Source organism: Gordionus sp. m RMFG-2023, chromosome 5 (assembly GCF_954871325.1).
Source record: "Gordionus sp. m RMFG-2023 chromosome 5, tfGorSpeb1-WG-v2, whole genome shotgun sequence".
Classification (NCBI taxonomy): Eukaryota; Metazoa; Nematomorpha; class Gordioida; order Chordodea; family Parachordodidae; genus Gordionus; species Gordionus sp. m RMFG-2023.
Window position 1 is genome coordinate 19,966,007 of NC_088779.1, and position 56,600 is coordinate 20,022,606.

At 25.7% G+C, this 56,600-nt stretch overlaps 2 protein-coding genes across 3 annotated transcripts; one reads left to right on the forward strand and one right to left on the reverse strand.

The window, feature by feature from the left end:
• Positions 1–827: 827 nt before the first annotated feature.
• LOC135929317 (uncharacterized) lies at positions 828–15,457 on the forward strand. 2 transcript variants are annotated; one of them, XM_065465850.1, is made up of 18 exons: positions 828–1,044; positions 1,086–1,141; positions 1,183–1,281; positions 1,322–2,801; positions 2,924–3,150; positions 3,463–3,612; positions 4,468–4,512; positions 4,872–4,991; positions 5,795–5,849; positions 6,162–6,238; positions 6,325–6,427; positions 6,996–7,154; positions 10,446–10,615; positions 10,782–10,957; positions 11,960–12,156; positions 12,266–12,436; positions 13,445–13,875; positions 15,254–15,457. In XM_065465850.1, exons 1-18 carry the CDS (start codon positions 897–899, stop codon positions 15,314–15,316), a joined length of 3,927 nt encoding a protein of 1,308 aa, XP_065321922.1. In that variant the 5' UTR covers positions 828–896; the 3' UTR covers positions 15,317–15,457. The 2 variants fall into 2 exon arrangements, with proteins under 2 accessions (XP_065321922.1, XP_065321923.1); XM_065465851.1 differs by having other exon boundaries at positions 6,162–6,232.
• On the reverse strand, positions 15,360–34,999 carry LOC135929318 (ribosome production factor 1-like). The gene is made up of 9 exons (XM_065465852.1): positions 34,901–34,999; positions 34,819–34,854; positions 34,704–34,778; positions 34,569–34,661; positions 33,471–33,624; positions 28,514–28,596; positions 23,687–23,865; positions 15,841–15,967; positions 15,360–15,584 (listed from the first exon to the last, which is right to left on the reverse strand). Exons 1-9 carry the CDS (start codon positions 34,982–34,984, stop codon positions 15,543–15,545), a joined length of 873 nt encoding a protein of 290 aa, XP_065321924.1. The 5' UTR covers positions 34,985–34,999; the 3' UTR covers positions 15,360–15,542.
• Between the last annotated feature and the right edge of the window lie 21,601 nt (positions 35,000–56,600).

Consider the following 56,600-nt stretch of genomic DNA (forward strand, 5'->3'; position numbering starts at 1 on the left):
TAAATCGCAAAGTCATTTTATTTAAATAGTGATTTTAAACTTTAATAAATCTTTATATTTATTTAATTAGGGTTATATAATAATTTAATTAATAAAAATCAATTAAACTTCAACTGTTAATGCTAAATTGATATTTAAACATTATGCATGGTATTGATATTTTATTTTTAACAAAGAATTTGATTGCAAGCTGACATAGTGAAAATATAATTTATATGTATTAATCTAATCTAATAAAATTTAGATAGTCTTATTAATTTTTAAATAATAAAATTAAATCTATATATTACTTAATAGAATTATAATAAACAGGGGACAATCAAAAAAAGTTCTTTTTAGTTTAAGAGGATATTAAGGAACCATTAAAAAAAAAATTTTTTTTTGCTTCAGGGGGCTATTCAAATTTTTCAGGGGACTTAAGCCCCTGCACGCCCCCCCCCCCTAGTGACGCCACTGCAGCCCCTCCATAAAGATTTTTAATAAATCTTACACAATAATTAAAAAAGCTGAGAAAAACTCTAAGCTGATGCACATTTGTAAGCATCGGAGCTTCTTGATTAGCTTTAAATTTTTCTTAATATCTTTTAGTTTTTCACAAATTATATATTTAATAAATACAAATTATTATAAACCATAACATTAATAATGAACAATTAATTAAAAAAAATATATAATATTTTGCTAATTTTAGTATTGCTTTTAAAATTTTTAAGAATATAACATTATAAAAAAAATTAGTTTTTAACGTTTTTTAAAAAAACAATTTATGCCAAATTTATAATAGACAATTTGCCTAACATTTTTTCCCGATTAAAAGATGTGTTAATTTTTACTATTTCGTGAGTTTTATTTTACTATAAATAAATGGGCAATGTTTTATAAAATTTACGATTAATATGGGCGATATCTTATATAGGGTTAAGCTATATTTACTAAATGATAAACGTGCTTGGAATGATAAAGGTACAGGACATATTACATCCTTCTACTCACAAGCACAAGAAGATAAAACAATCACTTTATTAGTACACTCTGAGATTGATGGTATTGATACATTATTTATTTTTTCTGACATATTTTTTTAGACAGTTTATTATTAAAACATTTAATTGCATCAGATATTGTTTATCAAAAACAACAAGTATTTATTTAGTTAATTATAATTTATAATAAATATTTTAGGATACATTAATATTATGGACAAATAAAAATGGAAATGATATAGCCTTAAGTTTTCAGGAAAGGCAAGGGCGAGATGATATATGGAATAAAATTTGTGAAGTATTTTTTTAAAATATTTCTTATATCTATATAAAATTAGTTCCAAGGTAAAGATCCTAACATATGTATCGATGAAGAAATTGAAGAAGATTATAATGACACAGAAATGAATGAATATACATATCAAGAAAATATTCCAGATGATTCATTAATTAATAATCCACATTCATCTCATAATCATATTAATTTAGATTTTAATGAATCAATAACATCTTATGAAAATATGCAAAATATTGAATATAATTATCAAGAAAATAAATCTATTAAGGCATTAACAAATGATAATGTTGACGATGAGGTTAATGAAAAAAGTTCTGAATATATGGTTAACATAGGTGGAGATAATGATTATCTTTATAATTCATTAAATGATTTTACTGGTAAGAGAAAAGATACACCAAGAAAATCAAAAGGTGAAACTAACCAGAAGAAGGCTAAAAATGATACTCATTCCTTTAATTTTAATTATGAAGAAGATTTTGATAATAATGATGATAAATTTTCTACTTTAAATGATAATTTAGCTTCAAATTCATATATTCAAAATAGTTTTAGTTTTTTTGAAAAATCGAATTCTTCACAAATCTTACTCAATCATGATAAGGATTATTTTATTAGTGATAGTCATATGGGTCTTAACAATGCATTAATCTTACCAGTATGTGACATAAATCATTTGTCAGAAATTTCTAATATAATTTCAGAGCACGTGGGTCATGGTAGCATAGTTGGTATGATGCAAGCTAATAAGCGTGAAAGATTAGCTTTAGCTATAGAAAACCAAAATTATGTTGGAAAAATACTTGAATTATTTAGAATATGCGAAGATTTAGACCACATAGAAGGCTTGCATCATATTTACCACATATTGAAAAACTTATTCTTACTTAATAGGAATGCAATACTTGAATTATTGTTAGCTGATGATGCAATAGTTGATGTTATTGGGTGCCTGGAATATGACCCAATTGTATCTTTAGAACAGGAAAAGGTTGAATATTCTTTGGCTGACAACATGCTTAAATCAAGCTTAAAAAAGCAGGACATTAATAATTTGGTAATCACCCAATGTGAAACATATTCAAATACTAAAAATGATATGAATAAATTTATTGAAGCTAATAAAGATGATGTAATAGTTTCTTCTACTATTGAATCTGAGTCAAACAAAGAAAATACTGATATATCTCAAAATGATTACATGAAACTAGTCAAAGACACACAGGTGCCAGTAGCCACAAGCATTTCAGACACCAAAAACCCTGACATTTTAATCAACACAATAGGTATTGAGGATATGGTTGAAAAATCTGTGTTTACTGAATTAAAAGACACTAAAAATTTTATGGAAATGGGTGTTGCCAATTTAGAGTCTATGGACTGTGATAAATTATCTTTATCTACCACTGATACACAAAATACACAATTATTGACCAAAAATATTCTAAAATTAGATGCATCTTTATCTAGTTTACATGAGGATACAAAAGAAGCACAGCCTGTATCGATTATTCTTTCAAGTTATTACTTATTTTATAATAATTCTTTTCTCACACAAAATATTATTAAATTGCTTTGTATTTTTTTTAATGTTTGATGATTTTTTTTACATTTAATTTCATTACATAAATAAATACAAAAGATTATCAAAAGCAAAATCACCGAGAGTACATACTCAAGGATGCTAAATTTAAAGAAGCCATCCACATAACTAATAAGGAATTGCTTAGAAAAATACACCAAACTTACAGAGTCCAATATATTCAAGATGTAATCTTTCCCCAGCCTTCTATATTTGAAGAAAATGTATTATCTTCCCTTACTTCCTTCATTTTCTTCAACAAATTGGAAATTGTCAATTACATTCAAGTATATAAGATTAGGAAACAAAAAAAAAGCAAAAATTTTCAATTTAATTTTTTTAAAACAAATGCATTTTTTTTGGAGTTATAAATTTTTTAAAAATAAATCTATGGTAAGTAAAATTTACTTTATATTTCAATAAAAAAGGAAAATAAAAATAAAACCAAACAAAAACAACTATTTTTTGAATAATTAAGGACGGCTATATGTACTCTTTTTTGGATATATTATTTGCAAAATTTTAATGCCATTTTTTTTACCATAAGCACACCATCTATATTACTTTGATATAACTAAAAAAATTATTTTTCAATTCAGGAAGATGATAAACTCTTGGTAGAAGTTTTCAATCAATTATCATCCGATATCATAAATATAGACCAAAAACGTAATTTGATTTTGTTTGTTAAAGAGTTTTGCCTGTTTTCCCAAACACTACAGTCTCAGAGCAAGGAAAGCTTTTTTAAAGTATATGCAAATAAAATAATATAAATATAATGTTTGATTAAAATAATGATAAGCTAGAATAGAGCTTTACAATCAGACTCCTGGGTTTGGGCCTAAAAGTGGAGAAAAATTTTGGGCCAAGCTTGTGTATAAAAAATTAATAAAAAAATTTGCTTGCAGAGCCCTAAGCTAGAATACTTGATTTATGAAAAAAAAATATATAATGGAGAAATCTTGGAATTTCTGCTCTAATTTTTTTATCTCTTATTTATATCTCATTAGTACAGTTGAGGCAAGCTGGCTAAAATGGAAAAACCTGGCTTTATCATAATATATATCATCTCAGTTTCAGAAATTTCTAAAAATATATGTAGCTAAACTTAAGCATAAGAAAGAAAAGAAAATTATTTTTAGCACCCATCTGTATATGAATCGAATTAGCCATTAGCAAAAATATTCATAAAAGATATATTGTGTGATAACTAACGAGCATCTAATCCTTAAAATGGAAGTGTGGGCTGGTTATATCAAAAGAATCGTTTCTTAACTAGTTCCTATTTATATATATTTCTATCCATTTGAAACTATTATTAAAAAAATATATACACCTTGTAACTACATTTTGTATTTTTTTTATGTAAATGAATGAATTCAAATATTAACCATTTTTATAGTTTAATCTTATAATCATAAGCATAATGTAAAGCCTTGCTGCACTCGCATCACGGGAATTTATATAGGTGATAGGGGACGAATAATTTTTTTATAGTAGATTCCTCGAGTTTGTGATTGTGGTTTTGCTCATTTTATACATGTTAGAAAATTATGTTAATTTATATATTATTATAATATTTTTTTTTCTTATTTTAAATTCAGGCTTTAATGAACAAAGGAATTTTATCCGTTTTGGAGTCTATCCTGGTAATATTGCCTTATATAATATATTTGAATTGTTTTACATAAAAAATAAATTTTTTTTATCAAATGAGCAAATAAAAAAGAAGTTCATATTAAAAATAAACCATACTCCGCCCATTTGGTTGTTCATAAGATCTGAAATTTAAAATTCTAAAAGCAGAATAAATGTTAAAGCCTTTATCAATTAATCAAACCCTTGTAGTCATATTATCACAAAAACTAACCCTACATCCATGTTTTTATATGTATAAATGCACTCTGAAAATTTTTAACATAATAATGATACATATCTCTCTATTTTATCCATAATAATAACGATATATTTATCTCTATTTTATCCATATTTTTATTAAAAAACATAGCCTTGTGATGATGAAATAACTCGTAATGCCATGATAGATATCTTATGGTTTTTGGTCGAATTCAATCCCTCTAATATACGGGAATTTGTTCTGAAGGAGTGCTACACCAATCAAGACGAAGTTTACAATTACTTTTCTTTTATATAACTATAATTTATTTTTTCATAATTATCATCTTAAACCTGAGCCTTCTAGACCCTGCTAGACTAATGAGGTTAGACTCCCCATGATCACTAAATATAAATATACTGATTATTAGGCTTAGAGGTTGGCACAGCCCTGCCCGAAAGCCCAAAAGGATTTTGGGCTAGGTAAACAAATGATACAAAATATTTTTACGGGACTGGCCATAAATTAAAAAATATTTTAAAAACTGATATTAAGAAAATATGTCATTTTCCTCCATAAAAAAATATTACAGTTCTGGCCAAACCATTTGTAAAATTTATATTTTACGGACCATATCAGATGGATAGGCCAAAAACTTCAATAGTAAATTTGGGTCAATTTAAGCCAAGCCGACCTTTAATTAAACAACCGCCTACACCCCCCTTCCCTCCCCCCTCGAAAGTTATATGTGTAAGAAAAAGTTTAATATGATACCTTAACAGAGTTGAAATGATATTTAGCGAGATATAATGCTATATTATAAATTTTTATTTGATATTAATTCATAATTAGTCATTATGAAAATAAAAATGGTATGGATTCACTTCCGAGTCTGATCTGCCATTAATTTTAAAAATTTCAATACAATTTTAAAAATAAAAGTGAGAAAAAGTAAATTAAAAACTGAATCAAGTGTAATTAGAAATCGGATGTTTTTCAGTGACCATTTATAAAATGTATGACATAAATTTGTATAAATAATCATCGTCTATTGTATACCTATATTTAAATTTAAAAAAAAACAATTTTTTTAGGACACATACCTATTGAATGTTTTGATTGATCAAATGATTTGTGACCCCGATCCAGGTTTATTTAATGAACTACCTGATTTTTTTATTATTCTTACCAATATACAAATAAATGGCGGCGCTATCTCTTTTTTAAAAATTTATTATAGGCGTGTACTATAAAATATTTTAAATATGACTCATTTGCCAATACACCACTAATCAGAAGTTTTCATAAATGCTCAATAGATCTTACTCCATTTTCTAAGTTCTTATCATGTATTGTATTTAAGAGAAATTTTTTTTTTTTAAAATCTAATCGGAGGGGGGGGGGTATATAAAGTAACAACTTATCTAACAAATGCAAGTTTTCTAATTCAATTTATTTTAGAACTTGGGAATGCTATGCAAATATCGCTGATACTTAAGACTATAGCGGATCCAGATAACATGACTACAACTGTAAATGTAAAATAAAAAATATTTCAAAAACAATTTTTTTTGATGAAACTTATTTTACCTTTCTTTCCGAATAATAAATTTATAAATTATAGAAAAGCGAAAAGAACGAATTTTTAAGTTTTTTCTACAAGCACAATATGCACATCTTGATAGCCCCTCTACTCGCCAATACTACTGATATGGCGCCTAACAAAGGTTTTATTTATTTATTAAACTTAAATTCAGCTTGATTATTAAATCCTTCTTACATTAATCTTTCTGAAGTTAAAAAACATAGTGATGGAAACCACTCCAAATACTGATTAATAATATTTGGGTTGGAAGGGGCCTCAAACGTCATACTTGGTGAGTATGCGTCCTGCGGACGCTAATATTGGACGGGATTGCGTCCTTGGGCGTATGTTTTATTATCTTCAACCCCCAAAAATAATATTTTCATATTAACATCAACTAAAGATAGAGTTAAAGTTATAAAAAGCAAGCAACGATATGCTATATCACTGATTGATTTTAATATAGAATAATTTTCATTGATAAATTCAAAGTTGCCTCTATAATCATATAATATAAGATGCATTTTTAAGAATATATCAATTTAAAATAAAAACTCCTGCCAGATTATGAAATGGATTTAAAAGATTATTACTAAGTTCAATTTGTTTTAAGGAATCTAATATTATTGAAAGCATAATAAGCAATTTAATTTGTAAATTCAAATATTTTTTTAAAAAAATAAACAAATTAATTATTTATTTTTTCACAGACGACTACCGCACGGCTCATTTACTTAGTATCATAATCGAAATTCTCTCGTTTTACGTGTCGCATCATACCTTTCATTCCAAAAATTATTTCATAAACAAAGATTTGCTGAGGAGGGCCTTAGTACTCACGAAATCGAAACATCACTTCTTAATCCTATGTAAAAAAAATTTAAAAAAAAACAATTTTTTTGACACATACCTATTGAATGTTTTGATTGATCAAATGAAGTAAAAATTACGGAAAAAATGTCTATATCCCATTAAACTTAACTAGAACTCTTTGTAATTTCAAAAATTTTGATCCATAAACACATTTTGGTTATTATGATTTCGGTCCAAATTCAAGGAAATTATTACAGCAGCTAATTAATTTAAATTTCTATTCGTCTATTTATAATCACATAACTAGACAATTTATCAAGTTATTAATAAAAAATGATTTAATTTTATTAAAACTCATTTTTGATAAATCTAAATTAACCCTAATTCATATTTCTTTAATCCTACTCCCTACTTCAGATGCTCGTTTAATTTAAAATATACCTGATTTGATCCAATTACAAAAATCCATTTGAACATTTCATAAGTTGAGAAATTATCGTTATGATGAATATAACTAAATTAGTTATTGTGAATTCGCGCTAACATAGAGTATAAAATTATCTTCAAAATAGAAATCTTCAAATATTTTTGTTCTCTGAATATTTGAGAATGTTCAAACAGGATTTTTGATCAATTTTAAATCTTATTTTTATGCATTAAAATATTTCTTGATTAAATTACAAATTTTTAAAAGAATATTTTTTGATTTTTATTAAAAATTTTCGATTTTGTTATCTTCTCTTTTTTTTAGCTCTAGAAAATTGGAATATAAGAGTCACTCGAATTTTTATCTTTAATATAAAATAATTATAATTTATCATTCTCAATTCAAGATCAAGATAGTGTATATTCCAGGGATGTGAACCCTTCGACAAAAAAGGCTCCGGGTTCGGGTACAGTAATAAAATTTAAAAAGGGCCCGGGTTCAGGGAACATAAATAAATGACTCAAAATAAGACTTTTTTCCATTCATTTATTATTATACTTCAATATATATATACACATTCATAATTTACAAATAAAAAATTTAAAACTGATATAATTTATATTTTAAATGTTTTATTCAATCGCACAATCATAATATCTTCTAAAATATCATCCTTGAGATTTCCACGTAAATTAACAATATATATTTCAAAGATGAAAATCCACCTTCTACGCTTACCTAAAATAGTTAGTTATCTTATTGTACTTGTGTCGCCGGTACAGCCATGACGATTCTAGACAAGATATATAATTCTGGATATATTGAAGAATTTTTTTTCCAGAATTTTAAAATATTTGTATCCTTATTTATTCTCTTAACTTCTGAGAACTTTTCTATTAAAGATGCAATAGGCATTTTTTGATCCTCCTTTCTATCTGATGATAATTTGATTTTTTTTTCTCTATCTAAAAGTAAAATTTATAGATCATCAATGTTGCTCTCATTATAATTATTATCACTACAACCAGTAGGTATTATTGTCGTAGCCTATGTTGTAAATAATGGAGTTTTGCGTATGCCATAATTCCTTAAGATGGGCTTTAGCCATTTGTTTTTGCTCAATACTCAAGAAAACTTGATATCGAGTGTCTAAATATACAGAAGCATATACAACACTATTTTGCAAATATTGTTGCTCGAATTTTCATGTTTTCTAATATTTCATATGAAAAAGGACTAAGTTAATCTTTCTATCTAATATTTCTTATGAAAAAAGACTAAGTTAATTTTTCTAAATCTAATCGACATCTAATCCATATGCCATAAAAATCAGATAAACAATTGTTTTGATCGTAATCTTAATGTTGTTATTTTTAAAGGAACTAATACACTAATAAGGTCCTTTATTTGGGACCAATCATCTTCCGACAAAATAACTTCACATGCTCCTATAATAAAATCATTACAGAAATCTTTCAAACTTAATAATCGTTCTAGCATCATACAAATTGAGGATCAAAGTGACCTTTTCATTGATTTTAATATTCTTGCAATTGTGGGAGTTTTTAAATAAGTGTAGTTTTAAAGTGGTTACTTTTTAGGCAGTCATTAATAGCCAATTGTAGAGTATTGGCTGCACATTAGATCCAATATATATTTGTGGGGAAATCTATTAATAAATTTACATAATAAATTATTATTACCTACACTAGAAAATAATTTATGATATCAATCTCTAAATAAAATGGAAGTCCAGGAAGAAAACTGAAAGAAAAACGCGAAGATAAAATAAATGATTCCGCGGAAAAAAATTTATATTGTGTTTTAAAAAAATTTTATATTGTTTTTTAAAAAAAATTTATACTGTTTTTTAAAATTTTATATTGTTTTTTAAAATTTTATATTATTTTTTAAATTTTTTTTATGCACATCGCACCCTTGGACCCTCCACTTTTAAAAAGGGTCCAGGTTCGGGTACAAACAAAATACGGGGGTTTAGGGTCCGGGTTCACATCCTTGGTATATTCTTTGAAATCTAGATAATAGATATAACTAACGGCAACTTTATCATATTGATAAAGATAAATTTCATAAATTAAGAATTAGTATTATAAGCTAATTTCATTTTGAATAGAGAAACCTTATTTATTAATTGATTTATTAAACTTCGTGCTGTATCAGCTCACGACAAGCAAAATTTGCATATATATAGAAAAATGTATACACCTCACGGTTTTTACAACTATCCATTGGCTTAGTCGCGAAGTTAGGGTATCACCTGTATCTCGATTATAAATTCAGCGCGGAATTTCGGCACTTTATTTTAAAGAACTCTTTAAAATATAAACTTTGTAATAAAAAATATTTTTTTTACCTACTTCATAAAATTTCATATGATGTTTTACAAAAATATAATCGCCCCACTGAAAATAATTTATTTTTTTTAATATGAACTAAACTAACCCATATATCTGCTTTAGCGTTCTTGATTTCACTGGGCAATCTTGTTAAATAACAAATTCTTCTTAACAAAAATAAAAATAAGATGCATGTATAGTATTTATCATTTTGATAATGTCCCATTTTCTATATTTTTTTTTAAAATTAATCTACCCCAATAAAATCAAGAATATACTTTGGTGGAATCAAAAACTTACAACTAGATAATTATTTGGTATTAAAATATTTACATGAATCTTATGGAATAGGTAATGAAAATAAAAATTACTTTTTTAATTACAAAATTTTTATTCCTGTTATTTTTTAAAAAAAATTTTAGGGTAAAATGGGCTAAATTACTTCTGCGAAGAATTGTCTTGATGTCATATTATTTTTTCACCCAATACTAATACTAACCCAAATGATGTTTTTTACTCCATATCATTTTATATACCACTATATTCTTTTATTTATTAAAAAGGCGCTTTAAGGTTGATGCGAAATATAATCAATCTAAAGGACGATTTTTACAACAGGTACATAGCTAGGGGCTACTTGTTTAAACCCATAGTCGACGCATTTGAGAAGAACGGAACCAGATATAATTTACTCAATTCTGCTACACTTGAATTATTCGAATACATTTACATGGTTTAATTTTTTGAGAAAAATCAAATGCTACTTTGGAAATTTAAATATTGAGGAATTATTTTATAGGTCATTTAAGAATTGTTTTTGTTTGACAATAATGTCAATTACTTGTTATATTCTTATATGATTTATTATAATAAAACAAAATACTTGTATTATATTATAGGAGGATCTTAAAACCCTTCTTATTCACGTGGTTGAAAATTACTACGACAAATATTTCGCAAAAATAACATATAGTGATGTTTTTAAAAAATTAAAAACTCGTTGCGATCAACACACCGATGCATCTTCCAATAATTTTTGTCGAAATGGACTTCCCGGAAATGCATTGAGTTATAAGTAAACGCCGCCATTTTTTATTTAAAAGTGATATTAAAAACTGGGACATAATTCTTCCCAATTGAAAAAATAATTAATAAATGAATAATATTTAAATTATGGTGAGGTCTAATAAAACTAAGAACTTAGGAAAAAACATTTTGAGTTTTCTGTTCTGGCTTTCGTTCCTGAAAATAAATATTTGATTTTTATTTATTAACGAATATAATCATAATATTTATTTAAATTCGATTTTTACTTAAATATATATTTTTTGTTACATCATTTTTTTCAAAGACAGTGACTTTGAAAAACTATGTCTTTTATTAAAAAAAGGATCCTACCATTTTTAATATTTTGCTCTTTGTGATAAATATAAGAGCTGAATTCGATATAGTAATTAATACGATATGAATAAGTTGAAGGAATCTAATTTGTGATCTATTTAATTAAACCATCAATTGCCAATTTTTTTGATTGTTTACAAAATATCACTTAATCTGAATGAATGTACAAAGGTGGGTGTATCCACTCTTTGAGTTTTTAATATACAAATATAAAACATCTACTTTTATTTTTAGAATTACATTTGAAATAATCTATATGCAATTTAAGAAAATTATTATATATAATCGTGAATAGGATTGGGGTACAATTAAATCAAATTCGATCATTTTTGAATAAAAATCACAATTTGAATCAGTTTGCTTTTTGTTTTTTTTTTATTATCAATTATTTTTTATATACTTTTTTGTCATATTTGCTTCAGCAATAGTTTCTTCAAATTATTTTTTACAGGCAGATGTTTATAATAATGAATGTATACTTAATTAATAACTTTTTCTCTGGAGTTATTTTCTTTAATAGCATATATTATAAAATATGTTTCATTTTATTTAAAAAAAATGATTATTGATTTTTTTTAGACTCTAATCATAAATGCCCAATTTTGTAATTTATTGCATAAGATAATTTCAAAACAATTTGACTATTAAAAAACATATACTTATAATTTAAAAAAAGCGCCTCATCCACTATCCCACGCCACAATATGTCTCAACCCGTGACAGCCTCTCCTAATTCCAAAATTATACGTCATCGGCATATATCTCCATCCACCTCGGTAACTTCCTCCACCTCCTCTTCTCGGATAGCACCTCAAGATGGCGTAGATGAAGCCACGGACGAGGAGGACGATACCACTGATGAAGATATCGAAGGTGTTTTTAATAAAAAAAATTATCGGTCTTTATATTTTATATAACATTTTTTAAAGTTTATTAATCAAATAAAAAAAATTAAAATTATTTTTACGATACTTAATTCTAGAAGGGCCTGATGAGATAATAGATGAAGATGTAGAGGATGAAGAGGTTGAAAGGAAAAGAGAAGAAAGCTGGTTTGACGGTGATGACAACGAGGAAGAAGAGAATGATATAAGTGATGCGAATGAATTAGGAGATATAGAAAAGAAGAATGAATTAGAAACCCTAAAAAAAGGTATAGCTATTTTCTTGTAAAACCAGGTTTCTATTTACATAACTTATTGTTAATTTTTTTATAAAATTAAATAATCCATTATTTTACTTTTGAAAACACTTAAAAAATAATATTCTTCATGTAATTTAACACATATTTCCTTTCAAGTAAAATATTTATTTTGTAATATTAATCATTCGATTCGAACCTTCTAACTCGACATCACTCAATTTCATAATTAATTTAAACTGACGATTAATTTATTAAACGTGTACATATAGAGTTGCTATAAGACTTCATATATGGTCTAAAAAAATATCTAGCTATTTTCAAGATATTTTTTTAAATGTGCAGACAAAATTAATAAATTGTTAAAACCCAAATTGTAAAATGGAAATTATTTATTACGTTTGATGTTTTATTTATAGATGAAATATAATATTATTAGCTTGATATTCTCATAGTTTTCATCATAGAAGTAGAACTGTCGCCCTGTAAAATTTAAATCATTGTATATAATAATAATTTTTTTCGGCGATTATGAAACCTTCAAATTTATAAATTGAACTAATCTATGTCAATTCTTTTTTTTTCTTTCTGGCATTTAAAACCAAGTTTGAAAATTTATATATATAAAAGATTATTATTAAAACACCATATTTTCATCATCCATTGTGTAAAATTAAACTTATATAAAAATAGAATTAATTAAAATATAGTATAAAAAAAATGTAAAATAAAATTTTATTAAAATGTATCTATAAATAAATGCTGATGAAGCTAAAATGATTTTATTGGCTGTAGCACGCCCCATTGAAATACATTTTATCAAAATGCCTTTCAATGGTAGACTTAATATATTTTTACTTTTAATGACATTGCATATACCTAAAGCTACAGAATTTTATAAATAGTGAAAACAGGGTTGAATTTCTATTGATTAGGAGATAAATCCTAAAATATCTTTACATTACTTATAAATTTAGTTTCATTAAATATATTGCAAAAAACAATTTTTAATTTTTACAGATTCCCTGCTGAGCTTAACAAAAATTTCAAAACCTCCACAAACATTTTCATCCCGCGTCACCCTCCATCTTAAAATAACAGCTAAATCCGAAATCCAAACTACTCAAAATCTTGCGGGCCAATCGTTGTTCAAAAATTCATTTTCCTCTATTGTTGAAACAACCACATCTAATAATCCAATATTCGTTTCTACCCCTTCCAGTTTACCGATCGTCTCATTTTCCCTCAATAATACATCGTCCAAAAATAGTAATAGTTGTATTGAAATCGATTCCATCATCTCAGAATCTAATTTGCCTATCAAAAAATCGAGCATCGTGGGGACCAACTCTAAATTAACTAATAGGCCACCATTCGTTGTAAATAAGACTGTTTTGTCTAAAATCGTTACCTCGCCTATCGTCACAAATATCGACGATATTACCAATAAGGTAATTTTTTTTATTACGGAGATTGGATTTAATTATTTAGATACCAAAATATGTTTTAAAAAATTTATATTAAATTTAAGATACATTAGCTATTATGCAAATAGTTCGTTATCAAACTACATGTTTTACCAATTTAATTTTTGAGCTCATTTGCCTTTGTATTCTCTTATTTTTGAATATTGTATGATTACTTTTTATATTGTAACTTAGTTTTTATTTTGATTTTAGAGTATTATTTTTACTATATTTTGTTGTAATTGATGTTCACATTAACTAGAATGTATTAATAAGTATTTGCTTGTTTATCCAATTAATTTGGCTAAAAAATTTTAAGAATTTTGTTTTATCATTTATACTTATTAATGGCGAATTAAAATTTAATAACCAATATTTTTTAATATTTGAAGGCCATAAAAAATTTGAGGGGCCAGGTTTGGGAACCAAATTTATCGAAGGGGGGATATGCTCCCCGTGGCTAGGGCCATGACTGCTGGCTCTATATTCGACCCTTCCGGGCTAATCTTGAAAATAAAAAATTTATTTAAATCTGTGTTGGGCCTAAAAAATTTTAAAATCTGGACTATTTTTTATCAGAAAATAAAAGACATACGATGAAACACATTTAATCTTTTTGTATAAATTTTTTATATCGTTGAATCATTTCATATACACTTTTTGTAATCACAGGAGAATGATCTTAATAAGTCATATTATTCCATTAGCAAATAACTCCTTTAAAATCTTAAAAATTATTCAAATGAAATAATAATTACTTATTTGTGTAAACAATACGAAAATTTTATTTATTTCAAACATATGATTATCATGAAATGTAAAGAAAGAAATTAAAAAATCGATATATTCGTAAATTTTTAATCTCATATCAATTTTCCAATAAATATTTATTTTTTTTACCAATACCAAAATTTCTCGCTATAACTATATCTTAATTTTGCTTCAATATTATAAAGGTTTATAACTGTTTTTCATAAGATTTTATTCTTTTTTGATTAAAAATTTTCGCCATATGACAATATATTTATTTTACTTTGATTTATAAAGGTTTGTTAGAATTAAAACTAATCGTTTTTCATATGGTTTTTAATATATAAATAAAATTTTATACTTTTAAAATGGTAAAAATATTCTTCATCCACTTCATTACAAATCAACCAAAAAAACGCGATTATGGGATATCGTTGTTTAAATTTTCCGATGGAATAATGTAAATTAAGATTATGGGGTAATAAGTCCTATGATTTTGTTTTTGCTTATTTATAAATAGGTAAAATATCATGCTTTTATTATTAATTTTATTTTTTAAAAAGAGTCAAGCTAATTTTTCTTAATGAATCCACCTTTTTTTAAAAAAATATAGACTTCATTACCTAGCTTGGTCGATTATCCTGACGAAGACTCTGAAGATGAAATCAGTGACTAATTTATTTAAACCCTAATTATATAGAATATTGATATTTATTTTTTTTAGTAATGTATATAAAAATAAATCTACATCGTGTATGCATGTTATATTATTCGTTTTTATTTATAATTCTTTTAAATGTAATATAAATTTTACTATATAATAAAAAAATTTCGAATTGATTTTAATGAAGCTTCAAGTAGGATTCCATTAACATAATCAAAAAAAATGGGTCCATAAATCTTTACAAATAGAACTTTCTCCGACTCTTTTCCATTTGATGACGCTATGATTATAAAAAAAGTATTATACAAATAGACTATAAAATTTTTAAATTGACCGACTTTTATCAGAATGGCGCATAAAAAAATTAATTTATGAATGAATTAATACTAATATTAGATCATTAAAAGTAAAAAAATGTATTGATTATAAAGATATATTTTAAGGATTAGTTATTTTTTAAAAATATGTTTCTCCAAAAATCTGCAATATATAATGACAAATTTGACAATCTAGATATGTAGTTTGAAAAAAAATACTTTGAGCGACCATTCGTAATCGCCGTGATTAGGATCAAATAAACCGCGTTGTAGAAATTGGAGTCGCAAAGTAAATCTCGGGCCTAACTCCTGCAAAGCAACTTTTTCGCCATTTTTAAATTGATATCTTTAAAAAATATTTGTAAAATTGTTATCCTTGTTGGTTATATTTTTAAATATAAATAGATGACAGATAAGTTTGCTTAATTAACCGCCATAATTTGAAAATAAAATATAATTACATAAAATTTTAGATAATAATTTTTTTTTTAAAGTTACGGATTCTAACTCCACTTCTGATTAAAAATTGCGAGTTCAAAATATTGTCTATATTTTAAAAAAAACCTGGCAGGTTTTTTATTTTAATTTTAAGACAGTTAATAGATAGCCTATATTTTACCAAAACTATGTCAATTTTAGCTTATATTTCCTAAAATAATAGGTGTCAAAATAAATTTATAAGTTTTTTTTTATTATTAAAAAAATATTTAAAATAAAGGTCATATAAAAAAACAATCAACAGCTTCAGTATAAATTTTATCATATGGAGTGTATTCCATTCCACGTTTAGGAAAGTTTTTTTAAACGATTTTTTTTATAAGATACTTTTTATTTATTTAAAAAAATGATAAAACACTAAAATATTAAAACATGTATATAAAAAAATGTAAAATTACTAAGTAAATATATATATTAAGGCTCTAAAAAGAGCTTAATTTAATAATGAATATGTACCTAAAAAACAAAGGGTAATTGGGCTAGGTGCCAATTAAAGTCTGATAATGAAAGGTTGAGAATCCTTTATATAAAGGTCTTTAGGCGAATATTGTGTTGAATGAAAAATTTTGAGTAGGTGAATGAGGAGGATGAATGGAAGAGATGTGAGACTTTAGGAAGATATAAACACTTTTTTAATAAGTAAAAAAGCTGGTGCGATGGAATGTGGTTGATGAACTTTTCCAAGTTTTGCATCTCAGAAAAGGTTTCATCGATAATTTTTTAGGATATATTATTATTATTAAGTAATGGGGAGCCCAAGAGCTGGATCTCTTCTTTTTCGATAATAGTGTAACCTTTAAATAAATCTAAGGGAATATCAAGGTTGAGGAAGCATATTTCAGTTTTAGTTTTGTTTAATTCTAAACCAATTTTAGAGCATTCTCTTTTGAGGTGGTTAAGGGCTTTGCTAATTTGATGTGAATTACCACAAAGGGTGCCATCATCTAGGCACCATAGGTTAAGGTCTAGATCAAAATCATATTTAAGATCTTTCATCATATTGTCTTATAGCTAAGCAGAAAAGAATAGGGCCGAGGGGGTCGCCCTCTTGTACTCCCTCTTCGGAATATATAACGCTACCATTAGAAATAAAGGGAGTGCTATTGTTATAGCAGATGTCTACGAAGCGCGAGTAATGAGGGAAATTGTCGTAAAAAGATTCAAGTGCGAGGAACGTGATATTGTATTGAAAGCATTTTAAAAATCGATTTTGCATAAAACGGAGCTTATCGGTGGATGTTGAAGGTAGATTCATAGGTTGTTAGAGGCTATATATACGCCTCCTTTATTTCCGCATCCTAATTGGTATTTGGCAAGCAGGGATCGGATTTTATTTTTTTGGCATTAATTTTAGTTATCAGGCGTCTGAAAAATGAACCTATTACGATTGGGCGGATGCCTCCATTAGGTTTTTCAAAAGCAATCAAGTTAGCCCCAAATATAATTTGATGAGCTAATGTGGGAATATCTTTAGTAGTTATATTATTAAGGAAGGTGGTAAGTGAGTTAAAAAAATTGTTGGAATTATGAGATTTTAGAAATGTTTAGAAGTAAGATGGTCTATAGCCATCCTGGCCTGCTGCTGAAAATTTATTAAATTCGCTTATTGTTTCGCGAATATCTTGATTTGTAATTATGAAAGGAAGGATATTGAGCGGTGGGTTTGGTAAGCTAGTATAAGAGGCATGTGGATGAAAGGATTAAGTTATCAAGTGTCACGTCGTTAGATGGGGCGAGTTTTGTTTGTGAAGAGATTAATTTTTGTACACCGCATATGTTGCCTCCATTTATTTTTTTGGATATTTTGTTGCAGGTATTACTGAAACTTTCATTAGAATTATTGGGATTTTTAAGGTATTCTATTCTTAAACAAAAACTTTAACTAGAAATTTTTAAACACAATTATGCTTGTTTTTTTGGTACATATTCATTATTAAATTAAGCTCTTTTTAGAGCCTTCGATGCTTATAATATATATATTTATTTTAAACGATTAAATTCAAATAACAATGTCGAGTACACAAAAAGTTAGAAAGCACTGTCAAAGTTAGGCATAAAAAATCGATCTTTTCATTTTAATATCTAAATTTTGGAAAATATCATAATTCTCTTATAAAATTAAAAAAAAAGATATCATTTTTTAAATTGTATTGCATTATTCTAAAATTTCACAGCTCGTTCCAAACGGGTTTTGGGCCGGGCCTATTAAAAAAAAAAATTTTAGGCTTAAATTTTTAAATATGATATTACATTTTGTCAAATTAGGGTAGATGCAGATAACTAGTTCATAACCCTGATTCTAACAAGCTAATATATTTTTTTTATAGAATATTAAATAATTTTCCACTACATTGATATCCCTTTAATACAATTAACAATCATGCCAAAAATTGAAACAATGAAATACAAAATAAATCAAGAATTTTTTTATCTATTAAGTAATGATTAGTGTTGGGTAATCGGTTAAAAACTACGCCTAAGCCTAATTAAGCTTAGCTATAAGGCTATTGCTAAATTAGTCGAAAATTATGCATCGGCTAATCGTCCGTCAGCATTCCGTAAGATATGCCTAGCATTAATTATTTATTTTTAGTAAAATAATTTATTTTATTTATATGATCTTTTTTAGTGCTGTAAACATTTCCAAAAAAATCGAACGCGTTCAACGTTCATTAACAAGAATCGAACGCGTTCACGTTTAAGTTCATGTTCAAAAAAAGGAACACGTTCACGTTCATAAAACCGTTCAAAATTTTATGATAAATTTTTTTTAAATTTAATTTATAAAAACTTATATTTTTTAATATTAAAAAATAATATAGTTTTATTTTGATAATATAATATAATATAGCGAATAAAAAGATATTTTTATTTATAAAAATTTTTCTTATTGAATTTTAATAACAATTGTTTTCAAAATATTTATCTGATAGATAGGAACACTTGGCAGTTAATCTGATTTTGGATTTTCAGAATCAGATGATGAGGATTAAATAATAATATCCATGCTTATGCTAATCTATTAAATTAAAATATATACAATAATATTCAAATTAATAAACTATGTGTTAAAAAAATTGAAAAAGAAATAATTAAAAAATATAAATAATACATTTTTTTAAATAATTCGGAAATATTAAATTTTTCAAATATTGAACGCGTTCGTCATAAAAAAGGAACGCGTTCACGTTCTAAGTTCGTCAAAAATAAAAGGAACGCCGTTCATCATTTTTTTTCAAAAAAACGAACTTCGTTCACGAACGCGTTCATTTACAACACTAATGTTTTTTAATAAAAAAAAATGATATGCGCCTATTGTAAATATTATTTTTGTTACATGGTGATTTTCATGCTCAAAATTTTAAGTAAAAAATATTTTTTGAACAAAAAGATTTTTGCATATTTTGATTTGATAAGTATTTTAAATCTTCTAAATAAATCTTTTTCGAGGAATTCTTTTGTGAATTTTATTTTAAATAAACAATCTTATTAGGTGAAATCTCTTATAATTTTTATTTAACATTTTTGTAAAATTATCTATTTTTTAAGTATATTAAAAGAGGTGGTTTTTTCTAAATATTTTTTTATGTTATTTTATATGATCTCTTTTATGATAATATTTAAATGTGACAATTGTCATATTTATTTTTTAAGATTTTTTTGACACAAAAGGGTAAAAATATAATTTATATTGTAAAGATGAATGAAGATGTTTGGAAGAATGATAATTATCATATTCGGTATTTTTAAACATATTAGATTTTTTTGACGCTAATGGGCCAAAATATGTATTTTTAAAGTTTTTTGACGTAAATGGGCTAAAAAGTATTTCTATCAAGTTTAAATAAAACTTCAATAAGGATGCACCCCAGATAAATGACAATTATCATAATCATTATTTTTAAAGGTTTTTGACGCAAATAAGTAAAAATATATGTTAAATTAAAATTTCATGAATATGTACCATAGAAAAGTGACAATTGTCATAATTGTTATTCCTAAAGTTTATTGATCTTTTTTGACGAAAATGGATTAAAATAAGTATTGATAACATGTTTAAATAAAAGTTTAGTGAAGATGTACCCTAAACAATTGTCTTATTGTTATTTTTAAAGTTTTTTTGATACAAATGGGTTATAAAATATAGATTGAAATCTATTTTTACCCTATGTTTATAAAATTCAAAATCTTAAGATAAAGATGTTGATTGTATCATATTGATAAATAATATTTATAAGGGTTTTAAGTTCTTTTCATAAAAATCTTATCCTGAATTAAGACTCAGAACGATTTCTCTGTGAGTATATAAAATTTTGGCTAACTGTGAATGTAGGGTTTTACATTTTAATAGATGTGGAATTAAATTAATTAATTAAAGGTATAAGATTGTGAATCCATATCATAAAAGTTTAGAATTTAACATGAGTTACAACCCTCTTTAGTAATCACTTTGCATATTTTTATCAAATTTTAAGCTGGATAAAAGGGACCATTATGAGCATGAAAATTTACATTTGTTTTCTTGTTTTGCCAAATGGTACCAACACCTTTCTCAAAAAAATAAGAAGGTTAAAAAACGAAGATTGTGATAATTGGCACTTTTCTGAATTATTTCAATAAAATTTAAAACAATACCTTTTTTAAATGATTTCTAAAAAAATATTGGAAATGTTTAAAAATAACGATTATGAGAATTGTCACTTATTTAGGGTATATCTTTAATGAAGTTTTATGTTAACAATAATTATTTTAGCCCATTTACGTCATAAAAATTTTAAAAACTTTAATAATATCGATTATGAGAATTGTCACTTCTCTATGGTATATCATCACTAAATTTATAATTTAACATGTTTACAATCTATATTTTTACCCATTTGCGTCAAAAAAATTCAAATGACAATTGTCATTTATCTAGGGTACATCTTCACTGAAGTTTTATTTAAACATGTTAGATACTTATTTTAGCCCATTTGCGTTAAAAAAAATTTAAAAAACTCTAAAAATAACGATTATGATAATTGTCACTTATCTATGGTACATCATCACTAAAGTTTTCAATTTAACATGTAAACAATCTATATTTTTTCCCATGTACATCAAAAAAATTTAAAAAACTCTTAAAATAATGATTATGAGTCACTTTTCTATGGTACATCTTCATGAAATTTTAATTTAACATGTTTACAATATATATATTTTTACCCATTTGCGTCAAAAAAATTCAAAAAACTTTAGAAATAACGATTATGGCAATTGTCACTTTTATATGGTATATCTTAATTGAAATTTTAATTTAACATGTTAAAAATACATATAATCTGGCCATTAGCGTCAAAAAATTTAATATGTTTAAAAATACCAATTATGATAATTGTCATTTTTCCAAGGAACATCTTCATTGAATTTATTATTTAACATCTTTACAATATAAATTATATTTTTATCCTTTTATGTCAAAAAATTTCAAAAATCCTAAAAAATAATGAATATGACAATTGTCACATTAAAAGTGTATCATTAAAATTTATAATAAAATTCACAAAAGAATTCCTCAAAAAAGATTTATTTACAAAGAAGATTTAAAATTCATCAAATCAAAATATGTTCAAAAATCCTTTTGAATTTCAAAAAATATTTTTTGCTTAAAATTTTGGGCGTGAAAATCACTAATAAATTGTAAAAATAATATGACAATAACAGCATATCATTTTTTAATATTAAAAAAACAAAATTAATAAATATATTTTCATTTCATAATATAATATAATAATTTAAATAAAAAATATTAAATATAGTTTATTTATTGATAATAATAAAATTTAACATTAATTATAAATAAATAAATTATTTTACTAAAAATAAATAATAATTAATACTAGGCATATCTTAAGGAACGCTGACGGACGATTAGCGGATGCATAATTTTCTACTAATTTAGTTTAGCCGATTTTTAGGCTAAGCCTAATTAGGTATAGCCGATTTTTTCACCTAAAATCTCGGCAAAGCCTTTTTATATAGGCTAAAATTAGCTCATTACGCAACATTAGTTATGATTACTAGTACCATTAGTATTTTTCATACAAATTATTAAATTCTAAAATAATCTGTCATTGTTAGGTATCTAAGTAAACCGATCTCTATATTTTTTTATTCAGTTTATTTTATAGTTAGCAAATAAAAATCATTCGATTTAAATCACCCCGATTTTTATAATAGCTTGGCTGGGAAATTGTTCTAATATATCACTCGATATGTTTTTTTGTAAAATCTCGGAATTTTTTTTATTGTATTAATTATAATAATGTGACTTTACTGGTAAGGAGTAATACTGAGAATTACAAAAAAATATAAATTGCATAGCGTAAAATATACATGGCATAAAGAATAGAATTAAATCAAAAAAGTATTGCATATAAAAATAAATAAAAAAATATATACTGGGTAAAAAAAGATTAAAAGTTTAGAATTTTCAATATAATTCTTTTAGTAATGTAGAAATTATATTTATGAATATATGATATATTATTTATATATTATGAATTAGTATATTCGTTATTTAGACATGTTTTTAATGTTTATAAATATAATATGTATATGTCGTAACTGTCTAACATTATTATTAGAATCATAATTATAATATTTTATATCCTGCCTTATGAATGATTGTTTGTATAATGAATGTTGTATGAATTATACTGTGATATGAATTATCCCATTTGTTAAAATTCTCATAGGACCTTTAGCCATTTCTTATAAAACATCTTCATAGTTGAGAATGATATCTCGGAATATATTTATAAGGATAGGCCATTAATTCTTGATTGGGTAGAAGTGGATTTTAGGTTATTTTTCATTTAATTTTTTGAATGTAAAAAATGACCCCTCATTTGTACTTGTGATAGGTAGGTTAACTAATATCATCAATAAATTTTTATAATTTATCCTAAGATTTAAAAGCTGTTCAAATATTTTGAACGCCGTAATGGGCTTTTGATGACGATTTGACTAAATTATTGATTCGAAATGGAATACAACCTACAATATCCGAAGCTCATATCGTTAATATTTTCTATTATAACTGATTTTTTACTCTTTCGATTTTGGTAAATAAAAATAATTATTTTAGTATGACCACCAAATTTTGGGTTATTAATGTATTTAGAAAGATATAAATATTAATATTTTTATAATATTCAAACGTCGATCCTTGGTTACAAAATCATTTAAAAATAGTCCTACTTTCAATTTATTAGCCAGATTTTTTTGTAAAATCAATTAATTCAGGAAATATGATTTTTATAACATAACCTTCACATAAATTTTTATTGAAATCAAAAGGGGTGGGATATGAGTGATTTGACATTAAGGTCAAAGAATCGTCTGGCTCAGTTTTAAGGATTCAGCGAGTCCGATATAGAATTCAATTCTGGCACATCTATAATTAAAACCCTATTATAATCAGGCGACTATGAGGGTCCATATGTGGTCCAATCTGATCAGATTTCGGGGAGAGAGTGAATTCGGGCCTTAAGGAGATAAATTCCGATTAATTATAAAAAGATACCTGTGGTGTCGAAAAAAGATATAATCTCTTTGGTTATGAAATGTGACGAGCCTTCTATGAACAAAATCCGGCGTTTGGGGGAATAACACGGCAAACATTTTGCCTATAGTATGGCCGAGCGTTGTCGTAAAATTGTTCAAAACTACCTCCGGTTGTTCTGGGTATTTCCGACTATTTTTCTACAATATAAAAATAAGAATTAGATTTCATTTAAATTAAAAAATTATTTTATTCAATATGTGATATGAATTTTAATATCAACCTAAGCACCTGTCCAATTTGATAATCCTAAAGCTAATCATAGCCATATCACCTTTATATTTTAAATGAAATAGCTTTTAATCTTCATATTGGACAAATTTATTATATTTTATTTTACAAATAATACAGCCCACAATCTAGGTACTCATCTAAAAAGATATAAAAACAAATTTTAGAAAAAGAATATAAAAAAGTGTAATAAATGGAAAACAACATTCTAAAATTAATTCTTTTTTTAGGACATGAAATTATATCAATTAAAATTTTAATAAAAAATAAATATTATTATTTATAGCACAAGAGTTAAAAGCGATTTTTAAAATAATAACTCAAACACCTCTTATATTTATTTTTAAAAATTGTAGCTAGATAAATCACTACTTCATTATCCAATTTTTTCTCACCAGTTAGCGTATTACATAATATTATGATGAATTAAATGTTTTTTAAGGTGTAATATAATAAAATTAAAAAAATATATTTTAAATATAAAATTTGAACAAGTGAAAAATATAATAAAAATTTTCATCCCAATTTATATTTTTCCTTTTTTTCAAATAAAACTAAAAATATAGAATCGATTATCATTTAAGCCACAGGTTACAAATTTTAATAATTTAATTGAGATTTTATAATATTTACAAATTTCCAATAAAGTGAAGTGTTAATAAATTTTAAACAACTTAATTCATTAAGCCATTTTTAAAATTTATTCTCAAAGATTCCTATTGGAGTGTTAATAAATTTTAAACAATTAAATTCATTTACGCTATTTATTTTTAGGAAAATGTAAGTGAACAAGTCAAGTAAAAATTATAATATTGGATATTGTTAATTTAAAGAATTCTTAACTTAAAAATTGTTAAACAAAGATGTAAGGCACTTTTTGTAAACTTTAATATTTTTAACTATATTTTGCCTATAAATAAAATAAAAAATGTATTTTTTTTACCAAATTTATGTCTAGTTTTTTAATTATGATTTAAATATATTTTTTTTATCAATTCAAAAATTCTTAAAGCTGAGCTGAAACCAGAACCAAACCCGGGTTTGAAAATATTTTCCTGAACCGAACCCACCTATTTATTTTATACCTTAAACCGAACCGAAACCGGGCAAAAATTTTGCCGGGTTCGCATTCCTGGTTTTAAGGGTTAGCATTATCCTCTATTGCAACTCAATAATAGTTTTATAGTTAAGTTGAATGGCGTCCCTGAATATAAATGGAATGAAAAATAAATTAACTGTTTTTCTAATGATGTTATCGGCGGAAAGGGTAAACATTATTGGAATCTGGGAAACTCAATTCTCAAGGGAATAACACAGCCACCTGCAAGATTATATTATAATTAACTCGAATCGAATACTACTTCCAACAACTGGTTAGGTATTGCATTTCTTATAAATAAACGAATACAAATTTTTTAAATCAAATTCACACCCATCTCGAAAGATGTGGATTTCTCTTCTTAAATACCCACAATAGTAAAGATTTACGCCCGCCCCACCCAAAAGCAGAGAGAGAGATTAATTTCATTGATGCAATAATAAATATAATTCACTCTCCTGAATAGATACAATACAAAAATATTAGGAGACTTAAATACCAAAATCGCGAAAGAGCTGAATACATTAGCAATGTTATCGAGTGCTACCCTATAACAACCAAACTGTGATGATAGCAAGAAAATTCTGGACTTCTGTCGAAATAAAACTTTAATATCGAAAATACCTCTGGCCACCGCAAAATCAACACATTTACTTTCGTGAGATCTCGCCAGGAATCCCAAATGACCTTTTCATCTCCAATATCCACCAGTTCAATGATGTTAAAGCATTAACAAATATAAACTTATCGGATCACAAAAGGCTTATAGCAAAGATAACCGTGATAAATATATGGGGGTTTTCTAACAAAACAATCGACGATTCAACACGGAGAAATCTTAAATTTACAAACGCCGGAGGTTTAAAAACAATTCGATCAATCACTAAAAATAGTTGCCTATTTAAATATGGTGGAACACTGAACCGTAGAGGAATTTTGAAAACATTTTAAGGAAGGTTTATCAGAATCATTCCATCGCCTGCTAAGTCATAATAATTTAATACATATATTGAAAAATCCTTATGATAGCATGTATGCTCATTTTAACATAAACAATAATATACCCCCTCTTTCAGAATAAAGAAAGGAGTAAAACAGGGTTGTACCCTATCATTACTGATAATCAATCTGGTAATAAATAGTGATTAAAGAGACTCACTGTGGCTAATCTAGTCCTAATAGGTTCAAATAATATCAGGCACTTAGATACCAGAATTATATCTTAAGCTAACAATTTAGTTATCTAAACACCGAGGATACAAAGAATTTGATGAAAATACTCAAATCCCTAAGAAATATGGTTGGCCTAAACATTGATTTTAATAAAACCGTCTTCCCCACCTAGTGCACCGACTATTGATATTACAATAGTAATAAGGTAAAGATAGTAGGAAAGCCGTAAAGATGAAATAAAAATGAAAATATATAATGCACATGGAAACTAGATTATTTACATTCAATTCCATATCTTTATATTACTTATGGAGAAGACATATGGGAAATAAATAAAACTAATAGGTTACAATGCTCTATAAACAATTGTCTAAGAATTATCAACGGTATCATTATATCAAATACGAAATTATGAGAAATCTCTAATCAAACTCCTATTAATATAAAACATTAAAAAAGAGGATTCAATTCCTTGTGCATATAATTCTTAAATACAACCAAAATTTGGTTTACAATTCAATCAAGTAGTTACACTTGTTTAAAGGGAAACAATACAGCAAATACAAAACGTTATGGTTGTATAAGATAACAAAAGATGTAAACGAACTAAACATAAATATAAAACAATTCATAATAGTAAATAACAATAAAAAAACTACTCAAGATAAAAAGGAGATATTTCAACACCAATGAATTCCTCAAACCATATTTTCCATTGACTAGACCACAATGGATAAAAAGTTTTCATTATTTTACATAATTAAATATCAAACTGGATATATATTATATTACAATTTAACTTAATGTCCATAACCCCCCCCCTCCCCTCAAAGAAATTAGGTGTAGTGTAGGCTGTTTGGTCCCCTTCCCTAAAACTCAGGTTACAGACGTTTAAATAACAGTCTCTGGACTGTTATGCATACGAGTACGTGCAGCTCGCCCAGAAAGATGTAGAGAGCTCCTTATATTGTAAATTCCTTCATTTTAAAAGTCAAATTAGATGGAAATAAGGAATACTTTAGGATAGCTCTGTTGATTCTTCAACATTATGGGCAAGACGTTTAATCATGTTAATGAAGGTTTGAAAGAATGATAACAAGTAACTCTATTTTCTAAAAAGACCAATATGGTGTCACTTTTGAAAACACAAAAATGAAATTGATATAAAAAATATTAATAAAAAATGTAAATCGCATGTGAAAAATTAGCTGGAACTTGGAAAGAAGAACATATTTAATTGATGAATATTTACTTTTTATTTTTACAAATATGTTTTTAAGCGAATGATAAAAAAAGAAAATTTCTATTTAATTGTAGGAATATATAAATTCTTTCTTAGCTATGGCATCAATTAATTATTAAGACAAAAATATTAGGGCTGTGCCGATATTATCGGATCGGCGCCGATATTTAGAAAAATATCGAATCGGGCCGATACATGTAAAAACCGATCCGATCTTTTTACTTTTTTTTTGTTATTTTATGTTATGCATATTTATTTTACATTATTATATTATTTTTTTTACCTATTATAATATAATTTTTTTTAAATTAGTTTAAATTGTGGAAATAAAAAAAAATTTAATTAAATACATAATTCGATTTTTTTGCATAAAAAATATTGATTTCTTAATTACAATTGGTTCAAATGGGGGTAGTGAAAAATCAATATAAATATCGGATCGGTTTTGAACCAGTATAGGAAAATATCGGATCGGATTTGTGAAAATAAGTGGATCGGCACAGCCCTAAATAATTTATATATAATCCTTAAGTATTAAATAAATATTAATTATTTTTTTAAGATCATATCGATTATTTTTATGCCATACCATTGATGAACAAGATTATTTTAGGCTAATAAATTTATTTTGAATTTTTTATATTTTATACAGCTGATTTTTATTAAATAAATGATAAATAAAATGGTTTTGACTAACCCCTATTGCTTTATACTATAAATTTAGATTCATTGAATATTTTATTTAAAAAAATGGTAAAAATAGTGGTAATGATATTTTTTAATATAAAAACAGTTGTTTACATATTTTGTGCTCTCATAATAATAATTCTGTTTGAAGATAATGGCAAATGCTGTATGATGAAATTCTTATTAGATATAAAACTTAGAGTTTATATGAAATGTTATGATATTAAAATATCATTAGTGCCTGATAAATTTGAAGTTTATAAACCTTAGTTTTCTAAAAATCTACTTAATATCAAAGTGATAATATAAGTCAATTTAAAAGCTAAAAATAGTCTGAATGAATAAAATTATATACCTTGAATGCAAAAGATAACTTGAAATTTAATATTTTGTATAAAGTTGTTGGACCATTTGGTAGATGGCATATCATCAATGAACCTAAATAATATTTCAACCTTTTATAATGTTATGATTCTGAGAGACTATCAGAGTTGGGCAGTACCGCAAATAATTGTATCTAAGATCCAAGATACAAGATCCTTTTGTATCTTGTAATCAGTATCTTATTGACATTTTTAATAAGATACTAGTATCTGTATCTAAGATCCTTTATTTTGAAAAGAATCTTGTATCCTTTTCATTTTCTTTAAAAAGATACAGATTCTTTTTAATATTCTTGTTTAAAACATTTACATATCACACAATGTAACTTTATTTTCTATCTTGTATTATTTTCTTTATTTTTTCCCGCTATATTTTAAATATATTGATGACCAAAATTAGTTGGAAATGTTATAGGTCACAAAGATAGATAGATTAAAATAACAACACCAAAACTAAATAAGAGAAGGATATATTTTATATGTAATATTTTTTAATTTGTAAAATGTTTAACAATCATAGTAGTGAAGATGAAATTATGGAGATGGGTTCTCCTGAATCAAATCCGAATCTTAAAATTCTAGATGGAAAATTTTATAAAGTAATTCATGTGAAAAAGAACAAGGTACAAGCTGAATGTCAAAATTGCACAAGTAAAAAAGTTATTAAAGGTTCAACAAACTCCTTTACAAACTTTGTTAAACATATTAAAGTAAATTATATTTATTTTATAATTATCAACATAATAATACCTATACTTAAGTCCCTCTTAGATAATTGTTATTAAAATTTTTTATAGAAGATGGTTGATTACAAATTAAAATCATTTTGGATATATATTTTTTTTGAGTGTGTCGATACCACTTTTTGGAGGCCGATCCGATATTCCCGATATTAAATTGATATCTGCCGATTACCGATCCGATATCATATCTAATTTTGTATTCTCTAAAGACACCAATACTTTTAATTTTTAATATACTCCATAACTTATGTCATTTAAATATATTATAATGAGTTATAGTTTATATTCAATTAAATTGCAATTCTTAAAGTATATAAAATATTTTTATTATTAAATCACTTTTATATAATAAATAATAACATTAATCTATATACATAATAAGTAAATAAACAATTATTATGAAATTTGAAATAAATATTAACGAAGATTTTTTTTTAGAAATACCAATATTTCCAATTTATCAGAGGTCAGCTTGCAGCGATAATAACTGTCAATATCACCAGCTTCACTAAAAACAGATTCTGAAGAGAATCTCGCACACCTTTATAAACAGAATGCGCAAAAAAAAATAACAATATGGCAGAATATTTATTAATTAATTAAACATAATAATTTTCTTTAATGCATTTTAAATTGATTTAATTTTGTAAATAAATACTGTAATGTAATTTTACTTATATCATAAATAAATAAAAGTAACTAATAAAGTTAAATTCTACCTTATTATAATTATTTTATTAAGAGTCTTTTAAAATTATCTAATATTTTTATATATCAATTGTAGCTTAAATATTTTCTCTAATAAGAACTTGCTAAAATAATTATATATAAAATATATTAGGGATGTGCCGATTTTTTTATCGGATCGGATCGGGCCGGTTTCACCAATTTTAAAATATCGGTTATCCGCCAATATTATAAAATTTGATCGGATATAAAATGGATTCTTTAACAAAAATAAAATGTTATAAAATTTAAAAAAAAATTATATATAAAATCATTTATTTTTATAAATAAAATCAATAACCCATTTTTATGTATATTTTTTTAATAATAATTATAATATAAAGTTGTACATTATTATGATATTTTTTATATATAATTAATGATTTTGCAAGAAATATATAAAATAAATTTGAAAAGAGATTTAAATGATATTTATATATATAATATTACAAACGCAAGAATTAATAAGTCATATTAGAAAATAAACTAATTTAAATAATACATAAAAATCACAAATAAGTAATGATAAATACTTATTAAAGATAAGCTATATTTAAAACAACACGAAAATAACCTGCACATTCTAATAAATCATTTGATTTAATTTTTTTTTCTTATTTGCAAATTTTCAACTCCCATTAAATATACTACTCTCCCTTCCCTGTTTAAGCTATTAATGGGCAAAAACTAATATTAAAATCCCTGGTTATTATAATTAATTTATTAATAAATATTTTATTAATTATTGCAAATATTCATTCTTATATGTGTATGCTATGTTCTTCACAAGTAAATAATAAAAACTGTATTTTATAAACTATTCTAATTTAATTAGTATTTATAATTTAAAAGTATCTTGTATTTAAGATACTCTAATTTAGTAAAAGATACAAGTATCTTTTATCTTGTATCTTTTTGATATTTTGAAAAAGATACTAGTATCTGTATCTAAGATTCATTTTTTTATAAAGAATCTGTATCTAGATTCTTTTTCTGGAGGACCTGCCCAACTCTGGAGACTATCAATATAATTGTTGCTTAATAGTAATTTAAAATAAACCTATCATTAATTATCTCTTAAAATTAGTATTAAAAATCTATATAATTCAAAAAAAGATCAAATATATTGCTTTAAAAAGATATAACTATAATAGATTGTAATTTATACTTTATGATAAAAATGACAATTGTCAGAATGTTAAAAACAACTACACTTATAATAATATAATGATGATGTAACACTAAATATGTGATATTAAAATTTAGAGCCGCACCGATCTTTTACAGATAATTAAATGGTCTGGTAATTAGTAAAGATTGTGAGATTTTTTTAATACATAACCATCTTGGAATGGTAATAACACTTATGAATGTTATCAAAAATATTATAAGGAAGGGTTGGTAATGGCTAAAGGTCTGCAAAGTTATTTATTCGCAGCCTGAGCCCGAATTTAAAAAACTTTTTTGTCTGAGCCCGATCCAAGCACACATATTTTAGTCCAACCCGACCCGAAAAATTTTTTAGTGAGTTTGAATATTATACTAACTAAAAAAAATTATGTGTATTTATTCATCGCCACCTGAAAAGTTTATTTGATGGCCATAATCTAATCAAGATATATATTAAGTTGCATTTAATTTAATTTGTAAAAAATATTATAAAAATGTTAAAATACAATCGAATCTAAAAATTATAAATAATTTAACCATATTTTCATATATTCGTTATCAGCACATCGACCCTTTTTCATATATGGGTTATATTTCAGATAATTTATTGCCTATACCATCAGCAGTATATATTAAATTACTAGAAATTATCGTGAGATTTGGAATGATGCTTTTAACATCAATATTTCCATATATTGAGCCAATTATGGCAAAATATTGGCAATAATCAAGCCTTCCCCATGAATTGCATCAAATCACGTCCACAAAACATGGTGAGAACCTTTGTACACTCTTTTATTTATAATTTAGCACAACTTTTGAGTTTTTTGGAATCAGCAAAGGTTATCAATTGTTAATTGACTCTTTTTACTCTCTATTGTAAATATGCTTTTATGCCTTCTAGCTAATTTTTGCCTAAAATAATTTAATAAAAAATTTCAGTTTTCATCATATATAAATGAAAACTTTTTCCAGACCACAGATTTTCAATTGGCATTTTCCCTTACTTCATATTCATTGCTCTTCTCTTCATCAACTTTTTTAATTTGGCATCCATTGAAATAATTTTTTTAATATGAAAATATGAGGCTATTTAATTGAATAGATAAGTAAAATATATTTTGTTTAATTTGATAGAATATGATGAAAATAAAATATGTAATAATATAGTTAACTATGCAATGCAGTGTAATAAAATATAATCACATAAAATAGTTTGGTATAGGGATGTACCGATAATTTTATTGGATGGGCCGATATGTCACCCATTTTAAAATATCGGTTATCATATTCTGCCATATTGTTATTTTTTTGTGCATTCTGTTTATAAAAGTGTGATATAATCTCTTTAGAATCTGTTTTTAATGAAGCTGGTGATATTGACAGTTACCATCGCTGCAAAGCTGACCTCTGATAAATTGGAAATTTTGGTATTTCTAAAAAGAAATCTTCGATATATTGATGTTAATCATTATAAATATTTATTTCAAATTTCATAATATATTTGCTTATTACTTATTATGTATATAGATTAATGTTACTACTTATTATATAAAAGTGATTTAACAATAAAAATATTTTATATACTTTTAGAATTGCAATTGAATTGAATATAAACTATAACTGATCATTATAATATATATAAATGACATAAGTTATGGTATTGTTAAATTATTGATGTTATACTAATAAAAAGTATATTAAAAATAAAAACCATTGTTATCTTTACAGAATACAAAATTAGATATGATATCGGACCAGTAATTGGCTGATATCAATTTAATATCGGATCGGCCTAATAAGTGGTATCGGTACACCCCTAGTTTGGTATATGGTTGTTATCTAAACTATAAAATAATATTTGAAAATGACATGTTATTTAGATTGAAATTTAAAGATAATATTTGATAAATAGAAAATGATATGGTTTTATAATTGACATAAATTATAATGATTATTTAGAATATTTATGTTAATATTTTTTTTGGGTCGGGTTGTGTTTTGGGTTGGAAAAATATTTTTTTAATGTCTGAACCCAACCTGAGCCCAAGACTCGGATCAGGCCAGGTCAGGCTATGGACAGCCCGTGCAGTTCTCTAGTAACAGCAAACATAATCAGCCTATATTTTGGATTATAAACCAATTTTGAACAAATTTTAAATTGTCCAATTCTAAAAGCTTCCTTAAAATAATTTTTTTATAGCAAGTTGTAATGATCAATATTCCAAAATGTTTATGCATAAAAAATTGGCATATTGTCAAAAATATTGCAACCATATTAAAATTATACTTGGTATTTTTTTATCTTCATTAACAAATACAAGGTCAGTGAAGCCCTTTTCAATTGCTTTTGGAAGAAGTATCGATAAGTTAGTTTTTTTCCTGATGTAATACTTTGAGTTTGGGATAATAGTTTCTAAATCTCTGCAAAATTTATTCGTTTTCTGAAACAATTTTTAAAAGAAATTTATAAATTTATATATGATTAATGGAAAAAAGTATTATGTTTATTTGTATAAACTAGAAGTGTAAAGATTAGTGATCTGCATATCAGTCCTAATTTTTTGAGCCCAGCTTGTCCCAATTCTTTTTTAAAAAAATATGTCCTGTTAAGCCCAATCACAAACAAATTCTTTTTTTTTGTCCCGAAAAGTCCAAACCAGAAATAAAAATTATTCATCCACCAGACCCAGCTCAAATTTATTTCAATATAAAAAACTTTATATTTTTTTTATTGAAAAAAATCTTCAAGAATTTAAAAATATATAAATTTATTTGACAAAATGCAATGAAATCATATTTAAAAATTTAAATCCTGGGCTATAATAAGGATTACTCAAATAATGTTATTAGATTTCTTGTTATCCTAAATAATGATGTGGTTACATTGACATTACTTTTTTTAAAAAATTTAAATAAATATAATTGTAATTTTTATGTTATTACTTATTAATAATATTATGATTATTCAATAAATATATTAATATTCCTTTTTTTAACAGTAACTCTCATCATCACTTTGAGGATAGCAGGAATGCATTTTATATTGTAATGGGGTTTAATGTTTAGAAATTGCTTATTTTCAAAAGATATATTTTTGCACTTAGAGAATTTTGACAGTTCATAATCTGAGTATCAGACATATTTTCAAAAAAAAACGTTTTCTATTATCTTGGAAATGAGTCTTGCCATTAATTTCCTTTATAGATGTCTTATTTTTATCAAGATATTACTTCAAAAAAGAATTTTTTTTTAACTTTATTTGCTTCTGAAAGAATGAAATGAGATATGTACAATTTGTTCAAAAAATAAAAAAACATAATTTTTTAAGTTGTTCTGGAAATATAAGTAATTAATACGAATCCTTATCATTTAAATAAAAATAAACTTTATAAGGATGATAGCTTGATGTAATGGCAATGTTTGGTTTTACTGATTGCTGGAAGTATTGTTCAAACTCATTGTTTACAATCTCCAAAGCCTATAAAATAACTGACTTATAGATATACAAAACAACTTTTACATTAGTTTCATTAACGAAAGTTTCATCTGGCTCCCTTAAGCTTTCAATGGTATGTGTAACACCCTTTTCGGAAGTCTAAAATTTATATTAGTATCATTAAATATTTATAATAAACTTCTTGATTTTTTTCTTTCCTTTTTTTATTTTGTCGCTAAATAAAATACATTAATTTATATGTTTTAAAAGGAATCATTTACATTCTGCTGCTTTTGTGTCTTTAAGAATATTTCACGTCTCTTAATTTTATTCTTAATTTCAGATATTGGTTTTTTTTCTAGCATTTTAATGATACAAATTTAAAAAATGGAAACCTGACAACACTAAGATCTGACACTTATAGATCAAATGGAAGTGTCAGGATTTTACTTGCCTATGTTATGTCATATCAGAGTTGTTGAAAGATCGAATCAAAAGATCGACGATCCTGGATTCGATCGCAAATTTGTCAATTTTACGAGATTTATGATTCTGACTTAAATTGAGGATCGAGATCGAGATCATTTTGTTTAAAATTCGATCCCGATCTTTTTAAAAATTAATTTTTTACTTAAAAAGCAATAAATTAAATAAAAATTATGAAAATTAAATTAAAATATTATTTTAAAATAAAATATCTATCTTCATATTTTATCAACTTCCATTCCACCATTTATTTTATAGATATATTTATTCATTTCCTAAATTTTACGAGATTTAGAGCTCTTACAAGTTATTTAATATAAATTTATAATAATATATTAATATTTATTTTAATAGGTAAATGTAAATGTCCATTATAGATTTAGAAGACTATTGCTTCTACTATTGATGTAACAGCAGATATAAGTGAGAATGAGAATCTTTTACCATTTTTGAAATTACGTAAGTATTTTACTTTATGTGAACTGGATCAAAGCAACTCTTATAATATGATCAGCACCAAATGCCGTCTCTGTAAGAAGATAATATCATCTTCCAAAATATCATCCTCGAACTTAAAGAGACATTTACAAGTAATTCTTTTAAATTTTTTTTATTTGATAATCTTAATGTCAACATGTTTAAATTTAATTTATTACATTCCTGAGTTGAGCAGGTCCTACAGAAATAGAATCTAGATACAGATTCTTTATAAAAAAAATGAATTATTAGATACAGTATCATTAATAAAATATTTGATGAAGAGTTAATCTTGGTTTTGTTATTTATATATAATAATTAGGCATTTATTTTTTAATATTACTATTATATTAGTTTAATTTTCAAAAGAAGAGTATTTATAATAAATGGAAGTGTAATAACTAATAATTAAGCCTTTATAATGTATTTTGACTTTCTTTAATATAATTAAAACATCCAGTTCAATGTTATTTGTAAACTTAGCAATGTTTCACCAAAAGAAAAATAAATATCTATTCTATTATTTCTTTATTATAATATGATAAATCTAATCAATTAGTATTATAGTTTCAGTTTGAGCTTGATTATATAATACTCTTGACAACATTTTTAGGGCTTTTTTTAATAATATATTTTGAATTAAAAGTATTTTTTGTATCATTTGACCAGGCTTGTTAACCGATCTTTTTAAAACGATCGAATCCCGATCACGATCTTTTCAAAAAAGAGGATCGAAATCCAGGATCGACCTTTTTTTTAAAAAAAGATCGCGCACGATCTTTTTTCCTATTTAAATTTCTGAAGGAAATTTCTGACCGATGCAAAATTAACTAATATATGTTATAAATTTATTGTAATTGAATAATATTATAATATAACCGATGCAAATTAACTAATATAAAAATAAATTAAATATGGTAGAAATTTATTGTAATTGAATAATAAATATAACAATTATAATATATTTATTTATAATTAAAATTAGCTTTTAATAATAAAATGTTTTCTAAATTATCATCATTTAAACATCCGCATCTTTCATTTAGAACATGTTTAGCGCGCTCGACAGGAGCGCTTGATGGCAAAGGTGTATTATATTCAATAAATATTTTTTTTAAATTAATATAAGTATTAAAAATATTCGAATCATCATTTGAATAAAAAAATTTTTTAACGGAACAAGCATTATGTACAGTATTTTTCCCAAAAAAAGCATCAATGTCATCCATAGAATCATTTGAGGTATCCGCATATGGTTGTTCCAGCATATTTTCCAAATGGGCAACTAATCTTTCTTTTACCATCATATTTTGTGGCAGATTAATATAAGGCCAATTAAGTTTAAATTTAGGGTTATCATGGCTGCCAAAATGTTACTGTCTTCATACAGTGAAGAAAATCTATATTATGAAATGATAATTAATTTATTATTAAATAAGTGTTCATTTTTTAATATAAATTAAATCAAGTATCTGCAAAACTTAACCCGTTTAAATTTTACAGTCAAGTCTGGCACATCATCTGTATGGTATTTATTTATATTTGGGTCATATCATAAATATTGATTAAATGTAAACTTATACTTAATATACAAAGAAATTAACATTGTAATTTATTTACAAAGAATATTAATCAAAATATTAGCTTAAAATTCAAATAATCTAATAAATTTTTAATGTCTTCAAAGGCCCATTAATATTTTACTAGATATCAGAGGTTTAGTAGAACTGGCCTGTTAAAAATATTTTACTAAATTTGCCAGATCTTTGCAATTTTTTAATATATTTTGCAGATATCTGATAATATAAAATAATTGCATAAAAAAATATTACCTTTTATCAATACCTCTAAGAACACTATCTACAAGGGGCTGACAATACCGCAGGCAGCTAAATTTCGTTAATTTATCTATCAATACGGATACAACGGGAGTTAGATATCCCTGCTCCATATTATCCTCTCGTTCCAAGATTTTTAACGAGATCGCCAAAGGTTCCATAACCTATAAAATTTAAATTTATTTAGAGAATATCATTGTATTACTGTTGCATACTCTTTAACAAAAAAACATTCCTCTTGCCTAAACATTGCAAATCCAATTTGATCACATACTTGTTCTACTTCTGAAAACTTTTCAGAAAGCATCTTATCTATTTATTTCATGGATTGGTAATAAGAATTCTATCTTGTCTTTTTGGGAGCTATTAAAAAAGCCTCATTATATTCATAATAGGAAAATACTTTATCAAAATCTTTGGCCCATATCATCTTTGGCAACTTTTAATAATGATAGACAATATTGTAAACTTAAATTTTTAAGATAACCTACTTCCTTTTAACCACTAATAAAACATACTTTAAGATGTTTAACAAAATTTGTTGAACCCTTAATCCATAGTTCTTAAATGCCAAAAAAGTTAATTATATTCAAATATAGGAAAATATTTTATCAAAATCTTTAGCCCATATCATCTTGGGCAACTTTTAATAATGATAGACAAAGACAATATTAAACTTAAAATTTAAAATAACCTATATGAACCTTTTTTAACCATATACAAATTAAATAATATACTTTAATATGTTTAACAAAATTTGTGTTGAACCCTTTATCATTTTTTTGTTTATATAGGTTTTACATTCAGCCTATACATTGTTTTTTTTTAACTTTAAATTTCCATATAAAATTTTAAAAATGAAATTTGATTCAGGAGAAGTTATTTTCATCCAACTTTGATACATACTATTTTTTTCTTTTATAAAGAAAAAGAAAGCACAGTGAATTTAAAAATGAGATCCAAACACCTCAACGAATTCTCTACACAAAAAAATATATCACTGCAAAACCAAAGTGGTTCTGTTTAACAATCTAAACATTCCAGCTGTATCGCAAAAAACAGCAGACAAGGTTATCATGAATTTTATTATTGACACCTTCCAACCACTGTCTCTGGTTGATGATCCTTCATTTGAAAAAATGATTAAAACTTTTTCTCATGCGACAAAAATTATTTGTCGCCAAACACTGGGCAACAGGATATCTACTTCTTTCTCTTATATGACGACAAATCTTATAAGAGATTTGTCTGAAGTTTCTTATGTATGCACCACTGCTGATTGTTGGAGTGGTCATCGAAGATATATTATATTTATATGAATTTTATAATGTTTATTTTATTAGGGCTTTTATTGGACTTACTGCACATTGGCTGGATCCGTTAACCCTTAAGAGAAGGTCAGCCGCTTTGGCACTGAGGAGAATAATTGGGAGGCAAACATATGATGTTTTGGCCATCATGGGTATCCACAAGTTCTATAAAATTCATAATAAGGTGGTGAAGATGGTGACTGACAATGGAACCAACTTTGTCAAGGCATTTAAGTAATATTTATATTTAGCAAAAAATATTTAAATAAATTTATTTTTTCTAGAGTTTTTGGAGAAAATGAAGAAGATAGTAGTGAGGATATGGAATTGATAGATTTGGATGACATATTATCCGTTGTATTCCTACTATCAGCCTACCAAAACATCAACGTTGTTGTTGCCATAAACTTAACCTTATTGCAACAACAGATGCGGAGATGGCAGATAGTGATATCAATTATAAACGAATATCTAGATACACTTTTTCAAAATGTTTTGCTTTAGTTATTAAACAAAATATGTCGTCAAAAATGGCGGATATTTTTTGGAGAAATTGGGAAGATATTTAATAGCTCCCAACAAGACAAGATTGAATTCTTATTACCAATCCATGAAATTAATAGATAAGATGCTTTCTGAAAAGTTTTCAGAAGTAGAACAAGTATGTGATCAAATTGGATTTGCAATGTTTAGGCAAGAGGAAAGTTTTTTTGTTAAAGAGTATGCAACAGCAATACAAGGATATTCTCTAAATAAATTTAAATTTTATAGGTTATGAAACCTTTGGCGATCTCGTTAAAAATCTTGGAACGAGAGGATAATATGGAGCAGGGATATCTAACTCCCGTTGTATCCGTATTGATAGATAAATTAACGAAATTTAGCTGCCTGCGGTACTGTCAGCCCCTTGTAGATAGTGTTCTTAGAGGTATTGATAAAAGGTAATATTTTTTTATGCAATTATTTTATATTATCAGATATCTGCAAAATATATTAAAAAATTGCAAAGATCTGGCAAATTTAGTAAAATATTTTTAACAGGCCAGTTCTACTAAACCTCTGATATCTAGTAAAATATTAATGGGCCTTTGAAGACATTAAAAATTTATTAGATTATTTGAATTTTAAGCTAATATTTTGATTAATATTCTTTGTAAATAAATTACAATGTTAATTTCTTTGTATAATAAGTATTAAGTTTACATTTAATCAATATTTATGATATGACCCAAATATAAATAAATACCATACAGATGATGTGCCAGACTTGACTTTAAAATTTAAAAGGGTTAAGTTTTGCAGATACTTGATTTGATTTATATGAATAAAATGAACACATAATTAATTAATTATCATTTCATAATATAGATTTCCTTCACTGTATGAAGACAGTAACATTTTGGCAGCCATGATTCACCCTAAATTTAAACTTAATTGGCCTTATATTAATCTGCCACAAAATATGATGGTAAAAGAAAGATTAGTTGCCCATTTGGAAAATATGCAGAAACAACCATATGCGGATACCTCAAATGAATGTATGGATGACATTGATGCTTTTTTTGGGAAAAATACTGTACAAAATGCTTGTTCCGTTAAAAAAATTTTTTATTCAAATGATGATTCCATGAAAATTTTAAAAAAATATTTATTGAATATAATACACCTTTGCAATCAAGCGCTCCTGTGAAGCGCTTGTTTAGTAAAGCTAAACATGTTCTAAATGAAAGACGCGGATGTTTAAATGATGATAATTTAGAAAAAATTTTATTATTAAAAGCTAATTTTAATTATAAATAAATATATTATAATTGTTATATTTATTATTCAATTACAATAAATTTCTACCATATTTAATTTATTTTTATATTAGTTAATTTTGCATCGGTCAGAAATTTCCTTCAGAAATTTAAATAGAAAAAAAGATCGTGATCGCGATCTTTTTTTTAAAAAAAGGTCGATCCTGGATTTCGATCCTCTTTTTTTGAAAAGATCGTGATCGGGATTCGATCGTTTTAAAAAGATCGGTTACCAAGCCTGTGTCATATACAATTATATCATTAATCATAACATTTGTTAAAAATAACCCTAAATAGCAAGACAGTTAGCTCATTAGCTATAACTTATGCATTTCTTAAGCAACATTGCGTCACAAAACAAGGCGTTATATCAGGCGCATACGCAGAAATTCGATGTAGAGGAGGGGGGGGGGTATAATTAAAAAATAATTATACTAGGAGTTATTTAAGATATGCTAAGTTTTACAAATAACTCTCAAGACTAGTAACTATAAAATATTGAAAATTTCTGATATACAAATTCAGATATAAATTAATGATAAAATATTAAATGTCTAATGTTAGTCCATTAAATCTTCTTTACATTTTTTTATTAAATTTAAAGATCTTATCCTATCGAAAATATATTAGATTAAATTCTATGAGGAAAGAAAGAAAGAAGGAAGGAAGGAAGGAAGGAAGGAAGGAAGGAAGGAAGGAAGGAAGGAAGGAAGGAAGGAAGGAAGGAAGGAAGGAAGGAAGGAAGGAAGGAAGGAAGGAAGGAAGGAAGGAAGGAAGGAAGGAAGGAAGGAAGGAAGGAAGGAAGGAAGGAAGGAAGGAAGGAAGGAAGGAAGGAAGGAAGGAAGGAAGGAAGGAAGGAAGGAAGGAAGGAAGGAAAGAAAGAAAGAAAGAAAGAAAGAAAGAAAGAAAGAAAGAAAGAAAGAAAGAAAGAAAGAAAGAAAGAAAGAAAGAAAGAAAGAAAGAAAGAAAGAAAAAAAAAGAAAGAAAGAAAAAAAGAAAGAAAGAAAGGGTAATAAAAACATTAAAGAATCTATTGACTCAGTTCGTCGGAGTTGCAAGAGTAATTTTAACGGATGGTTCCAGCTTATATCAATAGACACTTCAAGACCTTTTAATCGGATCAAATCACATTTTGGCACCACCGTATCACCCTACCTCTAATTGTGAAGCGGATTGAATGGTATCAGCCAAGAATTGTTTGAGAAAAACAAAGATGAGGGTGGAGAAATATGGGTAGCAGTGGTTTTACAATAACAGACAAAAGGAGAGAAAACAATCGAAGGCGGAGAAATCTTTAGAAAAATGAACTCAAAGTTTGTTAAATGTGCTGAAGCCAGCGGAAAACAAAGAGGGGTAGACCGAGATAAAGGATAATTCTGAATTTATGGTATGGCAGACAGTAGACTAGAATATTTGGAGGTCACCAAAAATAGGAGGCCGGAGTGGTTATAGAAAATATTGGACACAAAATGGGGTAAAGTTTTCAGATGGCAGAGATTATGTTATGCATAAAGAACAGTTAAAAAAGGGGATTGAGCCTGAGATGTTGAGCGGGGGTCGGGCAGTGTTATAGAGTCATTAAGTTAATAAGAAGAAAAAAATATCAACCTGTAAAAAAAGGAACGCCTTAATAACAATGAGGATCATTATTGTTGTAATTGTGAAAATTATGTTTTTTTTAAATTATTTATTTGTGCACGACAAATCGTTTATTTTTTTTACCCTTCATTTTATGTTTATTTTTGTGTATTGTTTTAAGAAAAAAGACAAATAATGTAATTACATTTTGGGGGTAGCGACTATTTTTTTTTTAATTTTTGATAAAAGAAGAATATAAATAAAGAGAAAAATAATTTTTAAATATTTATTATTTTGTTTATCGCGATTATTGTGTTATAGAAATTAATAAAGTAGGTATAACACTATAATCCCGATTTAAAAAAAAAATTTTCTTATTAATAAATTTAATATAATAACTTATATTAAATTTAAGAGTAAAATTTGACAAGCGATAAAAAGATATACTTCAACATTAAGGGTTAAAATAATTAAAAATTATAGTGTGTTAAAAATTATAGTTAACTATTTTATAAAAATTTTTGGAAGTCAGAATGAAACTCCAAAAATTAGATTGGAAAGTGGTTAAGCAAAATTTCAGGATTATATATTTATTTAAATTAATATTAAATATTCAAAAAAAAATGGTGTCAAATATTCAATGTTAACCAATCAAGAGCTTCCTTCGATAAAAAAAGTGCAGGAATGAAAATGATTTATAAGATATTTTAACTTCAATACCTTGATAAAATAAAAAAATTTCTCTTAATTATTTTATTTATCAAAATAGAAAAAATAAAATTGTGTCCGCAAAATGGCATCTTTATCATATTTTTTATTTTTTAAATTTAAATCTTTTTTAAAATATTTTTGGTTTTCTTTGAAATTTAACATCTTTCTTAATCAATTTAGAGAGTAACAATTATAAATTATGATTTTCTCGATATTATAAATGAGATGTTTTCTTATTATATAATCTTTATCCAATAAAATGTTATATAATTTTTAATGCACATCAAATATAAACTGAGGCAGAAAATTTTTCAAATATAATTCAGTTTATTTATATGGATATTGATGTACAACAAACATATAACATTAAACATTATTTATGTAAGAGATTGGCAAAGTTCAGTTTGTCCGGAAGCCAAAAATTTAAGGGACCGGACAATTGTTATATAAAATATAATACATAAAAAATAGGACCAGGTCTCGCAAATATCTGATTTTTCGTAAAATTTAAATGGGCCACTTTTTATACATAAAAATATGGGAAAATTTCCGATTTTTCGTAAAATTTTAATGGACTAACCCAGGCATTAAAATTTTGTTATAATTTTTTAAATTTCAAGCGTTGCAAATCACTCATAAGCATTATAAAATGATCATTATAATAGGTTCCATTTAACCCTGAATAAAATATGCAGCAATAAAATTAATTGTTTTTAAAACCTAAGCCATCAACCGATTTTATCTATAAAAACTAGTTTTGAAGACAACTTGTTAAAAATAATTGATCTTGATTCATCAATGAGGGCAATATTCTCTAACACTAATTGACAAAAAGAAGAGCTTTTTAAGAAAATTATATTCAAAAATTTTTATATTCGAACGAATAATTCCTATTTATTTTTGAATATGCCTATGGAAGATTCGTAGGACTAATTTCCTGATATCAGTCCAGAAGTAGAAAAAAATTTTATTTTGATTTTTTTTAAAAAAAAGAAACTTCTAGGACAATAGTAAATAAAATCGTTATTATTCTAATTAAATAATTATGCAGCCACGTTTATTAATGGAAATCTTATATATATTTGGCATGCTCCACTTCGAGCTAACTACCGTGCAACAGTTTATTTGTAGCCTTTAAATTTTTTGTAAATAAATTTGTTAATTTTGAAGATAATTTTTAATATTCTCAATAAAGATTCCAATACTAATATTATGAACACATATAACACTACCTCCCGATTTGGTAGGGGTCTGCTTCCCGTTATTAGACCGGTGATATCATTCAACTACAATTTTTCCAAATATTTTTCCATTTAATGATAGAAAACTTTATTTAATTTAAAGTTTGCAAACCCTTTGGAAGGAGGGACGCTTGAGCGAGAAGAAACGAGATTTATCATTAAACATTAGATACCTATAACTATGAATAGAAGACGAATATATTTATTTTTGGCAGGCAGTGGAACTAAACGGATATTCCTAAATGCTTTTATTCTGGATTTATAATTGGAACGAAAACTTCAAGGTATAGAATCCAATAGAAAGAAGGAGTAGAATTTATAGGTTATGAGGGTATAATAAAATTTATCCTGTACCCATTGCCATTGGTGCTCTCTTTACAAATAATCAGGAATTCAAACCGAACCGAACCGAATTATGAAGCCTGCATTAACCAGCATTTTTATCAAACCGACACCGTGATTTTCTATCCGAACAGGAACCGAAACGTTAAAAATGTGATTTTATGCATATAAAAAATGTGAAAAATATTACTAGTGTATTGCTAAAATTTTAATTTTTATCGATTTGTTTTAAATATATTATTAATCAATTTTGATTGATAAATATCAGTCACACAGTTATACATTATTGTACATTGTTTTTTTAATATTTTAATTTCCCTTTTTTATATTTAAATTTTTAAAATGCTCATTAATGCCTAGGGATAAATTAAATACAATATATAAATTATTTACGTACAGTATTATAAATGATACATCGAAATGAACATGGAATAAAATTGTTATAAGAGATTTTCATCCTAAAAATGATTTCCTATAAAGTTTCCTTTCAAAAAAGGATGGCATAAAATACACAAAATCTATTAGAACGATCAGAGAATATTATAAATATTTTAGTTTAATTAATAAATATCCTAAACTATTGGAAAATCATAATAATCGATTCCCGAATTAGATAAATTGTCTAATGTTATATAGTGTCGATTAGTGCGCACGCCGTGAATGACATGATGGGTTTCGGCTTGTATTTGAATAAATTTTTAATTATTAGTCGTGACTGGGTGTGACGGATCTTCCTAAAATTCGGGCATGATTGGGTGTGTATATAAATTTCCCGTGAATCGCAGAAATTTTAATTTTTTAAATTGTTTTATGAATATAAATTTAAAATTTTATGATTCAAATATATATTTTCTAATTTAATCTAGTTCTTTTTGAAAAAAGAATAATTTTTGAAAACAAAAAAACTTCCGCATTTTATTAACAACATTTTTTTTCCTTCTTATAAAATTTCAATTGATTTTTAAACGATCCATTAAAACATGTGAAAATTTAATCAGGTATCCGGTGCAAAATTTTTGGAAGATTTGGAAGTATAAGTGGTAATTGTATGGATAAATCATCAATAAAAAATATACTATATTATACTGACCAGGCATATTTTTTATTTAATCATCTTTATTTTAGATTCTATGGACCTTAAATCTCATTATTGATAGCAATCATAAAGACTTATACCAAAGAAATTAAACTTAAAATTAGCCACCACCCACCTTTAAAGTAATTAACTTATACTGCAGTTCTTGGGCATAGGCTCTTTTACTGCCCCGATCTTTTTCTTAAAGCCTATGGGTGTCTGTAACATTTTTCGAAATGTTGGGCGTACAAATACGTGCGGCTTGCCCACAAACGTGTAGAGGGCTCCTCATATTTTTTTAACTTTACACTCAAATTAACTTATGTTCCAATTAGATGGAAATGAGGAAAACCTAGCGTATCTCTGTTGTTTATTTAACGTCAGAGGGCATATGCGCTATATATCACGGATCACGGAAAATTTCATTGAATGAAAAATAATAAATCTCTCATTTCTTGTTCAGCAATTGGTAATAAATTAATTTAATTTAAATGTTTTATTTTCATTTATCTTTACTAAAAATTTATCAAAAAATGCTCAGATAATTTGAGCGCAGATTCTCGTCTCATAATAAATGAAGTTTATCTATGGAAACATAAATTAGTAAATTTTGTCAATTCTGAAGGTGATACAATTTTAATCAAAACCCTAAAGGCAGGAATTCCTTGTACCAAGTATGGGATTGATATTTGTTGCTGAGGCTAGTGGGAGAGACTGAATAACTATGGAACTAATAATAAATAAATAAATATATAATTGTTAATAATTTCTAATACTAATTCACTACTTTTACTCTTTATTAAACTTCTATCAAATCCAAATTAATAATCAAAATATCGTCGATTAATAAAAAATAAAATAATTTTCGAAGAATTAAATATATCCAAAAACTGTATTTTTTTGAATTAACAATGTATATATATATATATAAAAATTAAACAATTTTCGAAGAATCAAATATATAAAATTAAAATCTCATTATTCAAATATGTAAATCTTAAATCTAGTACAAATATTACCAATTTTCGAAATATAAACATATAAATATTAAACTATTATTATTCAAATATAAAAATCTTAAATTTCGTACAATGTTAAATATACATAATAACAAAATTATAAAAATGTTAAATTTCGTACCATCTTAAATTTACATAATACTACATTCCTTTTTAAGGAAAGATTTATTATGCAGCCTACATAAAGTAGGCTTTATTCTACATCCGAATTTCAAAAGTCTTAAGTTTTTAATATTAAAAAAGGAAGGTGTATATAAAACATCCTCAAAAATGTTAAATGATATTAAATTATATGCATAAGTCAGTGCCAACTATTATAACTTTTCTAATTCATCCGACACACATAAAAAAAACAGTAAATTCTAAATCAGAGTTGGTAAGTTGGTCAATTGACCGAAGTAAAATATTATTGGTGAATAAATACATTGATATAATTAAATATGTATTTACATGTTTATCAACTAATTAGGTTATAATTTATTTAAAAATATATTTGTATCATCTATGGCATCGATATAGTTTAGAATTTCATTTTAAACTATAAAAATAAAAGAATTTTTCTCATTAATAATTTGATTAATTTTTCTTAAGCATGGTTTGAGAAAATGCCAATTTATATTACCTTATGTACAATTATCCAAACAAAATGGGCAGTCAAAAATGTAAGGAGCAATTACAAATATGCAAGACAGCTCTGAAAGCTGCTGTTGAAGAAGTTGGATATTTGTCCGAAAGTAATTACCAACAATATATTAAATGAAGAAATATTTTTGACGAAAAATTTAAAATTGTAAACTTTAACATTTAGCTATCTTATTGTTGTAAGTGTGAAGAGTTAAATGTACTTTATCCCAAGTAAAAAACGAGTTGCTTAATTTGGAAAACAATTCAATCATGCCATTATATTATAATTTCTATACCTGCAGAAAAATTTAAATACAATCCAATTACATGAGCTCATAGAGCGAATTATTTACTAGATCCCAAATATAAGGGGAGCATCTACTAGTAGTGGGTTTGATGGTAATATAATGAGGTATTTTACATGGTGATGATAAAATATTTTAAGTGATATAAATTTCAGAAGTAAAAGCAACGGTATAATTAATAGCCAAAATTTGTGGAAAGCAATCAATAACTTTCATTAATCAAATATCGGCCTCATGTTGCTGGGATGGGTTTTGTCCATCTTGAATATTATAAGAAGGGTCTAATATCTTATTAACAATTCTTATATACTTCTTTTTCAGAAAGAAATTGGTCGGTTTGTGATAATATTCATTAGTGTTGTTAAACGGCTCGTTTTGATCCGATTTTTAAAAAAAGGCGAACTCAATATTTTAGCCAAAAAATAATGCCTAAACCTCGAGATTTCGATATTATATGTCTTGACCTTTGTTCCTATTATGAACGAAATCTTCAGGCTTGCGTAATATTTTTCTTGATCAAATAATGAGTTAGCCGTTTTTAAAAATCGGCTCAAAACAAGCTGTTTAACAACACTAATATTCATGCGAAGAAAAGAAATCAATTAAAGATTTCGACAACCAGGGGTAATAGTGAAAATGATAATAAATCCGAAAAAACTCTGCCATGGAGAGCGAAACATTTATTATAGAATTTAAAAATCATAATTTAATATTACATAAATCATTTTTTACTATTATAAATAAAATAAAGCTAATATTGTCTTAAAAATATTTATTTGAATTTGAACATACTTGACCGGTCAAATATCGATCAATTGACCGAATCATATTTACTGGTCAGTGCAACTCTGTTCTAAATAAAACATTTAAAGAATTTCTAGATGATATGATTTTGATGAATCATCAACATCTACCGATGAAAGTTATGACGATGAACTAGATTCATCGCTCATAAAACAAACAACAATGGCAATATTTTGAATTTTTGGAAGCAGAAAATTCATTTCCTTTTTGAGAAAATTAGCTAGTGAAATTTTGTCAGTCCTAGCAAGTTGGCTTCTAGTGAAAGGTTATTTTCTATAGTCAATCGCTTATTAGAAAGGCTAGCAGAATAGAGATAAAAAAAACATGTTCATTCTTTCTTTTTTTAAATACAAATTGATTTATTTATAATTTGTAATTTTTTTGTGTTATTAATATGGAATTAGAGAAATAAAAACTATGATAGAGTAAATTGAAAAAAGTGTAAAAGAATAGCAATAAAGTTGAAAATTCTAAAAACATCGTGAATTTTCGGGCGTGAAAGGTGGGATCAAAATATTGTTTCATGAGGGGGAGGCTCGGGTCAGAATGTTTTTAGCAGCGTGAAAGGGCGTGTATTTTTTTTATTGCCATTGTGAGCGGGCGGGCTGTGAACAAAAATGTCAACTAGGACTACTTGGTTAGCTTAGAGTGATGTTTTTCAACAAAAAAATTTATACTCTCTATATATAGATGTAATTTGACTGAGGTTAATTTATAATATATTTTAATTGTACAGTTCAATACTATTTTTTAAGTAAAGAATGTATAATATTGCAGTTAATAAATAATGTGTATTTTTTATAATTTAATTAATAATAGAGTATGTTTTTATTGTTTTTAATGAGGAAATAAAAAAAATGAATTCTTCTCAATAATATATAATTCTAATGTAACTTTGTATACAAAGAGCAACGCGGTTTTTAGAGATTAGAACAATCGAACCTGAACTGTTATTTTTATCTTAACCTGAACTTGAACCAAACAGATATTGGTTTGGTTAGGATCCCAGAAAAAAAAATTAAAATTTTAAAATCATTTATTTTAAAAATTTATTTATATTTTAATCTTTTCAAAAAGTTTTAAAGAAATTCAAAGGGTTATATTCATTTTTGACCTAATTTTTTTTTAAACACATCGTTTTTTGAAATTTGGTTTAAAAAAAAGTTTTTATTTTGTTATATATATAATACAATTAAAATCAAATAGGAAAAGTTAAAATTGTGGATGATTTGTGCTCAATCAAAATAAATATGAAGTTTGCTATGAACCTTGAATTAAAATACACAAAAAAATAAGAATAAATTTTAAAGAAAATGTTAGTCTACCTAAGAAAATCATAATATTTTTGGTATAATAACCTGTACCTTATAAAAAAAATTCATAATATGATATTATATCTGCTATTGCTTCTAAATCACACCCAAAACTGTAACGTCAAGGCCGAGAAGGCGATTTATTACAATATTCATAATTTAAAAATGCTGTTCGCTAAAATATTAGAAGCGATTAAAGACATGACTACATATTTTGTTAAAATTATACCCTATCAAATGGCGGAAAATTTCAAAGGTACCGTAACTTTCATTCATTCTTTCGACCAGCACATAAGATCGTCGATTAATGCGTATTTAACGCGTAAAAAAAGGGACTCATACGGTAACCCTTATAACATTCAACCACTTTATAACTTCAAAATCTTGCAAGAGTATCACAGCGATCATGAGGATTGCCCGAATAAAAACGTTACGAAGGACAATTCGAGCGGTGTGGAAAAACTTTATTTTAAGAACAAAACACACACTATTATCATTAAAAAGAACCCTAAGCATTCGAAAAAATTATACGGTATTTTCGGGCCTTCACCATCCTATCACCACTACTATCCGAAGAAACGTTATCGCGGGTTCTACGCCAAACCCAAAGGATACTCAAGGTTATTTCTTTTAAAAAAATTTATTTATACCTTTAAAAACGTATAATTTATTCGTATTAGAAAAAATAAATTGAGATTTTTAATCTCTTTCCAATTTTAGATCATTTACTAAAGATGATTTTTAAATTTTACTATGATTTGACGGGAAATGTGTTCTAAGATGTGTAGAGTACCCAATTCCGATTCTATTAAATTACGCGTAATTTATATATTAAATTTTATCTGGAGATTTCATATAAATTATTTCGTAGGATGGTATTCTATGCATGCTGAAATACATTTCCAATTAAATCTGATTTTCCTGATTTGAGAGATTCTGAATTCCAATGGATTCCATATCCCAATATGACAAATATATGTTTCATGCTAAAACCAAAAGCTAAAACCACGATAAAAAATTAGTAGGGGACTTCGAGGCCATATGGCAGGTGTTTTGCTCTTTTATGATAAAATTTTATGTAATATTAATTAGATAAAATTAATTATACCAATAGATAGCCTCATTATTAGACTACAAAATAAAAAAGACTCTGGCTTCCTACCTTCTAGAGTCAGGGTGCTATTAAGGTTTAAGTAAAAGTATTGCTCTTTGCTATTTACTAACGACCCTGGATAAGATGGCAAGCCCTTCGGGGTAAGATGGCCAAATATCAAATTTACATATTTTTAATTTTTATTGTTATAATTTATATTTAAATTTACCTATTAATTTAAATAATTAATTATAAATCATCTGTTTAGTATAAATATCGAAATATAAAAAAAAATATTAAAATAAATTTTGAAATAAATTTTGAATATTCTCACTTTAATTTTAATTGTCAAATTTTTACTTTATTTTTTTACTCTTGATTTGATTATTAAAATATAGTCTCTACTAACGACTTTGTAAAAATAAATATAAATTTATTTAATTTAGATTTTATTATTTATAAACAAATTAAATAAAGTTTTCATAGTAAAAAGTAAATTAAATAAACTTTTTATAATAATACGCAAATTAAATAAACTTTTTATAATAATACGCAAATTAAATAAACTTTTCATGATATTAAATAGCTATATAAGAATATTGGGCAAGTCACTGAAACTAGGGGAAATTTTTAATATATATTTTTTATTTAAATATAATGAGAGGGCAAATTAATCAATATAATTTTTTAAACATTAATTTAAATTAAGTCTCACTGCCATATAATCACTATTTTATTTGCAATTTTACCCCATGAAGGTCTACCCAGGGGGAGTTAGATAAAATGGTTATAGAAATATTTCCAGATAAGCTAGAAAACCCGGATTAAGTTAAGTTTGATAAGTAACCTAGATATTGAGGAACATGACATTTAAATTTCATTTAATCTTATAGAATACTTTTGATTCAAAGTCAAAAATACTATTTAAAAAAGTTAAGTGCTAAAAAATCGTTTTTGATCAATATCTTTTGAATACGGAGCTCCTACTAAATGAACATAAGGTGTAGTGAAGGTCAACGGTCCGGTCCTATTGGTCTTAGACCGGGATCGGACCGGACCGATTGTCGGACCGATTTTTTTCTTGAGGACCGTGGTCCGGGCCGGTATTTTTATTTTTTACGGTCCAGACCGCCGTCCGGACCGGTCTTTTATTATTAAGTTTGCTTTACTATACAATTAATATAATTTTTTTGTATATTTTATTCTATGATATTTTTCTAGAGGAGTCATTTTAGATTTTGTTAATTTTTATTTTACAATATGAAAACCATAAGTTTGTCCAAGAAACATTTTACTTATAGTCCCAATAAAAACATAGAGTATGTGTTCACTGCAGTACCAAATTTTATGTATCGTCAGCACCTAGTAACAAAATAATTGTTTATAATTTTTTAAGCAATAAATTAATCAAAATAAGCAATAATATTATTAAAATATTTTAGTTATTAGTCTGTATAATTTATTGTAAAAATTACTTAACCTTATTCTTAATAAAATAATTAGGTACCTTAAGCAGACATCTGATAAAACATAAAATATATACTTCTAATGATGAAAATGAAAATATCTCAAAAAACACAATGTACTCTTAATTTTAATATGCCCTCTACAAGCACAAAATCATTTTTTTCAATACCATTGGATAAATTTTATTGTTTATATAATACTCTTATATTTAATAAAATGATAAAACAAATCAAATTAGGTTAAAAAAATATGTTTTTTAAACAAATAAAAAAGACCGGTCCAGGACCGGTCTTTTTATTAAGGACCACGGTCTGGATCGATCTTTTTCTTAAGGACCGTGGTCCGGTCCGGTCCGGTCCGAGGGTATCGGTCCAGTCCGGACCAAAGACCGGACCGTGACCTTCACTAATAAGGTGGATAGTAATTATAGAATTGCATCTTTTGATTAAATTTAAAACAATTAGCTTAAAAAATGAAAAAGTTATAAACGTTTACCTTCTTATCTTACTTGCCGTAGGCCCCGGTTTCCCCTACTTTAAAATCCTAACATTTTGGCAATAATTATAAAAATATGATAAATATGAATGTTGCTAAAATAGGGTCATTTACAATAAAAACTGTTTCTAAATAAAAATCTCCGTACTAAGTGGAAGCGGTCGTAAAAATTCTCGAGAACTAATGGGTCACAGCATGAATGTGTATGAATAATAAATTTAGAATTGTGATTGGGCGTGGAGAAACTTTTCAACAAATATCGCCGGGCAAAATTGGACTGGAATGGAAATTTTGGGGATATTACAGAAATAAATTTTAAAAGTTTTTCTATGAATATATTTAATTTAACTAAAATACCTTGAAAACTTAACATCTTTACACATTTATAAATTAAAATCTTATTTACTTCCCAAAAAACTATTTTAGTAGAACTGTAATTTTAAATTCTTTACTTTTTTTCCTAAAATTAGCCAATGAAATGTTGCCAGCCCCCAGCCAGTTCGGCTTCCAGATTTTATATAGTAAATAATATTTTACTAGAGGAAAGATCAACGCAACTGAAATAAAATGGTATTCTTCATTTTTTTAAGATAAAGTAAACATAATAACCAAATTTAATAACATTGATTATTATTTTGGTTTGTTATTTCTTTAGAATTAGGTTGAATTTATAATAAAGGCGGTATATTCAAACCATGCATTATTTAAATCAAGCCAATAAATAATTTTGAAATATTAATATAAAATATTACAATATGAAGTATCAGCTATTTTAATAAGACAACGCTTAGACATTACGGGTTTACTATAAATTGAGCGTTATTGTAATAAAAAAAAGCGGATGAATAAAAAATATTGCTCTTGAAAATTTTTGAAAAAAAATTAATTCTCTATTTAAAATTAGACCTTACGTTTTTTATGGCGATATCAAAATTTTACCTTAAAAAATTAAGCATCGGGTGTGAACGGTAATAGTGCCGGCGTGGGATGGGTGGTAAATAAAAAATCAGACCATGCCCACTTCTACTTCGGACTTATATATAACGGGACAAAGATTTTCCGGATTTAAATTTCCTAAAAAAGGACAAAAATTCATTAATAAATTTTTTTAGAAATTAGAAATAAAACACGGTATAATAACTTATAATATACCATAAAAATTAGCCATTAGCCCTATACAATTGCTGGCAACCGTTTAGCTTCAACCCAAATATGAAACCTTTGGATATTTTAATAAAATTATAATTGTTATTAAAGAATAACCTTTTATTATTGTACATTTTGAAGAATTTATATTGAAAAATAATTTATATATCAATATCTCAAATAAAATAAATATAATAACATGAAAACGAACGCTAACCATCTATCTATTTTCATTAGGCCTATTCAAAAACTAATTCGAATCGAATAGTGCATTATTCATATTCGATTCGTTCAAACAAATCGATTTACTATTTGAATTCGTTCGAATAATAAAATCTACTATTTGTATTCGATTCGAATTATTCGAATATTTCAAATAATTCGAATTAATTTTTTTAATAAAATAAATTGACAAATTTTTTTATTACAAATTTGATGTTAAACAGAAAAAATTATAATAATATGTAATCAATAATCTGATAATAAATAATATATAATCAAGTTATAAACAAAATTAAAATGTATATTATTAATTTAATTTATAATTTAAGCCAATTTTTAAGGCAAAGAGTTTTTCTTTTATTTTTTTCCTTATATGACATGTGGTTTTTTGACAATAAATTAATTCCAACTGAGAAAAGCCTTTCACAAGCAGTTGATGTTCCTTGTATAGATAGATAATCCCTTGCCATTTTTTCAAGAGCATGGGGATCCGATATGCATTTGCCTTCCACCACATACGAATCATTCTAATAATGTTTCTTAGTTTTAGAATTGAAGGATCTAAAAATTTTAAAATTTCTTTGGATATTAAATTAATTACATGGGCAAAGCATCGGATGTGCCCTATTTTTATTAATGGATATTTTAAAGAAAATGTATCAATAAATGTTTTATTATTAGTTGCATTATCTAAAGTTATATAAAAAATTTTATTCTCTAAATTATAAATTTTAATTATTTTAACAAAGGCTAATTATATTTTCACCTGAATGTGTTTCATTTATTTGACCATTATTTATTTTAAAATTATCATCAATAAAATGGGATGTTAGCCCTAAAAAAGGAACCTGTGTTGCTAGTCTAAATGTCAGATGAAAAATTAATCTGACTTTTATTTTTATATATTTTTCCTTTACCAACTGTTCTTTTTCTGCAAATATATTAAACATGTGCATAAGAGTATTGGAGCATATTGATTTTACAGAAATAAAATTTTTAAAATCATTTGAATTAATCATTTTAAAAGGTATATTATTATTTATCAATAATTTTAATAAATGATCCTTAAAATTAATTTTTTTTGAAGAATTTGGTGTAGACTTTAAAAAAATGTCAATTTTATTATTTTTTTTACTAAGGTGTGAATGAAACCTATTATAATGATTAATAAGAGGAGATGTTGTTTTGCCTTTACATTTTATAATACTCTTGCAATGATTGCAAGCAGCCTTTTCATCGTCTTTAAGGATTTGATAATGATCCCATATGATTGCTCTGTGAGGAAATTTTCTCATCTTCAACATCAAGCATAATTTCATCAGAAGCATTCTCCTCTAACATAATTAGGCTAGCTAACAATAATTATTGTAGAAAGGTAATATATTTTTATATACCTCTGGTTTATGTAATTTTTAATATAATATATTATGAGATTCAAAAAATAAACTTTTCGTGAGATTTAAAAAATGTGGCAAATAAAAATTTAAATTTTCACTAGAATTTTTATAAACACAAACACATCACCTGTCAGATTGGCAGGTCAACAAATAGAAATGACAAATATTAAATTTATTAAATATTACGAATAATTCGTTTTATTCGAATCGAATAAATGATTATTCGAATTCAGATAAAACAAATAATTTATTATTCGTATTCGTAATTATTCGAATCGAATCGAATTATTTTTGAATAGGCCTAATTTTCATAAATAATGTCCACTTCTAATTTCAAAAATCCGTTTATGTTTGTACTTAATAAAACAACAAATTATTTTCCTTTTCTGAAATATTTACTTGGAATCTAATTTAGATTTGATTCTTTGGATTGAGATATCTTTTTTTAAGCTAATTTAAATTAGCTTCTTTTTTTGGCTCTAATACATTTAAATGTGGATAAAATTATAAATTAGTTTTTGTCTGATTATCTAAAAAAAATAATAATTAAGGAAATAATCTTGAAAATATATTATAAAGATATCACGAATATAAAGACAACGATTATTGGGGGAAAAAAGAAAAATATTTCGATTTTTACAAACCCAAGAAGGGTTATTACAATAAGCACGATTATTATGAATATGAGGAGGATGATGATGATAAACACGAGTATGATTATGCTGATGACGACCATGACATAAGTTATAAACCTTACAAAAGTTATTACGGTTGGAGGCCTAGATTTAATTACAAAACCGGTCCTAGTAGATATATTAGTCAAATCAATTATTATAATCGTAACAGAAATCGGCAAAGAAGGTTTTCAATTTGTAGTTTTTTTAACTTTTGCGAATTAGGAAAAAAAAAATCATAATAACAAAAAGACAATTTTTTTTTAAACAAAACATTTAACCATTTTTTTTACAAAGTTAAACAACCAAATAAATTTTATAAAAATTAAGATGGCGGTACGGAAATGATTACCATGAGATCTCAAAAAGAGCTAAAAGATACGGACCTAAAGATACTATAATTTCCGCTAGAAATTATCGCCGTAGATTTTTGGATTCCCACAATTATATGCCATATTTAAGATCTAACCCAGGTATGGGATGGTACCACGACGTACCATATAATGGCAGACACAATATTTACACCCGTCCCATCGTCAAACGTTATTATCGTTCGTATTTTAAA

Bases quoted from the DNA above. Each gene is read 5' to 3' on its own strand.
- LOC135929317 (XM_065465850.1), top strand. From the start codon at position 897: ATGGGCGATATCTTATATAGGGTTAAGCTATATTTACTAAATGATAAA. The intron at 1,045-1,085 runs GTATTGATACAT...ATATTTTTTTAG, and splicing joins AGTACACTCTGAGATTGATG to ACAGTTTATTATTAAAACAT. The intron at 10,616-10,781 runs GTTTAATTTTTT...ATTATATTATAG, and splicing joins TATTCGAATACATTTACATG to GAGGATCTTAAAACCCTTCT.
- LOC135929318 (XM_065465852.1), bottom strand. From the start codon at position 34,984: ATGCTAGAAAAAAAACCAATATCTGAAATTAAGAATAAAATTAAGAGA. The intron at 33,625-34,568 runs GTTTATTTTTAT...AAATTGTTTCAG, and splicing joins CAAGCTATCATCCTTATAAA to AAAACGAATAAATTTTGCAG. The intron at 28,597-33,470 runs GTATAATTTTAA...AATATTATTTAG, and splicing joins TGAAGATAAAAAAATACCAA to GTTCATTGATGATATGCCAT.